This window comes from Mus caroli, unplaced genomic scaffold (genome assembly GCF_978045245.1).
Source record: "Mus caroli unplaced genomic scaffold, Mus_caroli_1 scaffold_16, whole genome shotgun sequence".
Lineage (NCBI taxonomy): Eukaryota > Metazoa > Chordata > Mammalia > Rodentia > Muridae > Mus > Mus caroli.
This window is the reverse complement of record NW_028227271.1, coordinates 24,903,745-24,972,811: the sequence shown is the minus strand read 5'-3', so window position 1 is coordinate 24,972,811 and position 69,067 is coordinate 24,903,745. Positions and strand designations below refer to the sequence as shown.

The 69,067-nt window shown below is 51.3% G+C and overlaps 3 protein-coding genes and 1 pseudogene across 5 annotated transcripts; 2 read left to right on the top strand and 2 right to left on the bottom strand.

The window, feature by feature from the left end:
• Positions 1-11,737: 11,737 nt before the first annotated feature.
• Pick1 (protein interacting with PRKCA 1) lies at positions 11,738-32,458 on the top strand. Of its 2 annotated transcripts, none has more exons than XM_021183101.3 (13): positions 11,738-12,488; positions 12,818-12,921; positions 13,753-13,864; positions 22,863-22,991; positions 24,501-24,567; positions 26,021-26,110; positions 27,808-27,861; positions 28,223-28,285; positions 28,892-29,025; positions 29,329-29,421; positions 30,184-30,234; positions 31,145-31,289; positions 31,713-32,458. In XM_021183101.3, exons 2-13 carry the CDS (start codon positions 12,881-12,883, stop codon positions 31,982-31,984), a joined length of 1,251 nt encoding a protein of 416 aa, XP_021038760.1. In that variant the 5' UTR covers positions 11,738-12,488; positions 12,818-12,880; the 3' UTR covers positions 31,985-32,458. The 2 variants fall into 2 exon arrangements, with proteins under 2 accessions (XP_021038760.1, XP_021038759.1); XM_021183100.2 differs by having other exon boundaries at positions 11,739-12,638.
• A 1,267-nt stretch (positions 32,459-33,725) lies between these two features.
• Slc16a8 (solute carrier family 16 member 8) lies at positions 33,726-37,048 on the bottom strand. Its single transcript, XM_085831962.1, has 4 exons — positions 36,485-37,048; positions 35,742-35,885; positions 34,766-35,533; positions 33,726-34,372 (listed from the first exon to the last, which is right to left on the bottom strand). Exons 1-4 carry the CDS (start codon positions 36,696-36,698, stop codon positions 34,020-34,022), a joined length of 1,479 nt encoding a protein of 492 aa, XP_085688088.1. The 5' UTR covers positions 36,699-37,048; the 3' UTR covers positions 33,726-34,019.
• A 1,302-nt stretch (positions 37,049-38,350) lies between these two features.
• LOC110310073 (galectin-related protein pseudogene) lies at positions 38,351-39,564 on the top strand (annotated as a pseudogene).
• A 1,687-nt stretch (positions 39,565-41,251) lies between these two features.
• On the bottom strand, positions 41,252-68,717 carry Baiap2l2 (BAR/IMD domain containing adaptor protein 2 like 2). Of its 2 annotated transcripts, none has more exons than XM_021183436.3 (14): positions 68,542-68,717; positions 67,780-67,855; positions 67,240-67,326; positions 66,635-66,696; positions 54,992-55,063; positions 54,669-54,785; positions 53,967-54,113; positions 44,766-44,918; positions 44,355-44,493; positions 44,023-44,236; positions 42,545-42,667; positions 42,081-42,288; positions 41,707-41,750; positions 41,252-41,554 (listed from the first exon to the last, which is right to left on the bottom strand). In XM_021183436.3, the coding sequence occupies exons 1-14, from the start codon at positions 68,590-68,592 to the stop codon at positions 41,479-41,481; spliced, it is 1,569 nt and encodes a 522-aa protein (XP_021039095.1). In that variant the 5' UTR covers positions 68,593-68,717; the 3' UTR covers positions 41,252-41,478. The 2 variants fall into 2 exon arrangements, with proteins under 2 accessions (XP_021039095.1, XP_021039096.1); XM_021183437.3 differs by having other exon boundaries at positions 42,081-42,267.
• Between the last annotated feature and the right edge of the window lie 350 nt (positions 68,718-69,067).

Here is a 69,067-nt window from a genome sequence, read left to right as displayed (position 1 = left end):
TTTTACCCGCCTTTGACCATTTAGTTTTTGGATAAAAGACACACACAGCCATTATATTTGTCATAAGCCTTACTTAGAGTAGGTATGTATTCTCTATGTTATGTCTATTTTTTAGCCAATAATTTTATTATATAATTTATCATGCTTTGTCTGGGCTCCTCTTACCTCCAATTAGCCCACCGATATGGACATTATCTTAGGATTTTTTTTTTCCGAGACAGGGTTTCTCTGTATAGCCCTGGCTGTCCTGGAACTCACTTTGCAGACCAGGCTGGCCTTGAACTCAGAAATACACCTTCCTCTGCCTCCCGAGTACTGGGATTAAAGGCGTGTGCCACCACGCCTGGCTTATTTTAGGATTTTTAATCCATGGTGGCTATATATATATTTTAAAAAGATTTATTTATTATATTTAAGTACACTGTACCCCAGAAGAGGGCATCAGATCTCATTACGGATGGTTGTGAGCCACCATGTGGTTTCTGGGATTTGAACTCAGGACCTCCAGAACACCAGTCAGTGCTCTTAATTGATAAGCCATCTCTCCAGCCTGGAATATATATATAATGTGTGTGTGTGTGTGTGTGTGTGTGTGTGTGTTTTGAGAGCAATGGTGGCACACACCTTTAATCCAAGCACTGGGCTATATTTTTTAATCTCCCTTTGTTGTTGTTGTTGTTGTTGATTTTGGAGGGTTCTATTGACAGCTGAACCCACCTCCGTAAGAATTTCGTGAAGGCTGTATGTGCTGATGCTCTGCTGCTCTTGCAGAGGATCAGAGTTTAGCCGCCAGCACTTACATTGGGCCTCTCACAGTTCCCGTTACTGCAGTGCTGGCAGTTCTGACGCCCCTCTTCTGGCCTCCTTAGACACCCACACGCATAAACACACATGCACAAACATATCTTTTTTTTTTAATTAATTAATTTATTTATTATATGTAAGTACACTGTAGCTGTCCTCAGACACTCCAGAAGAGGGCGCCAGATCTTGTTACGGATGGTTGTGAGCCACCATGTGGTTGCTGGGATTTGAACTCCGGACCTTCGGAAGAGCACTTGGGTGCTCTTACCCACTGAGCCATCTCACCAGCCCCCCAAACATATCTTTTTGAAAGATTTATTTATTTATTATGCATGTGAGCGCTCTGTGTGTATGTATGCCTGCATGACAGAAGAGGACATCAGAACCCAGTATAGATGGTTGTGAGCCACCATGTGGTTGCTGGGAATTGAACTCAGGACCTCTGGAAGAACAGCCAGTGTTTTTAACTGCTGTGCTATCTTTCTAGCCCAAACTACCTTCTTTTATTAAGTTAAAAAATATCTGGGGGGCTGGAGAGATGACTCAGTGGTTAAGAGCAGTGACTGCTCTTCCAAGGTTCCTGAGTTCAAATCCCGGCAACCACATGGTGGCTCACAACCATTTGTATAGCTACAGTGTACTCATATACATAATTAATTAATTAAAAAATATCTGGAAAGACAACAGAAAAAAAATGGACCTTAATCATTCTTGGAAGAGCAGGACTTGGTGAACATTTAATTTACTGCCTTTTTTTTTTTTTTTTTTTTTTTTTTTAAGGCAGGGTTTCACTGTGTAGCTCTATTTAGACCATCCTGGCCTTGACCTTATGGCAATCCTCCTGGCTCTGCTAGGGTTACAGTTACATGCCACTCTGCCTAGCTGAGTCTATTTTTTATTACGTTTTATACGTTTTATTTTATGTGTGTGGGTGTGTGGATGCGTCTGACTCCTAGCCTGTAAGCCCCTTGAGAGTGATGAGCATGGCCACTCCTACCTTGCCTCCCTGGCACTGGCCCCAGCCTGGCATATGCAGTAGGAAGTCACAGGACCTGGTCATGTTCCTGACCGTGGAAATCATACCTCATTCCTCATTCCCACCCCTCCACCACCCGGAACTGGGCATTATCAGAACAATTATGAGGGCTCAGTTGTCCAGAAGACAGACATGGCTGGCCTGGGACAGCCTGATTAGTGTGTGTGTGTGTGTGTGTATGTGTGTATGTGTGTGTATGTGTGTGTGTGTATGTGTGTATGTGTGTGTGTATGTGTGTGTGTATGTGTAAGTGTGTGTATGTGTGTGTATGTGTAAGTGTGTGTATGTGTAAGTGTGTGTATGTGTGTGTATGTGTCTCTGTGTGTGTATGTGTGTGTATGTGTATGTATATGTGTATGTGTTGGGATGGGTGGCTGAGGCCAGATGAGACCCTGGCTGGCTCCCTCTTCAGACTTTGGTTCCTGCCACATCCCCGTAGCTCATGGTGGTGGGGAACGGATATCTGGGAGGTGGAGGAGGTGGCGCACTGTATCTGGGGCCTCAGCAAAGCAGACCCTGCCAGGGAAGACAGCCTCATGTCCTCACAGTGTACAATGGACTGAAGGCAATTAAAGGCCAGCAAGGACTCTTCCCTCTGAGGAGGATGGATGGGAAAGGGGAGGGGGTCCCCTGGGGCTAGAGCTGCTTAGATGTTGCCACTGACAAGCTGAGCTATCCACAGCCCCCACCCAGCACAATGCTGTCATTAACCCCTGACCCTGTCTCCTACTTAGCCACTTCCTCTGCAGGAGGAGGGAGGGCAGGATTCCATCCCGATTCTCTCTTCAGTGAGGTTTGGAGGGGGTCACAGCTCTGTGGGCTTCTCTAGAGCTGGAGCTCACAGGCTCTCTAGCTTCATAGCTGCTGAGGGTTTGAGCAAGAGAGAGCATCTCACACTTTGGTACCTGCAGGAGCATCCATGGGGCCAAATGCTTCAAGCCAGAGCAGTATGAGAGGCAAGACTGGAAAAGCTGGAGACAGGCAGGCAGGGAGGTCTTAGGTAGAGGCTGTTCTTGTCCCCTCCACAGTATGTTCAAAGGCATGCAGGGAAGAAGCCTACTGGGAAATGAGATGTCTGGTCCTCCAATGTTAAGACTCCTGAATAAGATGTAGCTCAGATCCAGGCAGGCAGAAGGGCAGATACACATCCTAGAAATCCAAGCCTGGCTTAATATGTAATCCGTCAACACAGTTCATTATTGAATGAATGAATTCAGGAGATGATCCCACGGCCATCTCAGTCCTGGACACACATTTCAGCAACTCTCTGGGATGAACAGTCTCAGACCACAGGGTTGGGGTGGAAAAGGAGTCTCTGAGCTGAGAGAGAGATCCTTGCTGAAGCCCATCACAGGCATATTTTCCAAAGTGGCAGGAGACTTAATCTGTTAAAAATCAGACTCCCTGCATTGGACACTCATTTGTGCATCTGTTCATGTTGTAGTCAAGCTCCTGGCCAAGGCAGTTAGCTCATACGGTGAACTTCCAGAGTAAAACCAAAACATGGGGATTGGAGAGGAGGATGCAAGCTGATATTCCAGAACCACCATTTCCTATACAGAAAGCCAGAATAGTCCACAGGCAAATGGGGAGAGCTGGAACTTACCCAAGATCCACCTCCATTGACACAATAGGAACAACAAACACTTAGCTGCTGAGATGCATCAGATGGCAAGGCTCCTACTTCAGAGCCTGACGACCTGAGTTCAAACCCCGGAATCTGAATGGTAGAGGAAAAGGACAGACTCCTACAGCTTGCCCTTTGACTGCCATACTTGGGGGCATGCACGCACACACATACTCATACACATACACTCACACAGTCACACACACACACACACTCACTCACACAGACAGTCTCACACACTCATACACACGCTCACATGCACACACACTCACACACACACACAGAGTCTCATGCACATACACTCACATACACACAGCTTGCCCTTTGACTGCCATACTTGGGGGCATGTGCGCGCACACATACTCATACACATACACTCACACAGTCACACACACACACACACACACACTCACACACAGACAGTCTCACACACTCATACACACACACTGCAGGTTTTTAAAAAATTATGTATGAAAGTATTCTGTTAGAATGCATGAATGTGTATCAGGCATGTGCCTGGTGCCTTCCGAGGCCGGAGAAGGTGTTGCATTCCTTCAGACTGGAGTCACAGAGGGTTGTGAATCACAGTGTGGGTGCTGGAAAATGGACCCTAGTAACCACTGAGCCACCTCCCCAGCCTGCTATTTTTTTTAAATATTTATTTTATGTATGTGAGTACACTGTCATCTTCAGACAGAGAAGAAAGCAATGGATCCTATTACATTTGGTTGTGAGCCACCATGTGGTTGCTGGGAATTGAACTCAGTACCTGTGGAAAAGCAGGCAGTACTCTTAATGGCTGAACCATCTCTCCAGCTCCCTGCTATTTTTTTCTTTTTTAGTTGCAAAGCTAGGTTTAGTAGCACATACCTGCAACTCAGGGGACACTGAAGAGGTAGAGGCAGGGGGCTGAAGACAGTACTCAGGGATTAAGAGCACTGGCTGCCGTCCCAGAGGGCCCAGGTTTGATTCCCAGCATCTACTGGATGCTTACAACTGTCTGTAAATTCAGTCCCAGGGAATCCAATGCTCCCTGGGGCCCCTGTGGACACTGCACAGACATAAAACATATATGCAAACAAAACACTCATACATGTAAGATTTTAAAATGAAGAGGGGGGGTGGTAAGGCAGAAATGTGAGAATTGTTTTAAGTTCTAGGACAGCCTGGATACATTCTGACCAGTCTGAGCTACATAGTGAGAGAATGCCTTTTATTTTATTTTATTTTATTTTAAGTACCAATCAAAACAACAAATCCATGGAGTGCAGCTATAGCACAGGGGAAATTTGAAAACATGCTCAATGAGAGAAGGCAGCTACCCATGGTCACCCAGTATTCCAGTTCTGTGAAATTCCACAACAGGTAAACCATGGGACCACAAGACTGCAGCAACCATGGGAAGTGAAGGTAGGTGGGTAAACGGTTTGGGGGGTATGATAAAAATATTTTGGATTAAATAGTGGTGAAGGCCATATGACCTTACAAAGGTCCTAACAACACTGAATGGAGACACTAGACATTCAAAGTCACGAGTGAGTGTGTGTGTGGTGTGGATCATGCCTGAATTAAACATGATTGCATGTAATGCCAAAGGCAACAATAAAACTTCCTTCCACCCATCCCTCTTCCCTTCCTTGTTTTTATTTGAGACAGGGTCTTACTATGTAGCCCTGGTTGTCCTTGATCTCACAAAGCGCCTTCTGCCTCTGCCTCCTGAGTCACCATAGCTGGCTTTTTTTTTTTTTTTTAAATAAGGTTTAAAAAGGTCAGAAGCCCTGACTGACTTCAAATTCCTGATCCTCGTGCCTCAGCCTCCGCAGGATGGGGATTACAAGGGTGTGTCAGCCTAGCTGGCTCTAAAAAAAGATGATTAAAAAAAACCTTCCACTTATAATAACACAATTAAATATAATAAAAGATTTACAATGTTCTTTTTAAAATGTTTATTGGTTTCTTTTTAAAAATTAAAAACTTGGAACTGGTGAAATAACAGTGCTTAGTGAATAACAATGCTTGCCACACAAGCCTAGGAAGCAGAATGTGAGCTCTGGATCCTCCAATGGAAGGAGAGGCCTATTCCTTAAAGCTGTTCCTGACCTCCATGCACACACACACACACACACACACACACACACACACACACAGAGCTCTTGCGAAGGACTTGAGTTTAGGTCTCCAAACCTATGTTAAGTAAGGGTCTGTGACTCCAGTTCCAGGTGGTCTGATTCATCTGCACTCGTGTGCACATACCACCCCCCGACATATACATATTTATAACAAAAATAATAAAAACAAAACAATATTAGTGCCCACATAGGGGAGGGGCACAGAGCTGACAGGACTGACTGAAAACAGAAGGGAGGGCATTGGTGGAACCTAGCTTGTGTTTGGTTTTTAGTTTTGCATGTTTGAGACTTCCCTTAAGAAATGAAAGACCAGCCGGGTGTGGTGGCACACGCCTTTAATCCCAGCACTCAGGAGGCAGAGGCAGGCGGATTTCTGAGTTTGAGGCCAGCCTGGTCTACAAAGTGAGTTCCAGGACAGCCAGGACTACAGAGAGAAACCCTGTCTCAAAAAACCATAAAGAAGAAGAAGAAGAAGGAGGAGGAGGAGGAGGAGGAGGAGGAGGAGGAGGAGGAGGAGGGAGGAGGAGGAGGAGGAGGAAGAAGAAGAAGAAGAAGAAGAAGAAGAAGAAGAAGAAGAAGAAGAAGAAGAAGAAGAAGAAGAAGAAGAAGAAGAAGAAGAAGAAGAAGAAGAAGAAGAAGAAGAAGAAGAAGAAGAAGAAGAAGAAGAAGAAGAAGAAGAAGAAGAAGAAGAAGAAATGAAAGACCATCCATAGTGGCACATGCCTTGAATCCCAGAGCTTGGGAAGCAGAGGCAGGTGGATCTCTGTGAGTTCGAAGCCAGACACGTCTACAGAGAGTTTCAGGACAGGGCTACACAGAGAAACCCTGTCCTGAAAAGCCAAAAGAAAAAAAAAGTGAAAGAGAAAAATCAATGCCCAGAGGTGGCTGCCGACTCACAGGGAGAGTCACCTGCTCAGGTCAACACAATCCATCATGAAAGCCAGCAAGAGCCCCAGACGCCCGGAAGAGGAGTGGGGCCTCTCCTGCCTAGTGCACAGCCTTAGCCTAGGGTACCAGTTCAGGCCAGTGGGCTCCCTGGAGCTCAGCTGGACCCTGAGACCAAGGGGATGGCACAAGGTTGTGTCCAGAGGACACTGCAGGGGACTGTGTCACCTGTCATTGCTGGAGCACCCCTGAGAAGCTGTGCTCACTCACAGCACTCCGAGCCTGTATGTCACTCTTGAGGTCGCAGCTGGAAAGAGCACCCAAGGTCTTCTGGCTTTTGCCCTAGGCTCTTTCCGAAGTGGACCCGAAGCCAGATAGCTCATTCAGAAACTCTGGGTGGACAGTGGGGTGCCAAGCATCAGCCTGGGTAACAACTTCTCACTGGAGTTTGGAAGAGGAAGGGAAAGAGAAGGGAAGAAAGAGGGAGTGAAGAAGACAGGGAGGGGATGGGGGAGGAGGAAGGAAAGGAGAGGATGAGGGAGGAGGAGGGAGGGAGGGAGGGGCTGTCTGAGACCCAGTCCTCAGCAGCTTGGGAACAATCAGACACTGTCTCTCTCCTCCACCCCCTGGGCTGCTGCTGGCTTTCATCACTGACCTCACCCAGAGGGCAGAGCGCTGGGGGGAGGCGGGGGGGGGGGGCAGGGGGCAGAGGAAGGTCATAGGTCAGCCTTTGCGTGCTGAGCTGGATCAGGAATAGAGCTACTTAGGGAATGGTTGGGGGCGGGGTGGGGTGCTCCCGGGCCCCCCATGAGGCACATCCACCCCACTGTTGGTGTTGTCAGCTGATGGAAGGCAATGGTTGAGAACAGACAGTTGCTGTCCACGCTAAAATGGTGGGATCTGTAGCTCCTCCTTTAGCCAAACCGATCAATGTGGAACATTGGCCAGGTACTGGCCACTGTGATACCTGTTGGAGATGGAGGGTGATTTGAATAGGCGAGGCTCCAGGCTCGGGGAGCTTGCAGTATGGTAGAAGGTAGACAGAAGCTGGTCAGTAAGCAAGCACATGCACTCTGCACACACACACACACACACACACCCACACACACACACACTCACACACACACACACACTCACAAACTGCCACATGGCAACACACGGTAGCCCTCTGATCTCCTGGATTTATCTCATGTCAGCCCAAAGGTGTTGGTGTGTATTTGCCACAGGGACTGTCAGGTCTCTGCCAGCTACCTCCTCACCAGCATCTCCAGCGTCTCCTCAAAGACCACAAGGATGGAACCAGTCTCCTGTTCTACCATGTTAACCCCGGAGATAGGGTATTTCCTTCCATCATGCTGGTGCTCCCCCTTGCTCCAAAGAGTTCATCAGCAACAGGCTCCAACGGTTTCTTTCACTGTGTGTCCTCTCAGCTGGCCGGTAGGCCGGGGCTTGGTAAGTTCTCCATACATATTCATAAGATGAATTTAGGAATTAGTGAGTGGGTCAGACTCACCTGACTTCTTGACCGTCACAGTAGCCTTGAATGCCATGGGCACGGCAAAGAGTGAGGAGGGAGCAGCAGCCGAGGCAGGGAGGGTCAGGCACAGCCTGGCATTCAAGTGATCAGCCTCACTCATTGTCCAACACTGGGGACTCAGCAGGCAGTGACCCTGTCACGGCTATTTTGGCATCCTTGGGTGGTAGTACTGAAATCATCCACCAGGTGGCAGCAGGTCCTCAGGAAAAGGGTGTGTGAAGGCAGTGGTCTGGGGTTGAATCTGATGCTGGGAACCACAGAGGCCAGGCCTGGAATAGGAGGGTGAAATATGGATGTGTTTTGTGAATGATCGCTCTCACAGAGATGGCAGAGGGTTCGTTGTTACTGCACAGGAAAACCATGTGGTCCAGCCATTTCAAAGGGCAGTGCTTAACACTGGTCTATGACTCCAGTATTATGGAGGAAACTCTGGGCCACTGCTGCAGTCCCAGTCACTCCCGCGCCCTCCCCCCCCCCCCCCCCCCCCGGAATCCCTGTGGCCACTCCAGTCCTCTCCTCCAGGACCCATAGAGAACCATGTCAATGTCTACAAGCATTTTACTGCAGGACAGATGAATGCTGGGCTCCGGGGCCGATCCAAGGGCAGGGCAGGGCTTTCTGCCTGCTGCAAAGACAAGTGCTCACTTTGCCATTAGAATCTTCTACCAGGGACTTCTTTCCTCTCAGGTAAACAAAGGTCCCATCCTGCCCTCCCTGCACAGCTGGAACCGGGTTCTGGGCTGGGTGCGCTGACACACAAGTGTCCCCACGGTAAAGCACAGTGTGGGTCATAGTCCATACAGGCATCAGCTGCGAAGCATCATGGTTTTCACGGCTGTTTATCATGACACCGGAGGAGAGGTTCCTAGCATCTGTGGGATCTATGGGAATACCACAGATTAAAAAGTCAGTGAAGAGGCCGGGCGTGGTGGCTCACTTCTTTAATCCCAGCACTTGGGAGGCAGAGGCAGGCAGATTTCTGAGATCGAGGCCAGCCTGGTCTACAAAGTGAGTTCCAGGACAGCCAGGGCTACACAGAGAAACCCTGTCTCAAAAAAACAAAAAAACAAAACAAAAAAAAAAAATCAGTGAAGGAACCCAGGAAGGAGAGAGGCAGGGGAAGCATTTTATAGCATGTCAAGACATGATCTCTAAGCTGCTATTGTTCATCACCATCATCATCACCGCCATCATCTTACAGTACTGGCAATTACATCTAGGGCCTCACACAGGTTAAGTAAGAGCTCTACCACTAAGTCACATTGCCAGACTTTTTTTGTTTTTTTAGTTTTTAGAGACAGGGTTTCTCTTTATAGCCCTGGTTATGTGCCACCATGTGGTTGCTAGGAATTGAACTCAGGACCTCTGGAAGAATAGCCAGTACTCTTAATCTCTGAGCCATCATTCCAGCCCACATTGCCAGATTTTTAAGCCCCATTATAAAGGGGAAGAAAGTCGGGAGATGGTGGCACACACCTTTAATCCCAGTATTCAGGAGGCAGGGGCAAAGTGGATCTCTGAGTTTGAAGCCAGCATGGTCTACAGCATGAGTTCCAGGACAGCCAGGGCTACACAGAGAAACCCTGTCTCGAAAAAGCCAGGGTTGAGGGCTTTCCAGAAGAACAAGAACATAGGTTAATCCCATAGGATTGACTCAGGGACACCATGAAGGGATGTTATAGGACATGTAATATGTCAGCAAATGATCAAGTCAAAACCAACTGTTTCCAGAACTAAGAGAAAGAGATTGGTGAGCTGGAACTATCTAGGAAGGCTTCCAGATCCTGGTGGGGACCAACATGGGAAGAGCAGCATGTGTGTCTTGCACTTAACTAAAGAGAGGGGCCTAGGTCACCTTGGGGGTTAGTGGCTTTGGGGGTTTTTTTTGGGGGGGGTGTTGAGACAGAGTTTCTCTGTGTATCCTGGCTGTCCTGGAACTCACTCTGTAAACCAGGCTGGCCTCGAATTCAGAAATCCGCCTGCCTCTGCCTCCCAAGTGCAGGGTTAAATGCGTGCGCCACCACTGCCTGGCTGGGGAGATTAGTGGTTTAAGGAACACTCCAACCCCATTCTCTTACTCTTGACTTTAACAAACACTTGCTGAATGAGACCATGTTCCTCATTTTGTTCCACAGGAACTTGAGCCTTAGAGTTAGCTGGTGACCGGCTTCAAATTCCATGGCACAAAATGGCAGAGCCAGAGTATGACCTAGGGTTGGGGGGGGGCGCTGAGGAAGTCATGAGTTGGGTCCCCAGATCCACAAACAACACTGAGGAGGTGGAAGGCAGGAAGGCAGCTTCTGTACAGTGAACTTGGGCTACATGAGATGCTATCTTGAAATCCAAACACACCTGCTGCAAAAAGAGCTTGAGGAGAACAACTCCTGTCTCGGCAGCGAAGGGGTGGTGCTTCTCAGAGCCCCTTCCCTACCTGCACAGATTAATCTGTAGTGCTTATTCTGTCTCACAGGTGAAGATGAGCCAGGGTCTCTGTACTGGCTGGTTTTGTGTGTTGACTTGACACAGGCTGGAGTTATCACAGAGAAAGGAGCCTCCGTTGAGGAAATGCCATGAGATCCAGCTGTAAGGCATTTTCTCAATTAGTGATCAAGGGTGGGAGGGCCCGCTGTGGGTGGTGCCATCCCTGGGCTGGTAGTCCTGGGTTCTGTAAGCAAGCAAGCTGAGCAAGCCAGGGGAATAAGAAATATTCCTCCATGGCCTCTGCATCTACACCTTCCTGCCCTGTGTGTTCCTGTCCTGACTTCCTTTGGTGATGAACAGCAACATGGAACTGTAAGCTGAATAAACCCTTTCTTCTCCACCTTGCTCCTTGGTCATGTTTTGTGCAGGAATAGAAACCCTGACTGAGACTGTCTCTGACAGTGATGTGAGCTGCAGAATGGTGAGCAGAGGGGAGGTGGTTGTCACGCTGAGACTCAGCTCAGCTTCCTGCAGGCCTTACAAGGGCTTCTTTAGGATATGTGGCACCCCTGTGGAGGGCTCTGTGAACAGCAAGGCAGCGAGTGGGGTGTCAATCCGGAGAGGCAAGGCAGCAGTTTGCTCCAGTGTGACTGAGTAGCCAGTGTAGGTTCAAAGTTTTTGAGTGCCTGATCCTGTGTAGTTTATTTGGGGCATATTTAAGCACCACACAAATTGGTAAAAAGCTTTCCTGTTGATAATTAAATTGATAGTGTGCACATCCAAGCTCGAGATACGGCTACATTGAGACTCTTTGTAAAATACAAATGGCATCTTTCATAAAGATTTGTTCTATAAATTAACTGAAAAAAAAAAAAAAACAAACTCAAGACCCAGTATGGTTTTGACCATGCAGACACACCAAAGGTCACCAAGCTATAAACCACATCTGTTCCCAGCCTTCTGGGCAAAACCAGGTTATCCATCTCGCTCATTAAGTGACAACCTTGTGCGATTAACATTCCTGGTTCCCCTGGTGCTTATCTGTGAGCACAAGGACCTTTGTGCCTCCTCCACACCCTGCCCCCAGCTGAGGAAGGACACTGGTCCCACTCTTCCTGGATGAGGTGGTTGCTAGCACTGTGGTCCCCAGAGGGCCATTCTCTTTCAGCCAATCCATTGGACATAATCCTTGGCAGCAGATGTTGGAGGGGAGAGAACTTTGGAGCTCCCCAGCTGCAAGCACTGATGGTATTTGTTGAGTCTCAGAAACACGGAGGCTGTATCTTCAAGAGGACTCCAGGGGCCTCGGGACTAAGAAAGGAGGTTTGGTGTGAGAGACTGTTTGCCAAAATACCGAAGAAACACTTACTGAATGGTAATAGAACGTATGTGGGGGAAAAGACGAGTCAAATCTGAAAAAGACAAAGCCCACAGAATATACCTCTCTGAGTTTAGCACAGATATTCAAAGACCCCAGACCGGTTCTCGGGACCAAGATCTGGATCTTAAATCAACTGTTTATCATTTCTGAAAAAAGTTACTCCCTCTCTTAGGTACTTAATTCTTTCTTTGTGAGGCTGGGATTTAGCGGGAACCTTCCAGCACTAACGCTTTGTAGTGGAGGAGACACAGGCTTTCCTTAGGAAGTGGTACTGAAAATGTGAAGGCAAAGGTCTTGAGGTTTGCAGTTCACTGAACTTCGCTGGCCCCAGGATGCTCCCGTTGCCCCGGCAACCGCGGGCCTAAGTGGTCCCCAGAGTGCCGCTAAGGAAGCTGGGAAGAGCTCTGTCCTCCCCAAGATGGCGGAACGGCCAAGGGCGGGGTCCGAGGCCGCCGGCATGTCTAGACCTTTTCTTCCTTTCCCTTTTTTTCACACTAACGGCGAACTTCCACCAACACTTGTTCTTTTTCCTGGTTCAGAGAGTCCCGGAGCGGAGACAGAAGGGTTGCCTGCAGGGATTGGGGCAAAGACTCGAGGGGAGAGGCGGGACTTCCGCGTCCGACCGGAAGTGACGCGACAGTCGCGGTCGCCGCCAGGTGGAACGGCAGGTGGGTTCAGGTGCCAGCCTGGCCCGGGCCTGGCAGTGGGACCGACTCTCTCGGTGAGCGACTGAAGCGGCTCCCAAGGCTCTGGAGACCGTGGGGCGGGCTCCAGAATCCGAGCCCGTCGCCCTGGCCTGGGGTCCACCCCTGTACCAAGTAAGAATCACCTATCCCCAGCTCCCCAGCTCCGCGCGCGCCCTTCCAGCCTGAGGCTCCGGGTCCCGGGCCGGAGGGGAGGACAGAGGCCCGCTGTCCGCGTGGGCGAGGGGTGGCAGCCCGGGGCTGGCATCTGAGCACTTCAGTTCCCTGAAGCCCTGTGTTCTTTTCTCTGTCAGACCCAGTTTCCTATTCTCCTCCCGAGCTGGGCAGTTAGCCAGTCGGCCCCAACTCTCGGAACCATGTTTGCAGACTTAGACTATGACATCGAGGAGGATAAATTGTGAGTATACTCTTCCCCAAGACCCGAGAGCTGAGGACCCAGGTCCCCCGTGTCTTTGGGTGTCCTAGTTCCGCACTTTCTTCTCGGTGTACCGGAGTAGAAATGGGCCCAGACATCCCAGTAGTAGATCACTTTGGAGGGAGTTGTGACAGGTTAGCAGATAAACATGATTTGGGCCATGTGAACCCTGGAGGGCATTGTCCAGGTACTGCTGGGGGATGGGGGATCTGGGAAGGCGACAGAGCCAGGTTGCAAAGGTTACATGGGAATATCACAAACAGACCTTCCCCACACAGATGATTAGTAAAGTAGACTTTCAAAAACCATATTTGTCTGACCCTTAGAGTGAGCAGATCTCATGGCCTTGTGTGTCGTGAGCCTTTAATAAGATGTGAGCAGCCATTGCCTGTTAGGAAATTGGTTTTCAGTAACCAGCCTCACACACCTGAGCCTAACCACAGGACAGCTTAAGTTGTCTTGTGAATGCCTGTGTCTGAGCAGAAAGATGACTGAAAGATAGTTGAGTAACTTTCATCTAGTGGGAGGGGATTGCCATGCCCTGCAAGTACCTGAGAAGGGCTTCAAGGATGGAGCTTGCCCGAATCTTCAAGTTTCTGTGGAGTTAAGTCCCATTGCAGATTCTTGGCAGTCCTGGGCTTTGACCCTACAACTGCATCACTCTTGAACATGTTCTGGTACAGATTGCTCCTTCTGGAGGAGGAAGGGAGAGGTTACTTTGTGTAGATTGTTGGTAGCTTTTCTGGACATGGGAGCCTGCCCCTTCCAGTCCACCGTTCACCAGAATTCACTGTCACTTCTTTCTCTTTCTAGAGGAATCCCCACTGTGCCTGGGAAGGTCACCCTACAGAAGGATGCCCAGAACCTGATTGGGATCAGCATCGGAGGAGGGGCCCAATACTGTCCTTGTCTCTATATCGTCCAGGTATGAGGCACACGTGGGCGGTAGGGACAGGGTCCTGGGTGGAGTGTTTCACCTCCCTTCTTGGGTATGACAGAAAGAGGTTCCTTTCTCCACTCTGAAAAACAAACAAACAAACAAAAAAAACCTAGCTCCAGAGGCTGAGTCCAGGCACCCATGTAAAACACGGATGAGACGTGTGTTCTTGTAACCAGAGTTCAGGAGAGGTGGACACAAGTGGGCCTAGGCCACCGTAATAGGTGAGTCTCAGGTTACAGAGACTTTGTGCATACACCCCTGCCACCCGCAAAACAGGTGGTTAGTGCCTGAGGAGTGGAAGCAAAGAGTGACTGACCTGCACACACATATACATGCATGCATACATACATGCAAACATACAGTTGCATACATAAATGCACACACACCTGCATTCACCAACAGACAAAGGTCAATTTTGCTTCTTTAAAGTTTCACGATTGTATTTGCGTATGTGTGTTTGATGTCTGTATATGTGAGTGTGGGTTCACTCACGTCCATCATGCACTGGTCAGAGGACAACGCTCATGAGTCAGTTTTCTGCTGTGAGGTCCCATGTTTGAAATGAGGTCACCGGGCTTACCTGGGAGACACTTCACACACACACCCCAGCCACCTTACCTGCCCTGCTTTCTGAGGTCTGGTTGTAGTAACACTGCCCCGCACTCTGGCGCTCTTGAGTGGGGAGTGTTCCTGCTTCTCTTCCTTTCCTACCTGTTCCTCACTCGCAGCTTGTTCTGATCTGGCTTCCTGGCAGACTCTGCTTGGCCTCCCACGGAGTGTAATCAACTGAAGTTAGTGCTGGTTACCGCCTGGCATGGAACAGACATTCAGTGTAAATGTCTCGAATGAGTCTGTTTGCTGACTGAAGAGGGATGGCTATGAGATACTTGTCCCTGTTGGGTATGGCCGCATCACACCCAACATCCCTGAACTTGAGAGGTGGAGGCAGGGAGGTCCAGCAATTCAAAGGCGTGCTTAGCTACACAGTGAATGAGTTTGAGGCCAGGGTGGGCTGCTCGGGACCCTGTCTCAGCAAACAGACAAAAGGAAGTAATAGCCCAAGGTTTATATGTAAACGTTCCTGAATACTAGTGGGTTTCTTAATCACTCTGGGCCTCAGTTTTCTTCTCTGGCAAGTGAGGATTTAAAAATATGTAGCCCAGGTTTGGTTCCCAGCACCAACATCAGGCGGTTCACAAACTCAAGTCCCGTGGGATCTGGACACCTCTTTGGCCTCCTGCTCCTGCATGCATGTAGTGCACATGTTCACTCACATACACATGAAATTTTAAAATTAAATAAATATTGTAAACCCATGCAGGGCTACATGAGACCCCCTACAAAAGAAACAAAACCAAGTAAATTAATGAAGTATGTAAGCACAAACGTCTTTGCATTCTTGTGAAAGTGGAACAGAATGGTAGTGGGGCCAGCTGTTTCCCCAGGTGGCAGCTGCCGTGGCTCCCTGGCAGCTGTGCCTTTCCCAGCTGCCATGCTAGTGAGAGAGGGGAGCACCATCACGGTTTCTGTAGAGGAAGCTGCCCTGGTCATCTGTCCACTGCAGTGCATGATCTTGGGCAGATGTGTCACGAGGCCTACTTCACCAGGTGCCTGGCCAGTCTGTGACGTGTCTGTAGCCTTGGAAGGATCCAGACTATCCCCTGTTGGAACACCTGTGGGCACGCCTTAGGTGCAGACAGGGCACTGGGTCTCTGGGAAGGTCGTTTGCTCTCACCTCTGCCTTCAAGGGTGATTTGGTCTCCTCTGCCCCAGGAGACATAGACCTTGCCTGGGTTACCTGTGGTCACATACCTGCTTGGCCTCTGTGCCATTCGACTCTATCCTGTGTGTTCAATGCCGAGGATCATGGTCGATGAGTGAGCTGCATCCTAACATGATGACATGTCTTCTGTTTGCACAGAAGCAAGCCAAGTGCACAAAGGCCTGTGTCCGTCAGCAGTCCCTGCCCTCCGTCTCACCCTGTGCAGATTGGCTTCCACTTTCCCTAGTTGTGTTTGTTATTATCTTTAATTTTGTGTGTGTGTATGTGTGTGTGTGTGAGAGAGAGAGAGAGAGAGAGAGAGAGAGAGAGAGCACACGCATTTGAATGTAGATATCCATGCAGATCAGAGAGAGAGAGAGTGAGAGAACGCACACGCATTTGAATGTAGATATCCATGCAGATCAGAGGCGTCAGATCCCTCTGAAGTTTAGCTCACAGGAGTTGATGAGTGTCTGGGTTTGTGGGTGCTGGGAACTATCTTGGGTCTTCTGCAAGAACAGGATGCACTTAATTGCTGTACTGTCTCTCCCAGCTTCCTGTCTTGTTTTCTTTATCACTCATTCTTAGTTCAGGACATAGAGAGTTCATTCAAGCCTTTTCTAAAACCACAGATGTCCCTAATATCTCGTCTTCCACTCGTTGCTGTCCTGACTCAGTATTCACATCACAGGTGATGGTCAGGATAGCTTTTCTAGGTCCTTGGCCAGCTCTGTGGAGGCTCAGAAGATGTAGAAGGGACAGAAACAAGCCCCACCCTTCTCCAGCACTTGTGCTGAGTTTACTGATGAAGTGGTGTCTCTCTTTCTTTGTGTTTTAAATGTATTTATTTCTATGTGTCTGGGTATTTTAATGCTTGTATGTCTGAGCATGGTATGCATGCCTGGTACCTGGGGAGGCCAGAAGAGGGCATCAGATCCCAGGAACGATAGTTACAGATAGTTGAAAACCACTATGTGGGTGCTGAGATTCAAACCCATTCTTCTCTTGTCTCGTCTCTTTCTTTCTTTCTTTCTTTCTTTCTTTCTTTCTTTCTTTCTTTCTTTCTTTCTTTCTTTCTTTCTTCTTTTTTCCTTTTGTGAGGAGACAGGTTATCATGTAGCCTGAGCTGGCCTGATCCTCCAGCTTCTCCCTCCCAAGTAGCCTTACCGATATATGTGCTGCTATGCTCAACCCAGGATTTTCTTCTCAGCATCACTTCTTGTTACTTTCTTTGGTATTTCCTGCGATTTGCCCTTGTGTTATTTTGTTTTCTCAGACTTTTGTTATCTGTCCTCAGTCTAGTCCCTTGGGACCTCTGCTCTTCATTCCTCATCTCCAGGGAGACGACCTTTTTCTTTCTCATCAGTGTTGTTCCCTTATTCCTCAAAGTTAACATGCTCTAAAGTTCAGGAGTGAAGGTCACAGGGCCAGAAAGGCTCAGTGAGTAAGGCACGTCTACTGAGACCCTGTGGCCGTCCCATACACTTAAAAATAGTGCTAGGTTTGGAAATAAATTTCAATTAGAAATTTTGAAATTGTTTCTATTTTAGATTAATTTATTTTATGTGTTGAATGCTTTGCTGACATGGATGTCTGTACATCATTTACGTACCTGATGCACATGAAGGTTAGAAGAGGGTATCAGATGCCCTGGAACTGGAATGACAGATGGTTTGAGCCACAGCATGGGTGCCAGGAACTAAATGCAGATCTTCTGCAAGGTTAATAGGAAATGCTCTTAACCGCCGAGTCCGCTTTCCACTCCTAATTTTTATTCCTTAAAAAAATAAAGATTTTAAGGCTGGATTTGGTGTTGTACCCCTTTAACCCCAGCATTTGGGAGGCAGAGGCAGGCAGATTTCTGAGTTCAAGGCTAGCCTGGTCTACAGAGTGAGTTCAGGACAGTCAGGGCTATACAGAGAAACCTTCTCGAAAAAAAACAGAAAACAAAAAAAATTAAAAATTAAAAATTAAAAAAAAACCCACTTATTTAGTGGAGGGGCTGCTGTATCTCGTGTGTGTGTGTGTGTGTGTGTGTGTGTAGGTTAGAGAGTGGACAGCTTGTAGGAGGTGGTTATCTTCTTCCACCATGTGACTCTTGGGAGATTGAACTAGGTCACCAGGCTTCACCTGTGCCCCTTTACCTACTGAGCATCTATCTCACTGGCCTTGGTTAGAAATTTGATGGCGTCATTCCATTTTCCACTGTCACTAGCCTGTGTCTCTCTTGTTGGGACCATTGCTTATGTGTGACTTATTCTTATCCCTCAAGCTTTCGAGAAACTGGCTATCCCTGCTTCTCGGGTGCCACAAACCCTGTTTGTGACTGTGCTGGGTCTTCAGAAAGTGACACTAGTCATGAACTCACTGACACCCTCCTCGGCTCCAGCAGCTCCCATGGTCCTCTCTGTCTCTGTGGCTCTGACTGTTCTGGGGACTCTTGTAAGTGGAATTGGGGGTTGGCTTGGCTTGGCGTGAGGTTAGCGTGTATCATGCTGCAGTTTCCCTTTGCCCTGTTTTGAGGTGGGTTTCCGTGTTCCTGCCTGTGGGTGGGGCTTTTCCCAGGCTGACCTTTGTCCTTCGACTGTTCCTAGCACTCCTGCCAGTCACTTGTCACGTTTGTGTGGGTGTGTTTCTAGATCTCTAGTCCCCTCTGCCAGCACCACCCTGTTTTAATGACACTAGCTTTGTAGAAACATTTGAAATCAAGAAGTGTGAGTCTTCCAGCTTTATTATTTTTTTCTTAAGATTATTTTGGCCTTTCAAAATTCCTTGATAAGATTCTGTATGAATCTTAGGATTTAGATTTTTAGAATTTTTCTGCCTATAAAAATGCCCCTGGGATTTTGTGAGGGAGCTCACTGCGGCTGCAGGTTACGGTGAGCTGTACTGATACCTTATTGTCACATCTTCTCATCCGAGAGTACAGAGCCTCGTGCTCACGGCTGGGACCAGATGCCTGAGAGGAACGAGTCAGGGGGATTTGTCTTGGCTGCTTTCCCAGGTTTCTGCCCGCCAGTGCAGGGAGCAGTCACACCAGGGATACCTAGAGAAGAGGCGCGTGGGTGCACTGTGCTGGCTGCCTTTCGCCTTCCCCTGTCCAGCTCCAGCCTACAGGATGGTGCTGCCTGAATTCACATGCCTCCCTTAATGGGAACAACCTCACAGACACACACAGGACCTTGGGGTTCCCATGATACCAGTGACAGCAGGATGTGTTTCTCAGTCCCATCAAGTGGCCTGGCAAAATATTGTCAGCTTGATACTCACCTTAGACCACAGCACCCACTCTGGCTCTGAAAGGTTCATATTCACTTACAGTGCCATGTGTGTCCAAGTGTATCAGCTGTCTCTACAGATTCCCGTAGACTTGTTTTGTTTTTAACTTTTATTTGGTATGTGTGTGGACACATGAACACATGTCATGACACATGGGTGGAAGTCAGACAACAGCTTGTAGTTGGCTCTCTCCTACTGTTTGGGTTGCAGGAAATCAAATTTAGATTGTCAGGCATGGCAGCAAGTACCATCTTAATGGCCCTTGCTTTTTTTGAGCCAGGCTTTCAAGAGCCCAGACTTGAACTCGCCATTAACTGGGATGACATTGAAATCTGATGCCCACCTTTATCTCCTAATATTGGGATTCTAGGCATGTAAAAATACATATACATATACATACATACATACATATATGCACACACATATATAGGTATATATGTATTTGTACTTTTTCTTTTTAGCGACAGGGTTTCACTGTGTAGTCTTGGCTGTCCTGGAACTCACTCTGTAGACAGACTGGCCTCAAACTCCGGGAAATCACCTACCTCTGTTTCCCCAGTGCTTGAATTAAAGGGTGTGCACCACCACTGCCCAACTTCAATGTTCTTAAAAACAAAACAACCCAAGTTCAAAGTTTCTTCAGAGACGAATGGCAAACCCTTAGCTGTGAGCTTCTATAAAATTGAATAAAAGTCACCTTCCCATGCCCCTGAGATAATATCCCACAGTAACACCCTATCCCATGAGAGAGACACGCAGACAGGGAGATGCAATAAATCAGCAGCGGGAACGTTAGTGCCTGCAGCTCTACCGCTGGAACCTATGGCATATGGTGGCATGACCTACACTCCACAGGGCTTGGGCAGCCTTGCCCTATGGCCTTGCCATTTGTAGCCCACAGGGCTTCTCTTTGAGGCGCTCTGCTTCCTGCCAGTAACTGTCCTCAGCAGATGCTCCATAGTCTGGTGTCTTTAACATCTGGCATTTCCAGTGCATCTTCAGTGTGATTCTCACGCTGCCCTCTCAGGATTTGCCTACCAGAATCCCAATCCCATCACAGTGGTCAAGCTGCCTTTGAAAACTTCCATGCGGGCTGGTGAGATGGCTCAGTGGGTAAGAGCACCTGACTGCTCTTCCAAAGGTCCAGAGTTCAAATCCCAGCAACCACATGGTGGCTCACAACCATCCGTAACGAGATCTGGCGCCCTCTCCTGGAGTGTCTGAAGACAGCTACAGTGTACTTACATATAATCAATAAATAAATCTTTAAAAAAAAAAAAAGAAAGAAAACTTCCATGCATCCCTATTGCAGTATATATACCTGCAAAACCAGCATTGTGTGGATGGTACTAGACAACAGGTCCAGGGACCACACTTCCTAGGAAGTTGTTGCCAGAAGGGTACCTTGAGCTCTCTACTTAAGCAAAACCTTTCAAATGAGGTAAACTTTTATACTCTTGAGCCTGCCATGGATGTTCACTTAGGTTCCTCTTGCTGTGATAAAGCACCGTGGCCAAAGCAACCTGGGGAGGAAAGCTGGGCAGGAATCTGGAGGCAGGAGCTGAGACGGAGGCCATGGAGGCTGCTGCTTGCTGGCTTTGCTCCCCATGGTTTGCTCAACCTGCTTTCTTATAGGACCCAGGATCACCAGCCCAGTGGCACCACCCATGATGGCCTGGGCCCTCCCACATCTATCCTGAATTAAGAAAATCCTTACAACTGTGGTTCTAAACCTTCTTAAAGCTGTGACCCTTTAATACAGTTCCACATGTGGTGTAGTGACCCTCCACCATAAAATTATTTTGTTGCTACTTCATAACTATAACTTACCTACTGTTAGGAGTCAGAATGTAAATATCTGATAAGCAGCCCCGAAGGGTTGTGAACCCATAGGCTGAGAATTGTTGCCCTACAGGCTTACCTGAAGCTCACTGTGCCAGAGGCATTTTCTCAGGGAATTAAGGTTCTCTCTTTTCAGAAAGCTCTACTTTGTATCAAGCTGACATAAACCAGCTAACACAGCTGGGTCCAGCCAATACCTTAGATGTCACCAAAGCATCCTTCCTGCTTCCCAGCTGTATAATAGCATAATCTTTCATTTTAGTTTTATTTTAATTAGTTTATTTTTGAGACAGGTTCTGTCTGTGTAGTTCTGGCTGTCCTGGTCACACATACCCACCTGCCTCTGACTCAGTGTTTATATTAAAGGCAAATGCTACCACGCCCAGCTTAGTGATAGACTCATATACGCGCCGTTTATTTTCTGGGCAAATATATTTTCCAGACACTCCTGCTCTGCAGCTAAGTTTTTATCATAAACCTGTCTCCAGTGACAACCACAAGCTGGCTTGAAATATAGCCACCAGCAGTCAGTCCACCCACCGGACAGTCAGTCCATCCGTCACTTGAAGCTAAGCCTGCAGAGTCTCAGGACACGGAACAGGTCTGGATAAGTTCTTTCCCAGAATGCAGTGTGATCTGCCTTGATCACATCTGAAGCAGTCTTCCCTGTCCACATGGCAGTCTGTTGTCCCAAGCTCCCGCCAGGACTGTCCGCTGGGATAAGTTTACCACACCGGGGCCTCTCTAGCCTGCATCTCTGACTTTTCTAACTACCCCTGCAGACCACGCTTAGTCTTTCTTAGTCAGGGCAGTGGCCTCCCCTCCCTGGGACCTGTTTTCTGTGCTGGGCACAATCATTGTAGTGACAGCATCTTCAGGAAACTTGAAAGGAAGGGAAGAAGCTCTCATTTTGGTTCTGTCATATTCCACACGTCCAGGCAGGCTTTTTCACTCTGTCCATTCTCTCAGGAAATCTCTTCCCTGACATATGCGAGGTGCTTCAGCAGGCATTCTCTGCTCATGCTGACAGTCAAAACCAGCCACCAGCAGCTTCCCTCCATCTGCTGTGTCGGCTCTCTCTCAGGAGTGTGCCAGAGTCCCCATGGCCCCCCACATCACTGCTTGTAGTGTTTGTAATGTGCTCTGAAGGCTGATAGTGTTCACCTTCTTCATCGTCCCTTGTAACACTGTAAACACACACTATGAAGCGTCCTTTAGGCATGACTTTTTTTTAGAAGATTTAGAAACTAGAGGTGACACAGGAGCCAGACATGGTGGCTTATCATGTTACTGGAAGGCTGAGGCAGGAAGGTTGCTAGTTCAAGGTCAACCTGGGCTACAAAGACAGACCCTGTCTCAAAACCAGCTGAGAGGTACAGACCCACTGCTGGTCAATTTGAGGTTTCTGCAGTTCCTCTCTGATCTAGTTTGTGCTGCTCCATTTGTGTGTGCCTCCTGCCTCTGTGTGAGAACCCCATGTGTGTGTGCCCCCTGCATTCATGTATAGATCTTATATCTGTGTATGCCCCTTGCATCTGTTGGGACTCCATGTTTGTGTAATATGAACCCTATTTCTAGATGTGCCCCCTGCATCTGTGTGTGGACCCATGTCTGTGTGTATGCTCCCTGCATCATTGTCTTTGTCCCCAAGTCTGTATGTGTGCTCCATAGCCAGCTGTCTCTTTGCTGTTATCACCGAACAGCTCATCTTTAACAGAAACACCACCTCACAGCCAGTGCGTACAAGTCCCATTGAAGGAACTAGGAAAAGGGCTCACAGGCATAGGGCCCTTACTCAGAGTAACCAGGGCTGTTGTCTGGAGACCAAAACTAAGTGCTAGAATTATTAAATACTGTTGGAAAGCCCAAGAGGTGGAAAGCCCAAACATGGTGACAGTGGAAGGAGCTGTAGGAGCCATGCCGACTGCTGGGTTCCTATTGGGAGTCTCAGCTGTTGGCACTCACAGCCTGTCTTCTGTCCCCTTCCCAAGAGTGGCGAGGTTTTCTCTTGCCTTTGCTGGCACTCCCTGAGGTGGAAGGAGGGCCTGCTTAGGTCCCAAGTTCCACTCCATTGTTCCCCTACTTCCTACACATCTGCAGGTATTTGATAACACGCCTGCAGCCTTGGACGGCACTGTGGCAGCTGGTGACGAGATCACTGGGGTCAATGGCAGATCAATCAAAGGAAAAACCAAGGTAGAGGTGGCGAAGATGATTCAGGAAGTGAAGGTAAGAAGCTTGCTCTGTAGTATGAGACAAAGGCTGTCAGGTCCCTGCTGAGCCACCCAGGCTGTCGGGCCTAGCAGGCTTAGGGTTCACTGCCTATTACTTAGAGAGCACTATGAGGGACACACTCCAATCTCCTGGACCCCTGGGTTCCTGTGGGCTCCCAGAGATGCTGACCACTCAGATGAGCTGGGATGTCCCTGCTTGGGTCTGCAGAAGCGCTAGATGCTAACAGTGACTTCATTGAGTCAGTGGACTCTAGTGAGCACAGCTGGGCCATGTTTGCCCTAGAGTTTTGTGGGAGGGACTACTTCCCAAGTTCTCCAAGGACTTGAGGCTATGGAGATCCCTGAGCGCAGACATTTCTGGTCCAGATGCAGCCCACATCCTTTCCACCTGCTCATCCCCCTCCCTAGATGTTCCACTGAACCCTTGCTCTGTGCTGAGTCCTTGTCACTCGCAAAAGAAGTATGGCCTGCTCATTGTTCCCTGGCAGTTCAGCCACTGAAGACCCTTGGGAAAACTGCTGAGAGGGGTGTATGAGAGAGTGCAAAGCCACAGAAGATAGGCAGTCCCAGAGTCAAGGGTGGGATTCAACTTGTGTAGACTTGGGCCCAGAGCCTGAGGCCCCAAACCCTAGCCAGGCTAGTACCCTCCCCTTCCCATTGGCACCCTCCAAGGCTCCAGGACCAACCCTTACTATCCCCTGCCGTGTGTGTGTGTGTGTGTGTGTGTGTGTGTGTGTGTGCGCATATTGAAGTTTGGATTTATTTTATGTGCATTTTGTCTGGAAGTATGTATGTGCACCACCACGTTTGTCCTTGCTGTATTCAGAGGTCAGGAGAGATCATCAGATCCCCTGCTTGGAGTTCCAGGTGGTTGTGAAGCACAGTGTGGGTGCTGAGAACTGAGCTCAGGTCCTCTGCAGAAGCAGCAAGTGCTCCTAACCACTGAGCCATCTCTCCAGCCCCCATGGTCCCCTTCTTGCTCTACTCAGGCATTGCTCTGACTTTCTTTGTCACACTCTTAATCCTGTTCCTAAGTCATCCTGGTACTAAGTCCTCACTGAGAACTAAGGGGTTACCTCTGTAGCCCCACCTAGTGCCCCTTTAGGCACCAGGCAGACCGAGGAGGGACTCAGAGCTCAGGACCATGTCAGTCCCAAGGGACCTTTCATACCCTACCCGACTGACCATGTTGGCTCACTCTGTGGGTGTAAGTTTTCAGTCCACGTTTGATGAGAGTACATTCAGCCCCAATCTCAGAGGCCTTAGGATGGCAAGGACTAGAGTAACCATGTGGCCTCCCATGTGCAGATGTCCTTTTCTGAGCAGTCGCTAGAACATGGGACTAAGTGAATCCCCAAGTCACTCTACCTTCCCTCCTGGTCCCTGAGAAGCCCTGCTCCTTTTTCTTCTGGTTGGTGTACTAGAGCCAGATGTGTAGAAAGTAGTTTCTGGGGGGCTGAAGCCAGGGGCCACTGTCCTGATTGTGTCTGTACTGCTCTTGTAGGGGGAGGTGACCATCCATTACAACAAGCTGCAGGCGGACCCTAAGCAGGGCATGTCCCTGGACATTGGTAAGACAGGCCAGAGCAGCCAAGTGCCTGGGGCTCTGGCCTTTCCTGTCCAAGCTAATCCAAACGGCTGGGAGGAGCCAGGTGCTGTCCTTGTAGCTGTTCGAGGCCCCGGGCCCCGCATGCTCACTGCCCTGTGTTCTACACCCGTCACTACCACACCGTGACCTGTGGGTCACATCCAATTGTAATCCCCTCCTCCATGGCCTCTCCTGCTACATACTTTTGGGAAGAAGTGTGGTGCAAACTGGACCTTATAATGTGTATCTTAGATAGGGCTTTATTGCTGTGAAGAGACAATATGACCAAGGCAAGTCTTACAAAGGCAAACATTGAATTAGGCTGGCTTACAGTTTCAGAGGTTCAGTCCATTATCATCATGGCGGGAAGCATGGCAGCATCCAGGCAGACTTGTGCTGGAGGAGCAGAGAGTTCTACATCTTGATCTGAAAGCAGCGGGAGACTGTGTACCACACTGGGCATAGCTTGAGCATAAGAGACCTCCAGGACTGTCCCTACACTCCCTCCAACAAGGCCGCACCTCCTCTAACAGGGCCACACTTCCTAAGTGGGCCAAGCATTCAAACACATGAGTCTATGGGGGCCATACCTATTCAAACCATCACAACGTGCTGTTTGGCAATTTGCCTGTAGCTAGAAGGGCTAGATCTTGATTCTGCAGCTGCCAGCTTCTCTGGATCAATCACATGGCAAAGTGTGAGACATGAGGCTTGGCGGTCTCCTGGCAGAACACCCAGACAATCCATACTCACCTATAGCCCACAGCCCTTTAGGATAGAGACTAAGGACAAATGAGCTCACCAGTGGTTTTTCTGTGTAGCCCTGGCTGTCCTAGAACATGCTCTCTAGACCAGGCTGAGCGTGAACTCAGAAATCCCCTGCCTCTGCCTCCCGAGGTCTGAGATTAAAAGCATGTGCCACCTCCTTGGTCTGATATTCTTGTTATTGAGCACTTTGATTCCATCCCAGGAGCTGTACCGAGATCTTAGCTGGTTACATGAAGTGACCAGGCAGTGGCACTTAGTGATGCGCACCACCCTGAGGTGTCCAGCTGGAGAGCCCTTACCTTGGCACAGATTTTCTCATGCTGGGTGGGAGAGAGGAGTGATAAGGCTTTCTCTGTCTGGCCTGTGTGCTGGTGCTTGCACGCCCAAGCTCTGGGCTCTCACTGACACCAGTAGCAGAGAGCAGACCACAGTCTTTGTGCCGAGCACTCCATGTTTACCTGTCCAGCTCCTCCCAGTGGGGGAGGGGGGTGAGTAGGACAAGTAGCCCAGGATAGACTGCTGTGAGCCCTTGCTTCCTAACTGCTCCAAGCACCAAGCCTAGGCTTGTTGTCTTCCACCTACTCACACACTCAGTGAGGCAGCTGTGATGGGGCTTGGCCTAGACAGCCCGGCCAGCAGCAGACTCATTGGCCTTTCTCCTGCCCCAGTGTTGAAGAAAGTCAAGCACCGGCTGGTAGAAAACATGAGTTCAGGCACAGCTGATGCCCTGGGCCTAAGTCGCGCCATCCTGTGTAACGGTAAGTCCTCCTTCCACCCTCTGGCTCAGCTCCCATCAAGCAATGGGCCTGATAGTGTCCATGCGCCTCAGTGTGGACAGCCAGGTTACACCTCATCAGCTCCCACGAGCTACTACAGCTATCAGCTGTGGGCTTTAGGTCACCACCAAGGGGTGGGGGGCAACACAGACTTGGGAGGACAGGTGCTCCCTTCCAGCTGGGTTGCCTAGCCAGCCTGAGCCCCACTCCACTGCCCGCATGCTCCACTACAGCCCACTGTGTGGAGCTCCACTACTTGTCCTGCACTGTGCTGTCCTCCTCAGCCTTTGACCAGGAGGTGGCGCTGCTGTACTTGTCTCCACTTCCTCTGCCTGTGCTGGGAGAAGCCATGTGCAGGCAAGGCACTTTACGCACACACTGGATATCTCCCCAGGAGGCTGATGGAACCCGTGCTCCTGCTCCTGCCGTCGCCAGCCTATGCTTATAAATAGCAGTGCTATGCATGTACGCGGGGAAGATAAAAATACCCATATAAACTGTGGGCTCAGCTGGGCACACGATCTTTATTGGCTGGGAGAATGGGGGTGGGGCCTGAGCATGTTCCAAATAGGGTACAAAGTGGCGGCTGCTATTTTCAGCCTCGTGGTGCCTATAAATCCTTGTTACTGTAGTCACCGTGCATTGAGATGAAATTAGAACTGGTTGTTGTTTCCCCCAAACCTTGCAATTTCCCTAGCTGTAAATAGGATTTCTAAAATTGAAGCTGTCATGATGTCCCATGACCCAGCTAAAAACAACTGCCTGCTAGCCACGTGCTTATGCTCTGGGGAGCCAGGACATAGAGGCTGTGGGCCACAGCAGCCTCCTGAAGACCTCCGAGGTGGTACACCTTCCCCCTCTCCCAGTCCTAGCCCTTCCTTCACACAGCAAGCTTTCCTGCCCAGAGAAAAGCCTCTGCCTGTGTAGAGTCCCTCCCCTCCCCTCCCCTCCTGCTTGAGACCCTGCCTGAAGCTCCACACCAAAGTGCACCAAAGCCTGAGAGCAGGACTCTGCTTAGACAGACATAGCTGCGTAACTTTGGGCCAGCTGCCCTACCTCTCACCCTTCAGCTTTCTCTGTAGGATAGGCAAAGTGGTCCTTGCCCCAAGGTACAAGCTGGAGAAGGGCCAGTGCTTATCAGGGACCTTAAGTGTTCCTGGCACACACAGGGGTGACCCAGTGTGGCTGCAGGTGTTCTTGGGCCAGTACCTGGCCTGGGCGGGGCCTAGAGGCCCTCAGCAGTATGTGTCCTTCATCCCCACAGATGGGGATCTATCCAGAGTTGGGGAGGTCCTCTGCTGCACTTGGAGCCCCAAGGGCAGGACCTGGATCTTTGTTTTACCAGAGTCACTCCCCAAAGGAGTTTGTTTTGACTAGGCATGTTAATTAGGTGAGCCAAGGGGGCTTTTGATTGCTGAGCCTCAGCACTTAGCCTTGGTAGATAGCTAAGAAGTGACCAAGTGGGGGAAGAGACCTTGGCTGGCTTTTGGAGTGTAATCCAGTAGTTTTTAGTAAGGCTGAGGGAACAGGGGATAAGTAAGGCCTGTCAGGGCCATGCTCGCCAGGCTTGGGCCAGCCAGAGCTTCTTCATAGCCTCTCCTCGCAGCTGGTCTCTGCAGGGCTGTTGTCCTCCCTTGGCTTGCTGAGCCCACAGATGCCCCTGGTCTTGACCTCCACAGATGGCTTGGTAAAGCGGCTGGAGGAGCTGGAACGCACTGCTGAGCTGTACAAAGGTAGGGAGGAGTCTCAGCCAAGAAGTGCCTGGTGTTGGTCTGTCATGGGGGCCCTGTCTTAGAGAGTGGCAGTGGGGAAGGGGAACTACCTAGAAAGTTTGGGGAACAGTAAATGTATCAGGAGCCCCTGTAAATTTCTGCACTACCAGAGAGAGCCCCTAAGGGACTGTGTGTCATTCATAATCCCAGTTGCCTGTCACATGGGATCCATATAGGGGGCCAACTCAGCCTTCATCCCTAGGCAGTGGGGAAAGCCTGAGGATCTAATGCACAGTGGGGACCTCAGATTGCAAGGCTGGGGGGGCCAATGTGATCTCTGACCTGGGTCTTTGTCTTCTGTCACTTGGATCTCTTCCCACAGGGATGACGGAACACACCAAGAATCTCCTACGGGCCTTTTATGAGCTGTCGCAGACCCACCGGGGTAATGGCATCCCCAGACATGCCATGTTGTACTGCAAACCTCTGTCCCTCAAGACTTAGTAGCACCTAACAGTGAGGTGTGGTCAGCTTCCTCTCTGGGCCCTTCTTATCCCCACACCAAGACCAGCACTCTACTCTGACCCAGTCTGATGCTGGGTGTGGCAGTGACCATGAAGCAACTGGTCTGGTTGGCCTTACAATGCCCTGTCTCACTGCTACTTACAGTGCAGGCAGCTTCTCTTTAAGTTTGCTCTCTTCAGTCCCATAGTGGGCAGGAGAGACCAAACCCCATTTGCAGTCCAGGAAAGGAAGTCCAGACAGGGAGTGGTCCCGGAGCTCATGGTGGCAGAGGTGGCATTCAGACCCAGGTGTCTGGATTCTCAGCCTGGTGCTCTGCTCTCGACTAGCGTGAACACCGGATTTCCACTCAGGCTTTTGTCTGGTCACTGAGGGGACAAACTAGCTCCTCTAGGAGTGTAAGCCTAGAAAGAGGACGCAGCCCCTTGGTAGTATGGCCCTTCGGATGTAGACCCCTGTCCTGCTACCCAAAAAACCCCTGGCTTCTCTATTGGTCAAGTGAGGGCTTCAAGACAAACTTGTCATGCAGCCTTTGGGGACGTGTTCTCTGTGATTGGGGTGCGGGAGCCGCAGCCAGCAGCAAGTGAAGCATTTGTGAAGTTTGCTGACGCACACCGCAGCATTGAGAAGTTCGGCATTCGGCTACTGAAAACCATCAAACCGGTGGGTCTCTCAGAGTACAGCATGTCCCACTGGCCAAGGCAGGAGCGATAGCTTAGTGCAGGAGGGATTCTGGGCTGGAGTCAGGTGCCAGATGCAGACACTAGCTTTGTCACCTCTGTGGCCATCCATCCATCAGTCACTGCTGCCCTGGGTCCCTGTTCAACTCAAGACTGGTTTGAACACTGTTCTGTTGCAGGGTCACATTACTTGACATAGTCCTCTAACCCTGACACATGTCCTTTGACTATGCCCAAGTCCCCTGGAAGGGATAACACATTAGTGACATTTGTCCCACCCTCCCAGATGCTGACGGACCTGAACACGTACCTCAATAAAGCCATCCCTGATACACGCCTCACCATCAAGAAGTACCTGGATGTGAAGTTTGAGTACCTGGTAAGTGGACTGCAGTGTCTGGCCAGCTGAGGTGAGCTCACCCTGGGGGCCAGCCCTGAGACCAGCAGGCAGGCTGGGCCCAGACCTTAGCTGCGTCAGGCCTGTGGGATTAAAGGCCTGATTAGACAATTAGGAGGAGCCTAGACTCTGCATTCCCACACCAAGGAGCTCCCAGCTGCCCTTCCATTCTGTATCATTTCTAGCAGCAGCTCCGACTAGGTTTAGGAAAAAGGTGTTTTGAGTCCTAGATGATAATCTGATGCTAAAGATGCTAATAAAATGGCCTGTTGAGTATTCAGGCTTTTTGCTGCAGCTCTTAGAGTCCTGACTTGGTAAGCCTATACCCAGCTTGTCTTCAAGGAGCTGCCAGGATCTATTGTGTAGCCAGTGCCACCACACACAGTATCATTGGGTTTTGGTTTTGGTTTTAGTCATTTCCTATTCTTGAGATAGAGCCCTAGGCCTTATGCATGGACAGCAAGTGCTGTCCCCAGAGTCTCCTGAGACGTGAATATGACTGCTTTTGGATTTCTCAAGCCTTTAAGCCTTTGTACCCTCCCAGAGGGGAGCCTCATACCCCTGTTCCCCTTTCCCGGGTCTCTGTCCATGCTTGCTTCCAGCCTATCCCAGGTGGTCCTGAACCTGGTGGCCTATATGGTCGCTCTCTTGGTGTGGCCTGAGGGCATAGGGAGTCTGGCAGGGGGCTGGAAGTCCAGGAAGCTTGGCCACTGACTTCCTGGCCTCCTCCGTTCCATCCCACAGTCGTACTGTCTAAAGGTGAAGGAGATGGATGACGAGGAATACAGCTGCATTGTGAGTACCCAGGGGGCCTGCCCACAGTGGCATCGGGATGGCTGGGGTGTCTGGCAGAGATGGTGGGTATGTCAGGCATCCTGGGGTCTTAAGTGGACTGTAGTTCCTAGAGTTTGGAGCTATCAACTTATTCTACCGGTTCCTCTGGCTTGGAGTACCAGCCAGTTGGCCATGAGGTAATTTCTCGGATCTGATGTAGGTCAGGTTCCCGAAGTTTGTGAGGGACTGTAGGAAAAAGCCAACAGTTCTCTTCTGAGCTGTGTTTTGATTTTAAAAAGAAAAAAGTTGGTGTGTGTGTGTATGTGTGTTTTGCCTGCTGTGTGTGTCCATTTGTGTGGCTGGTGCCTGTAGAGGTCAGAAGAGGGTGTTGGAGTTGTGCACGACCATGGTGACTAAACCCAGGTCACTACAAGAGCAACGAATATTCTTTTTTTGTTTGTTTTGGTTTTTCGAGACAGGGTTTCTCTGTGTAGTTCTGGCTGTCCTGGAACTCGCTCTGTAGACCAGGCTGGCCTCGAACTCAGAAATCCTCCTGCCTCTGCCTCCCGAGTGCTGGGATTAAAGGCGTGCGCCACCACGCCCGGCACAACGACTATTCTTAACCACTGAACCACTCCAGCCCCTGGTTGGTTTTTGTTGTTGTTCATTTGTTTCTATTTTGTTATGTATTTGCAGTCAGGGTCCATCCTTTGACCAATATTCATTCATTTCATGTGAGCTGTGTTCGTGTTTCTGTGGTTGATTTTTCTCCCTCCAGAGTTTAGCTTCTGCTTTAGCTTCTGTCCATCACTGGCCTCAAAAGCCCATTGTGGTATAGCTGTGAGCTGGGCCAGCCTACCGCCTTCCAGCCCCACCTATCCCTGGGAGGCCCAGGTCCACCCAAGGGCGCTGACAAACTTGCCTGCTCCAGGCCCTAGGCGAGCCACTATACCGAGTGAGCACAGGCAACTATGAGTACCGCCTCATTCTACGCTGCCGCCAGGAGGCTCGAGCCCGCTTCTCCCAGATGCGCAAAGATGTGCTGGAGAAGATGGAGCTGCTGGACCAGAAGCACGGTGAGGGCTGCGTGGGGGACTCTGAGGCCCATGCTTCCCTAGGCTGTCCTTTCCCGGCACTTAGCCCCTGGGGGTGGGGGGTGCCAGTTCTTCCTTAAATCAGACATGAGGCCCAGAGAGGGTAGTCTCCCCAAGACACGCAAGACCCTGACAGGAGTCCACCTAGAGCCTGGCTGGGTTGGGGGCAGAGCTTGGGTCCATGATCTACTCACTCAGGCAACCTTTTGTTTCCTGAGCTAAGAGTTTGGAGGACTTAAGTGGCCAAGTAGGCCAGGCCAGGAAGCCTTTGGCTGGGCCCCTTTCTACCCTTCCGAAGCCTGGGGCCCAGGAAGTGTCCCAGCAGGAAGGCCAGACCAGCTCCAGGTCTTTCCTGAGAGGAAGCCTTCATAGTCACTGGGCCTGTGTGCTCACCTCCTACCCCAGTCCAGGACATCGTGTTCCAGCTGCAGCGCTTCGTATCCACCATGTCCAAGTACTATAATGACTGCTATGCAGTGCTGCGGGACGCCGACGTCTTCCCCATTGAGGTGGACCTGGCACACACCACGCTAGCCTATGGCCCTAACCAAGGCAGCTTCACTGATGGAGAGGATGAGGATGAAGAGGAAGAGGATGGGGCAGCTAGGGAAGTGTCCAAGGACGCATGTGGGGCCACTGGGCCTACGGACAAGGGCGGAAGCTGGTGTGACTCCTGAGTGCCCCCTCAAGTGGACCTGGGGGGCAGGGTAGCGGGAGGACCGCAGTGGGAGTGGGGCGGGACCACTGTAGGACAGCGAAGGCATATAGTGGCGCATAAAAGCCTACTGGCTCGGGGCGCCTGCCTCCCTGCTCCTCTGTCCTCAAACAGTGAACCCAGGCTGCAGCCTAAGACCTGGACACTAGCCCCCCTCCATCCTTCCCACCTCCCAGCTAGAGGGAGAGCTGGGCCTTGGACAGAAAAGAGAAGGGGCTGGAGCAGGCAGAGCACAGGACCTGTCCCTATGAGCACCTCGGTGGTGCCAAGCCTGCAGGGAGTGGGAGCCAGGTGGACATCTGAGGCTGGGGCCAGTGTACCAGGGCAGCCCCTGAGTCCACATGCACACCTCAGCAGCCTATATTTATTTGTTTCTGGTTTAGCCTCAAGGGCTGGAAGCTGGGCCTGTATTGAATAAACAGAAACCCAGACAGAATGCATGGGCTCCTTGCAATGGCTCAGACCCTTGGCAGCCAGATCTCAGCTGCCTCCTGGGTCATGAGGGAGGGTAGGAAGCAAAAACTAGGCATTTCCCTGTGTCCATCACTCATCTCTAGCAGTGCCTACAGGAGCAGCTCTGGGGTTGAGAGGCTCGGGGTAGCATCTTCCTCAGAACCACACATTTTAACCCCCTTTGGGCAAGGGGGCAGAACAGACACTGGTCAGGGTCACACGGGGCTAGCTGGGGAGACAGACTAGTCTAGGGACATCAGTTCAGAGCCTAGGGTCATGGGAGATGCGGACATCCTTAGGTTTTGTCTGCCTGACTGTGTGCAGCTCATACTGCAACCCTTACTCTGAAGTCCTGTTAGGACAGGGTAGGGCCTTCCTGAGGACACAAAGGGCAAGGGGTGTGTGAGCTCTGAGTCCAGAGTAGAAAAGTTCCTTTGCTTGTGGTTTTGGGCTACAGTCCTGTAGAAAACTTGGTGGGATTCCTAGGTAGACGCTGGAGGGGGAGAGAGACCAACTATCTACCCCGGGACCAACAGTGCTGTCTAGCCACACTGAAGGGCCATCCAGTGGGTGGACAAAGGGAAAAACCAAAACCCAAAGCTTGGGACCCGGTAACGAGCCCTGTGTAGCCCTGTTCTGCCCTCCCTGTGCATCAGGCAAACACCTGTCTGAAGCATGGATAAATTCTGCCTTGTCATGCGGTTAGGAGATTCAGTAACAGCATTTGTAAAGGGATTACAGTAGCTCTTGTAAGGGCTGCTAAGTGTGGCTTGTGGCACCATAGGTGAGTGTAAGTCAACTGAGCCATGGTCATTGGCTGGGTTCCCCCAACCTTCCTGCCACTTGGATGGAAAATGAGGCCCAATGGGACCAGTAGCTGGGAAGGGGCCATTGGTGTGAGGGACTCTGCTGAGGTTCCCTAGCTAGATAGGAATTGGGAGACAGGAATTTGGTCACACGGGTCAAAGTGCACTTGTTAGGTGTGGTAGCAGATGCTGTAATCCTGCACTTAGGTGGCTGAGGCAGAATCTGTAATTGAGAGAGGACCTGTACCATGAATTCCTGTGATGGAGCACAAGTGCCAGGGCCACTGATGAGCAGGCTACCCCTCCCCACCAGCAGAAGGTGTTCTGACCAAATGTGTCCTCTAGAGGGGTGACTGCTCAGGGCAGTGAGGGGACACACGCCTTGAGAGCCTCCGAGGCTTATCTGCTGACTACCTGCTCCGGAATTGACTCTGAAGTCCTGCTACGTACCATGTCCTTGGACCCTGTGCTTCCCGCGCAGATGGCCGCCAGATGTGCTTCAGCATACAGCATCCCCTCCTGCTATCTCTGGCTGGGACCCCTACCTCCAATTCCTGCTGAAGCTCAGGGCTCTTGGGGAGACTCTTACCCCTCCCCCATTAGGCAGAGGCACAGGAACAGAAGGCATCTTTTAGGGCCCTTTATCCACTGTGAACAGGGTCTAACAGATTGGGTTCCCAAGGGACCGCCCCAGGCTGACTCCCCATGGACCAGGCCCTCAGAGAGGAAGCCACAGTTTCATGCCTTCTGGCCTCGTGCCTCATGGCCACCCATGGACTCGTGATCCAGCTCAGGCACTCCCTCCTCCTCTGGTTCTTGTTCTGGGGACCCAGCCCGGGGGCTCAGCACCTCCAGAGCTTCAAGGCTGCCCGGCTCCTCAGTGCTGGCAGGCATTGGCTCAGAGTCCCTCTCAGCCTCCACATCCTCTGGGTCGCTGGTTCCTCCCTCAGCAGATAGGCCTGATGAGATGTCCTTAGAGCAGCGCAGACAGCAGTAGGTGGTAACTGCCATGAAGACTCCTGCCAAGGCCACTTCCGAGCCAGCAAGGTAGAAGATGATCTCATAGTTCTTCAGAGCATCCACCAGGCGGCCTAGGGAAATGGGCTGTCAAAGGCTGTCAGGGTCCTTCCTACACTATTTTGATGGGGGCTTACTGGTGACATATGTGCCCCATCACTCTAGCACTGGGGCCACAACTCAGCCTAAGCTTCCGGATCTAGCCCCCTCCCAGGCCCCCCTTCTCATGCATAAGGACTTCTTGCTAACTGCTTGAGAGGGACAGGGCCAAGACTGCTGTCTAGACTGCTATTTGGGCTTCTTCCTGAGACCTCTGGCTTTTCCTTCACCCCCTGTGGGTGGTACCTGGTTGGAGGAGGAGCTATGGAGGAAGCCCATCTACCAGGCTTTCGAGCAAGGGACTTTATCTAACCCCTCCTTCTTAGAAGTCATCTAAAGGGTTGCCACCTCTCCTACTCGGTGCGCACCGGCAGAGGGCGGTCCTATGAGCACAGCCACGGCCTCCACGAGCAGCACTAGGCCCAATGCACTAGGGAAGCGGGGCGCACCCACGGTTGCCATGAGCACCTCAAACTGCAGTGCGCCCACCATGCCATAGGACAGGCCGAAGGCAATGCAGAAAGCCACGAGGGTGCCGTAGGAGCGCGCACGCGCGCTAATCAGGTCCGTGAGCCCATTGGCCAACAGGGCCAGGCTAAAGAGGTAAGGGACGTGGGGTCTCAGGCGCCCCAGACCCGCCAAAGCACCACACGCCGGTCGTGCCACGATGTCCACGAAGCCCACGATGGACAGCAAGAAGGCGGCCTCGGCGTCAGGCACGCCCGCGTCCTTGGCGTAGTTCACCAGCAGGATGGCCGGCACAAAAAGCCCGAGTGCCATCAGGAACTTGGTGACCACGTACACCACGAAAGCACGGTCGGTGCACACTGTCACGTCCAGCAGCCGCCGGCGGCGAGCCGGGCCACCGTGGGGCGAGGGGTCTCGGCGCGGCGGGGGTCCAGGGGGCGGACGCATGACGGCCCCACAGGCGCAACAGTGCAGCAGGAGGCCGCCAAACAGCAGGAAGCCGCCACGCCAGCCGAAGCGCTCCCCCAGCAGCTGCCCGAGCGGCGACAGCATGGACAGAAACACGGGACTGCCCGCCGCTGCCAGCCCGTTGGCCAGGGGCCGTCGCCGCTCGAAGTAGAGTCCCAGCATGATGAGCGACGGCTGGAAGTTGAGAGCTAGGCCCAGGCCTGCGGGTGAGGCGACGTAGCTGGAGTGCCCTTCCTGGTCCCAGCTGTTGGTCCAGGCTGGGCCTCCGACAGAAAGGATGGGCCCGAGCCCGGGATGCTGAGCCATGCGACTCGGGGTCCGCCCCTTTACGGGGAACTGCGGACTTAACAGCAGGGACTCCCGACCTGCACCCACACCCCTGCAGGGGAGAGTCCTGGGTACCCTCACCTGTGAGCACCCCAGCTGTCAGGTACAGCTCCAGGAGACGCGAGGCAAAGGAAGCCAGAATCATGCCTGCTGAAGCCAGCAGTCCACCAGCCAGCATCACGGGGCGACAGCCAAAGCGAGTCACGAGGATGCTGGACAAGGGGCCTGTGGGCAGTGCAGAGTCACCGTCCAGGTTGGACCAATCTCCCCTCCAAAAAATGCGCCAGGCCTTGTACCTCTGAGGCCTGCAAGACCTTGAAGGAGTGGTTACCCCTCACTCCTCATCCCCTTTAGAAGCAGAGGACAGTGATTGGTTAAGGTCACACAGCTTGACTAGTCAGAAAGGGTGTGTGTGTGGGGGGGGGGGGGGGCTGTGTTGTAGCTACTCATCCTTTACCCCTCATGAAAACACACAAAGTAGTAAGGATGAAGTTCATTCTCTGGGTGTCTCCAGGCTGCCAACCTCCTGAAAGCTCCCACCTACTCAACCATCAAAACTCCAGCCAGTATTAAGGCTGTAGGGAGCTGGAATGCTTCTCCAGGGTAAGGTAGCCCAGTCTGTTGGCAGGGATGGACCCCCAACCCTCCCAGGGCAGCAACAGGAGTGTGGCTCCATCTGGGTCAATGTGCCCCACCCACTCGTTCCTAGGACTGGGGCTTCCACAAGCTAGCAATGGGGTGGGGTGGGGGGGGGGAGACAGTGCCTCTCTAGGTTCCAGATTCCCAACCCCAGGAGGAGCCCAGCGTCTGGGGGCAGTGCTGACCCGTGCCGTAGAGCATGGCCAACATGATGGAGGACACCCAGGCTGTGTCACTGTAACCTGCCCCAAAGTCGCGCTTGAGCTCTTGGAAGAAGACGCTCACAGCCTTAGGGAAGCCATAGGCGAAGCCGGTGACCACGAAGCAGGCGCCCAGCACCACCCAGCCCCAGCCACCATCCGGAGGGCCAGCACCCCGCCTCGGACCGCCAGCACCCATTGCTTCTGCTTCTGCTGGGAAGGAGGGGGACAAAAGGCAGTGTGGTTGGGTGCTGTAAGGGAGCAAAGAGAAACAGCCCAGGACACCCACTGAACCCTTTCAGGTTCATAGAGCCAGCAAAGTAGGAAGGTCACCCCAAGTCTTCCGACCTTCCTGCAAAGGCCTGTGAAGGGTGAATGGAGACTTGACTTCAGAGTTTCCTCAGCAGGGCTCCTCTCCTCTGGAAACCTAGGGACTGCAGAGGCAGAGGTGTCGTGAGTGCCAGAGGCCAACAGCTACTGTGACCCCCCCAAGTGTGCTACACTAGCTCCTAAGACCAGGGATAACAGCGATTAAAGCAGCAGGGAATAAGTTGCCTTGTCCCAGCCTGCTTTGGTCCATTTTGAAACCAGTTCTGGAAGGGAGTTTGCCCTGTTGCTCCTGGCTGAGCCTCAGTTTCCCCACTAGTAGGATGGCTGATCGAGCACCTTGTACTCCAGCCTGAAACCTTGGGGGAAGAGCATGGGGTCTCTCTCAACCCAATGGGGAGGTGGGAACCTTGCAAGAGGTAGAGGTAGAGAGAGAGAGAGAGAGAGAGAGAGAGAGAGAGAGAGAGAGAGAGAGAGAGAGAGACCTGAGCCCCAGCAGTTCCCAACCTAGGCCCTCCATCCCTAGGCAGGGGAGTTCCAAGTCTTACTGCACCCCTGACAGTAGCCCTAAACCTCTCCCCAGGGACACTTAGGACGCTGCCCTCTCCCAGTTCCAGGTTCTGTCTTTCCTTGCTGCCCCACCCCCACCCCCTGTCCCACGGCATAACTGTGAACACAGGGATAAGAAGCTGGTCCCTGTCAGCCCTCACCACACACTCACCTGGACCTGACTCTGGATTTAGGGTTCAGCCTCACATCTCTTGAGGCCTGCGGGAGGGGCAGCTTCTAGCTCCGACAGAGAGTGTCCAACAGCCTTGGCAATGGTGGCTGCACTCCTGCAGAGGACTCCTTCCCCTGGCCTGGCTGGGGCTTAAAGTCCCCTCATCCCACCCCTGCTAAGCAGCTTTTACCAGGAAGGGAACTGGCACAAGTGCCCATGAGCCAGCAGGGCTGACACAGTGGGACAAGGGACAAGGAGACACCCCCCACCCCGAGTTCCACGGGGGCACAAAACCTTGCCTTATGGGAGGGGGTCACAATCTGGGGATGGGAGCACAGTGATTCCCTGGAGAGACGAGGCTGTCAAGTCACTTCAGTGCACTCTTGCTCCCCCCTACCCCCCACCTCACCTCACCTCCCTTCACATTCCAGGAGGGGCTCCTGGCTTCCCTTGGATAAGGCTAATCCAGGCCTGAGCCTGGCTGTTGAGGGGTTGGCCAGAACAAAGGGTGCTGTGTCCTAGGCCAGCTAAGAGGAACAGGCACCATCTCTTGGGGTACCATTTAGAGATGGGGAGATGAGGGTGAAGGCCTTAATGTAACCTTAAAGACTGCTCAAAAAAGGGGGTCCTAAGGGCCTGGCCTGAGATTCCCTTCTCCAAGGGTGCCTTAGTCAGGGTTTCTATTCACAAAACCACACAGTATAAAACCAGTCAGTACAACTGATCACTTGTCCACTTGACACACAAACACTATTAAACCTTAACCCTGGGCCCTCGACACCATCATCTCCTTGCCACTGTGACCTCCAAGCTGCTTCCCTCCCCTTTCCCTCCTAGACCTGCGGCAGTGCCAGCCTGGGCATGACAGCTTGTCCGTGTGCACGCACCTGCTCAGACCCACCCCAGCGCTCGCTGCAGGAAAATGGCCGGGGTCGGTGGCTGACAGCAACACTGTGGTGAAACTTGATGATGGGCACTTAAACAACTCCCTGGGTTCTCCAGTTCAAGCTGACGTGTACTTCCCACGACTGATAGTTCCATTTTTGTGGGCACATTAAAGGTGACAGGAGACCAGACAAGAAGGCATTCGTGATGGGCATCGTAGAGCTCAACCCCGAGAGCTTTGCTGTCGGCTTGACCTCTGGTGACCCTGAAGATCCTCCTGCCAATGTGGTGATTGAACTCAAAGCTGTGTTCACAGACCTGCAGCTCCTCAGAAACTCTTGTATCTCAGGAGAAAGAGGCGAAGGGCAGTCAGCAGTCGGCAGTCCCTTACTTTTCATTCACCCCAGACCAGCCGTTCAGGGTGGAGATTCTTTGCCAGCACCCACAGTTCAGAGTGTTTGTGGATGGACACAAACTTTTTGATTTTTATCATTGTATTCAAACATTATCTGCAATTGACACCATAAAGATCAACGGGGACCTCCAGATCACCAAACTTGGCTGATATTTAAAGCACTTCTATTTCAAATGTGATTGATCAGGTGCCACAACTACATGTCTGAAAGAAGTGTCCTAGCCAGATCTGGAGACTTAAAAAGAAAACAAAAACAAAAACAGACTTCACTGTCTCTTTCTGTGCAGTTTAAGTCTGGAACGACAACTTCAACTGTGGTTTGCCCAGAAGAAGAAAGCTCGCAAGAAAGACACTGAGTCATTATGCCCAGAACAAAGTAATACATTTGTGCTGGATTTTATTCAGACTAAACTGAAATGGATTTGTGATGATTTGTGATTTGGTAGCAATTACTCATCCTTTCAAAGCAAGGTGATATTTAGAAACAAATGTGCTAAAGACCTTAAAAACAACAACAGTACATCAACTCGATTCATTTCTGCATTGACGTGGATTTGCATAGCACAACCGACATTTTAGTCAGGGCATTTACATAGAATGTAGACTGTGCAAGGTTTGTTTCTTATGTTTTCTTAGGGGTTGTTTTGTTTTGTTTTGTTGGTTTGGTTTTTGGCACAGCATCATGTTAACTTGGATTTTAAAAATAAATAAATAAACCTCAACCCTTACTTTCTTATTCATTCCAGTCTTAACAAATTCTTGCATATTAAAATCTCAATCCCTTTAAAATATCCAATCTCTTAGAATTCAAAGTCTTCTTACAGCTAGTTCAAAGTCTCTTAACTGTGGGCTCCACTAAAATACTTTCTTTCTTCAAGAGGGAAAAATATCAGGGCACAGACACAATTAAAAGCAAAATCAAACTCAAACTGTCCATGGTCTGGAATCCACTTATGATCTTCTGGGCTCCTCCAAGGGCTTGGGTCACTTCTCCAGCTCTGCCCTTTGTAGCACACACCTTGTCTTCTAGGCTCCAGCTGCCTGTACTCCACTGCTGCTACTGTTCTTGGTGGTCATCTCATGGTACTGGCATCTCTAAAACACTGCTGTCTTCCACTGCAACTAGGCTTCACCAATAGCCTCTCATAGGCTCTCTTCATGGTGCCAAGCCTCAACTCCTTTGCATGACCCCTTCAGTCCTGGGCCATTAATTGAAATTGAGGCTGCACCTTCACCAATGGCCGTCCATGGCCTCTCAGTGCGGAACCTCAGCTGCTCTTCATGACCCCTTCACACCTTCAAAACCAGTACCATCTGGGTGACTCTTATACATCACCAACTCCAGCTGAAGCACGAGGTATAACCTTGGCTATCTCTGGAACACAGCCTCCCTTCTTTGTTTTCTCAGAAAGCACTTCCCAGAAGATTTCACCTCAGTGATGCTGGTCTCTTCTTAATCACTGCTAATTTCTTAGCTCCAGCTAACCAGCATCAATAGTCCCAGTAACACAAAGGCTAGCTTTAGTGGTTCTGGTATCTTATTAATCACAGCTGGTTCTTCAGCCCCAGCTAACCAAAACCACAGAATCTTCACAATCAAAACAACAATGGCCCTGATAAGTCTTTAATCTTCCCTCTGAAATTTCACAAGCCAGGCCTCTATCGTTTGCACTGTTCTCAACATTATCTTCCAAGCTCCTACAGAACATCCCACAGAGCTCTTAACACCCAAAGTTCCAAAGTCCTTCCACAGTCCTCCCCAAAACATGTCAGGTTGTCACAGGAATACCCCACTTCTGGTACCAATTTGTCTTAGTCAGGGTTTCTATTCCTGCACAAACACCATGACCAAGAAGCAAGTTGGGGAGGAAAGGGTTTATTCAGCTTACACTTCCACATTGCTGTTCATCACCAAAGGAAGTCAGGACTGGAACTCAAGCAGGTCAGGAAGCAGGAGCTGATGCAGAGGCCATTGAGGGATGTTCCTTACTGGCTTGCTTTCCCTGGCTTGCTCACTTGCTTTCTTATAGAACCCAGGACTTCTGGCCCAGGGATGGCCCCACCCACAAGGGGCCCTCCCACCCTTGATCTCTAATTGAGAAAATGCCTTACAGCTGGATCTCATGGAGGCATTTCCTCCAGGGAGGCTCCTTTCTCTGTGATAACTCCAGCTTGAGTCAAGTTGACACACAAAACCAGCCTTTATACCAGGGAATCTGCACCTACAAGACTTTGTCCCCAAACCAGAAACCTTCACTCCCACTGTGTTCACTTCCTTTATTTTTTTTAATCATTTACAAAAAGTTAAACAGGGGTGCAGTTGGGACAGAGGTGGGAGAGGGGGTGCTTCCCACTGGGGCACAGGCAGAAAGAGGATGGAAGGCAAGATGCTAGGTACCCGGAAGAGTCTTTGGGTCCCGAAAGCAACAAGCTGCTCTGTGCTTCCACCCCCTTCTGCCTGCTTCCTGTTGCAAGCCCAGCCCTCAAGGAGATCCTGGGCTAGGGGCAGAGGGGTAAGAATGGTCCCCTGGGTTGGCGCCTGGCATCTCAGATCCACTGCTGCTGCTGCCGGATGGAATAGCTCTGGGCAGGTGTACTGGGCCACCTCAGGCCCCGGCGGAGGGCTTCGCCTCAGCGAATGAGGGGTGCTGAGCGGTCGTTGGTGACTGTGGGACGAAGCTTCACGGTGGCAAAGGGATTTGTACCCCTGTGGGGGGATAGGCTGGAGTGAGGGATGCAGATCCCCATTGGCTCAGGGCCTAGGGGGAGTGGCCAGGCTGCTGGCCAGGCGGCTGCTTCTTGCAGCCCTCCTGCTTTGAGTCACCTGCTCCCATCTGGCCTCCTGCCCGCAGCACTCACCGTGGAAAGAGCTCTGGGGGGTTCTGTTCCCAGGACATAAGTTTCTGCACGAAGGGAGGGCAGGTTCAGGGGCGAAGGGAAGACGGGGGTCCCACCACTCACCCCAGGAGAGCATAGAACTGGGAGGTAGAGGCCCTGCAGGGCCAGATTTGAGAACACTGTGCAGCCAAAAGTCTGGTTTCACAGTTGAGAAAGTTCTATGCTTTGCACAGTGCTTGGGGCTCACTGCCCTGCAAGGTAAGGCTGGTGACCCTGTGGTCCCAGCCCACTCCTTCACCACCACTTCCCTCCCATCCCCTGGAGAGCAGTGGTCAAGGTCTCCCTTGCTGGGCTATTCCATAGGTCTGGCCAGGCCGAGGACAGGTGGGGCTGACCTTGACATCGGTGGCTGCCCCCATGCTGCCCACACTGCTGCGCCTGCTGCTGGGTAAGGGCGGGGGTGCGGGGCTGGGGGCACGGCTGGGGACACGGCTCGGGGTCCGAGAGCGGGACTGACTATCCCAGTATTCCGAAGACGCTGTGGGATTGCTTGGCCGGTCCAAGAGGTCATCAAGGCTGTGGCTGCCCCGGAGTGGGTAGGACCTGAGTCAGAGAAAGCAGGCAGGCCTGGTGGCCCCCTCCCATCTGCCCGGCCTGAGGCTGGGGAGCAGGGGCTGTGAAGGGGCCCTGACAGGAGGCACAGTGAGCTATACAGGCAGACATCATCATACGGAGGTGGGAGACCTGAGCCACAGTTCTCCAAAGACCCAAGAGGCCAAACCCATTAGATTATCTCATGGATGTCTCCTGAAGGGGAGGCAGGAATGCCCTGAGGGCACCACCCCACCAACTAAGGTACCTGGAAGGCAGTTCATTCATTGGGCTCATGGGGGCCATGGAGTTCATAGGGGCCACAGGGTTCATGGGATTCACTGGCATCTCCTCCAAAGGTTTCACATAGGCCTCAGGGAACCAGCCACTCCTGTAGGGCAGACACCAAGGGCCCCCTGAACCAGCGTGGCTTTCGCAGTAGTCTGGGCCAAACCGAACCCATGGTACTTAGCCTCATGCCCCACCAGGGGCTGAGGCTCCTGGGAGAGCAGCAGTTGGAAGGTAAGACAGGAGGCTGTTCAAGGTCATCCGGTGATGTCCCTCAGTCATGGGCCCCCTGGTTATTTCTCTGGCTCACTGTTCCCCACCGATTTGGAGTCGGCCCGGGCTAGTGGGTTGCCCAGGGATGAGGGACCCCAGCCACCAGTTCTGGTACTCCTTAATCTTTCAGAAAGTCCATGGGCAGCAGATGTTGGGAGGATCTTCTCCAAAGAGTACCCCTCATCCAAAAGTGGTTGACCTAACAAGCCGGGCCCAGTGAGGAGACGCTTGCTCTAACCTTTGCCCTGCTGGTGGGTAGGGCAGTAGTATCTAGTAGGCTTTGTGCCGGGCTCTGCAAATCATCTGTGGCGCATTGTGGGTCGCCATGGCACCCACTGCAAGCCTGCAGTTCAGACCCCCAGTCACCTCTGCTCCTGGTCCACAGGACACTGAGGAGTCTTGACTTCCACCCTTAACTGGAAGCCACCTTACCTCCCCACCTCTGCTCACCCACCCCTAACTCACCTGGGAAGTTACCCACTGGCCTCCTACAGTATACCCACTGGGGTCACCCACTAGTCCACCCCCTATCTAGTCAGTTCACACCCACATCTTACTCTGTCCCTACCCACCCGGTTTCTCTGTCTTCTACTCCATTTCCACCTGGACCAACACGACCCCCACCTCAGCCCTCCGCCACCAGTCCGTTTCTCATTCACCACCCCCAGACTCCTGTAGGAGGGCGCCCAGCGGTCACCTCTTGGCCCTTTAGGGTTCATGCATTGGCCTCTATTGAAGATAGAGGAGAAGTGGTGCAGGCTGAGCCACACCCTGTCCTCTGTTTCCTGCAGAAACCAGAGCCCCGCATAGCATACTCTCTAGTGGGCCACCAGTCCCTCCCTGTGCTCCAGGTTGTGCGGAGACTCCGAGGTGTCTGCTTCTCCCGCCTCCACATTAGGGTGTAGAAAAGCACAAGTAAATTCTTCAGGGCTGTGAGCTATTCCACGTCTCCATCTCTATCTCAGCTCCAGCACAGGAGGGCGCAAAGGGGCGCACAGAAGGCACGAAGGCAGGGGTTTTGTTGAGCCCCTCGCTTCTGAGAGCCCGCTGCCCATCCATCCCATCAGCCCTCCTATTTGACTCATCTCAGCCCTGGGAGTGGCCGAGTAAACTGAGGCAGACAGAGGTTGGAGAAGGGGAGCCCGGGGAACCTCGGTGGAGCGCAGACCCCGGGGCTCCACTCACGCGGACGAGCCCTCCAATTTGCCGTAGAGCCAGCCGTTCTGAGCTTCGGGCACCAACACCTCAACTACGTCTCCAGCCGAGAAGCGCAGCAGCGTGTGGTTGGCACCCTCCGAGTGGGAGACCAGGGCGCGGACTCTCCTGGCGCCGCCGCTGCCCAGGCGCTCGCCGAAGGAATTGGACCGCGAGCGCTGGGTGCTGCTAGCGTAGAGCGAGGCTGCGGGGAAGAGAGTGGAAGTTCTGTGAGCAGTTTATCCTCCATCCTTCCTGCTGAAGCCCAACAGCACAGCTCCTTCCCAGCCCGCCCCCTGCACCCTTGGGTGCTAGGTACCCACAGGCCGACGGCGTCCGGGGCAGCGATCGGCGGTCTGGCTCCAACTGGGACGCGGACCTCGCCTCGGCGGGCTCGGGGCCGTAGGAGCCGGAGCCGTGCCGGCTGCGGGGGGTGCCGTACTCTCCCAGGGGCCTCGGGGGCTGCGAGGGGAGAGGGCAGGGGGTGGGGCGGGAGGGGCGGAGCCTAGCTAGCCCCGCCCCCAACCCCAATCCCAGGCGTCGGCGTAAGGGTTGGGGACACGGTGGGGCCACCATAGGGGCGTTGAGGCGACACCCCGGCGCCAGGGCGCTAGGGGCGCGGCGTAGAGCGGGGGCGCAGGGGGCGGCGGGCTCCAGGCGCAGGGCGGCGGCGCCCAGGGCCCAGAGAAGGGCGGCAGGGGCGCGAAGGGCGGCGGGGGCGGCCAGGGCCTCACCATGTCCAGCCGGGTGGGCGTCAGGCGGCCCGAGGGGTAGGGCGGCCCCAGCGCGTGGCCCAGCAGCCCCGGGGAGTGGGCACGCGACGGGCTGCGGCTGGCCTCCGACTGCTCCTTCCATAGCAGGACGCGGTTCTGCAGCATCCCCCGGGCCTGGCGGGAGACACTGGGTCAAGCGTGGCTCGCAGACCCCGGAGCCCTACAGGTGCGACATCTTGTGGATTCCTTAAGCAACCCACTCCTTATTCCAGAGCCTGCCTTCCTCGTGAAAAAGGCCAGCACCCCAGCCCTTGTAGAAGATGCTGGGGCATCCCAGATCTGCTGGGCTTAACCACACCCTCTGAAGTTTGCCCACCCTTCCCTGACCCATTGCTAAGAAAATCAAGGGCCTGTCAGGCTCTGGGCTTTATAGGGGGCTATAGTCCTTCACCATGCACGCATCTCTCTTTGGGTCCTAATCTGAGCAAGCTGGATGGATGCTTTATCTATTTAAAAAAAAAAAAAAAAAAAAGTCGAACTCGGAAATTAGAGCAAAGTGTCTAAGCCGTTTGTGGGTCTCCCGAACAAAGTGTCTAAGTCGTACGTGGGTCTCCTGGACAAAGTGTCTAAGCCGGGTGTGGGTCTTCCGGACACCTGGCTAACTAGATGAGCCCAACGACTATCGAGTTTCGCGTTCATCAAGAAGACTGCCTCGGTTAATAAAGCAGAGAGATCAATCAATGAAGACACCTGGCTTTATCTCCTTAGCTCACTCGTCTGGTCTCCCTGAGCAGCAGGGGCGCCCCCTATGGTCACCTTTCAAGGATTTCTCCTTGGCAGCTGGAGCCGCTGCTGACCGGTTCAGAGCAGTGACCACAGACCCTGTGTTGTAGGAGCAGCTGGTCCAGCAGGCCTGGGTGGATACCATGTTTCCCTGCAGCCGGTAATTAGCAGAGGAGCTCAGGGAGGCGCTTCAGGTGTGGCTGGCACATCAGGCCTTGGCTGATGTTTTAGAGGGACTTTAACCCAATTTGAGAGGCATCAAGGCAGAACTGACTTCTCAACTCTGCCCAGCCCTGTTAAACAGCACCCACGGAGAAGCAGAATGGATCTGGACTTCCAAAACCAGAGAAGACACCATGCAAGAATCTAAGAATAGACAGTGGAGTGGAAAGGAGATTCTCGGATAAGAGCCCCTAAGTGTGAAAAGAGGAGATGACTCAGAGGGTAGCCTGGTGGCCCAAATGTGTGAGCTGAACATTCCTACAGGGAGATGGGAGGTGGAGACAGGAGACTGACAGGCCAGCTGGCTTGGGGGACAAAGTGCAGTAGCAACAGTGACAAGAGACCCTGTCTCAACAAGGTAGAAGGTAAGAACCCACTGACCACACTTGCACATGTATGCATACCCACAAATACATCAATATTTAAAAAAAAAAATCAAATGAGGGCGGGGTGTCCTGTGGTTGGTAGAGTAGCATGCACGAAGCCTTGAGCTCCATCCCAGGCATGGCATAAGCCACGCATGATGATAAATGCCTTAATCCCAGTGCTCAGGAGGTAGAGGCTGAGAGATCAGGAGTTTAATGTGGCACTCTCTGTAATCCCAGTGCTCAGGAGTCAGAGGCAGGAGAATAGCTTCAAGTTTGAGTCTATCCTGGCCTGCATAGCAAGTTCTAAGCTAGCCTGGGTTATTATATAGTCATGGGTCACCACCGAGGTTTTTTCCAGAACAGGAGAAAGCTCTAGTCGGCAAGCTGGGACACAGCTCCGGGGTAGGCACTCACCTAGCATGTGTCAGCCCCTGTGGTTCACTTCTAGCATTGCCAAAAAAAAAAAAAAAAAACCCAAAAACAAAAAACAAATGAAGACTGAGGAGCCGGCTCTGTGGGTAGAGCGCTAAGGATGGGAGTTTGAATTCCCCAGAACCCTAAAACCTGGCAAGTCCTAGGTTCCCTCTCGAGCAGGCTAGCTTGCCTGGCTGATCCAGCTCCAGTGAGTTCTGCGTTCAGCAAGAGAGCCTGGCCCAGTGTGGTGGTTTGAATAGGTATGGCCCTATACGCTCATGTGTTTGAATGTTTGGCCCATAGGGAGGGGCACTATTAGGAGGTGTGGTCTTTTTTGGAGTGGGCATGGTCTTGCTAGAGGAAGTGTGTCACTGCAGGGGTGGGGTTTAGGGTCATCTATGCTCAAGCTAGGCCCAGTGTGGCACACAGTCTCCTTCTGCTCTCTGCGAACAAGATGTAGAACTCTCAGCTCCTCCAACACCACGTCTGCCTGCATGCTACCATGCTTCCCACTCTGGCTATAATGGACTAAAACCTCTGAACCTGCAAGCCAGCCCCAATGAATTGTTTTCCTTTATAAGGGTTGCTTTGGTCATGGTGTCTCTTCACAGCAATTAAACCCTAACTAAGACATCCCGTAAGCAAGTTGGAGAAGACATGAGACATCAACCTCAGACCCTACCACACACATATGGGGTGGTGTGCTGTGCACAGACAGTCTGGTCTCCAGTCAAGCAAAGGACTGGAACCCCAGAGTCCCGGTGGCCTCCTGGGCACCTGGTTCCTGTCATGTAGCTACAGCCTCCCACAGCCCCCCCGCAGAGAGGTATGCATCAATCACATAGTAGCTGAACCAAGCCCTCCCACATGCAAATAAGGTTTCCCCAAACTCTCAGTCCAAGCCAATGAGAAGTACCTGCTGTCAAACCCTGAATCATCCCCAAAACTGTATAAAAATCTTATCCAGGGAATAAAGGTGTGCTAAAACTACTCCATCGTCCGAGCCTTTGTCCTAAGAGCTATAACACTTGGGAAGAGATCTGCTCTCCCGAAGCGGCGCTTCGGGAGATGTGTCCCAGTGAAGAAAGACAGATCTGAAAAGGGAGACAAAGCCAATCTCATGTACAAAACTCATATTTAAGAGGGGACGTTCCACAGAAGGTCATTTACCTACTGATTAGCCAAGATTAAAAGAACAGCCCCCAGACTATTGTGGAGGGCCCTGAAGGTGAGCATCTCACAGAAGAGTAAAAACCAGTGCAGTGTCCTCGGGCTCAGCCACTCTCCATCTGCATCTGGAGATGCCTTGATGGTTGTATCATTCACCAGGGATCTGGGTGAGGCAGGAGGAAATGGGAAAGATACCTTCCTATGCTGAGGACACCCTTGCATTTCTCCACATGTCGCTCTATGCTTTCTCCTTCTTTACTGGAACACAATATGCCAGGTAAGGACCTTGGCTCATGAGAACTTGAGTCAGGCTACACTGGGCAATAGCTCTAAGCCATAAAGAATTGCTCTGCCCCAGCCTGAGCACGCTTCACCTGCAGAAACAATATGCCCAGGTATGGAAGGAAATGGAACCGGCTCCCAGACTAACCACAAAAGCTAGCTGTAACTTCCTGGTGTGTGTGTGTGTGTGTGTGTGTGTGTGTGTGTGTGTGTATGTGGTGTGTGGGTGGTGTGTGTGGGTGTAGGAGTGTGTATGTGGTATGTGGGTGTAGTGTATGTGTGTGTGTGTGTGGTGTATGTGGTGTGTGGTGTGTGTGTGTGTGTATGTGGTGTGTGTGTGTGTGGTATGTGTATGTGGTGTGTGTGTGGTGTGTGTGGGTGTAGGAGTGTGTATGTGGTATGTGGGTGTAGTGTATGTGTGTGTGTGTGTGTGTGTGGTGTATGTGGTGTGTGGTGTGTGTGTGTGTATGTGTGGTATGTGTATGTGGTGTGTGTGTGGTGTTTGTGGGTGTAAGAGTGTGTATGTGGTGTGTGGGTGTAGTGTATGTGTGTGTGTGTGTGGTGTTTGTGGGTGTAGGAGTGTGTATGTGGTGTGTGGGTGTAGTGTATGTGTGTGTGTGGTGTATGTGGTGTGGTGTGTGTGTGTGTGTATGTGTGTGGTATGTGTGTGTGTATGTGTGTATGTGGTGTGTGTGTATAGTGTGTGTGTATGTGGTGTGTTGTGTGTGTGTGTGTGTATGTGTGTGGTATGTGTGTATAGTGTGTATAGTGTGTGTGTATGTGTGTGTGTATGTGTGTGGTATGTGTGTGTGTATGTGTGTATGTGGTGTGTGTGTATAGTGTGTGTGTATGTGGTGTGTTGTGTGTGTGTGTGTGTATGTGTGTGGTATGTGTGTATAGTGTGTATAGTGTGTGTGTATGTGGTGTGTGTGTGGTGTGTGTGTGTGTGTATGTGTGTGGTATGTGTGTGTGTGTATAGTGTGTGTGTATGTGGTGTGTGTGTATAGTGTGTGTGTATGTGGTGTGTGTGTGTCCCCAGCACAGCAGCCTCGCCCTGGTGAGACGAAGTCCATCTGCATCTCTGCCTCATGCTTCTTACATCTAGTGCTGAGACCCAGAGCCCTCTCAAGGTCCTCCAGCCAGAAAGCCCTCCTTCCCCCCACCCTGGGTTAGTCCTTTGGGAGCTTGAACACTCTATACACTGTAAACAGCCAGCAGTCTGACCTGAGACCTCTAGTCTTAGAGACCTCTGGCTTCATGAATAGTGAGCGCAGGTCTTGTCCACAGAACCTCAGTCTCTGCTTTCCTCTGACCCCTCCCCCTCCATCTTCCTCTACCTCTTCTCTCAGACTCTCTGATCTCCAGGCTGATCGCTGCCATCCACGCACCCAAATTCTGCAGGACAAGGGAACTCAGAGGCGCACTGACCAGACTCCAGAAGTTCTAGGGGCTTTTTACTCCCCCTCTGAATCACAAAGGCTTGGAAGTTCCGGGAAACGTCCACAATTAACTTTGTGGTTCCCCCTAAGTCTTAGTGGGAATGATCCCTCCTAATAAGTTCATTTCATCTTCTCCCTAAACCTGGGGACACTCTAGGCAGTGCAATAAGACTTCCCACCAGGGCTGGTGAGATGGCTTAGTGGGTAAGAGCACCCAACTGCTCTTCCGAAGGACAAGAGTTCAAATCCCAGCAACCACATGGTGGCTCACAACCATCCGTAACGAGATCTGGCGCCCTCTTCTGGAGTGTCTGAAGACAGCTGCAGTGTACTTATATATAATAAATAAATAAATCTTTAAAAAAAAAAAAAAAGACTTCCCACCAGTCCTGCTTCTCATTCCGTATGTAAACCAAAGTATAAAACGGGCTCTAAATTATCTCCCCCAAAAGGCTCTCCCTCAGCTTGTCTACAAGGCAATTTTAAAGCGCTCCATTTTCTCGTTCTGTCTACCAGGTTCATTCAATTATCCATTCAAAGCTGCCGCCATACCCCTTCAATAGTGGCCATTACCAGCTCCAATCTGGCCCCCACATGACCCTCTCCAGCAATTGGCCCCCACATGACCCTCTCCAGTTCCCTGGCTTTTGATCCAACCTATGAACCTTCTCCCCACAACGCTCCCACCACCCCTGCCAATAGTAGTTCCCCTGCTGCCCAGCCCTCATCCTTACCCTCCATACATCTTCACATCTGCCATTTACTGCACTGATATTGCTAGTCCAGGAGCATAGTCAGGGCCACCCACACAGGGACAAAGAGTCAATTTATTTATTGATCAAGGAGCATAAGGCTGACATAATTTGGGAGCTAACCGTTGTACACTCATGGGGCAAACTTCACAGTTGTCTCTAAGGGCCAACGCCATTCCTGTTTCTGTGAGCACAAACTACTTAGTCTCTGAGCACCTCAGCCTGCCAACTCACTCCTGGGATGGGGACCTCACAATTACACTCACTCCTTCTTTAATCCCAGCATCCATGTCATAAAAAATTATCCAGGTGGCAAATTCCAGCCATGCCTCACTGCCCATAGCTGTCCCAGAGCTGCGGAAGGATTTCTGGACTTACCGGAGAGCCAGCCAAATGGCACGTGCCGGACAGGCATCCCCACCCTAATGCAAACTAACCTGCCAATCGACGGCTCCTGCTTAGCTTCTATCAGTGAGGTTGTCTACAACCAGAAACAAATAGTACCCGGTTGGTTTCCATGGCAACGGCATCAAACGGGACTTGCTTTGTGTGTCAGGAGGGCACTTAACAGTTGCCACCCTGCAGGGCAATGTGCCACAGTCTTCCTCAAGCCAGGCTTGGATGTTCCCCCAGGATATAATGTTCACCAATATCTTGTCCCTAAGATCAGGAGAAAAGACAAGCCTCCGGCCACACCTGTACTCCTAGAGGGGCATCAGGGATAGAGCTCCAACAGGTACAACACGGCCAAGCCTATCAGATGAAGGAAGACCTGACCCTGGTACAACAGAGCACCATCACCCTACGAAATGGCATAGATTTCCTGGCTGCAGTGCTCCTCTAGAGGAGGACGCCACTTAAGGACTGCCAAAGGGAGGCCTCAGTACCTTCCTAACAGAAGGATGCTGTTTTCATGTGAACTAATCTGTCTGAGTACAGAAAGCGCTAAACAACTATCTCAGACAATATTTTTTTTTTTTAAGATTTATTTATTTATTATATGTAAGTACACTGTAGCTGTCTTCAGACACTCCAGAAGAGGGCGCCAGATCTCGTTGCGGATGGTTGTGAGCCACCATGTGGTTGCTGGGATTTGAACTCTGGACCTTTGGAAGAGCAGTCGGGTGCTCTTACCCACTGAGCCATCTCACCAGCCCCAGACAAGATTTCCTGGAAGGACACCTAACTGCTTAGAGACTGTGGGTCGCCCTGTTGGCTGTGACTGTGCTAACTTTCTTCTTTGGAAACACAGGCAGGAAGCAACTTCCTCCCAAAAGCAAGATGCAGTGGCCACCAAGCCGAGGAGAAGTGACACCTAGTCTTTAGCATTTAGGAAAATGCAAACCAACACACAGATTCCACCTCATGCCACAGAGGTGGTTTGAATATGCTTCGTCCATGGGAAATGGCACTATCTGGAGGTGTGGCCTTGTTGGAGCAAGTGTGTCACTGTGTAGGTGGGCTTTGAGGGCTTCTAGTGCTCAAGCTCCACCCAGAGCAGAAGAGACCCTCCTCCTGGCTGCCTTTGGATGAAGATGTAGAACTCTAGGCTCCTCCAGCACCATGTCTGCCCGCATGATGCCATGCTTCCCACCATGATAATGGACTGAACCTCTGAAAGTGTAAGCCAGCCCCAATCAAATGTTGTCCTTTATAAGAGTGGCTGTGGTCATGGTATCTATTTTGAACAATAAAACCCTAAGTTAAGACAATGGCTAAAAGCAAAATGACTGTAATAAGGGGCAGGTGAGGATGTGGCGAGATCACAAACTGACAGGCAAAATGGTGTAGGACTTAGGACGCGTATCAGGAAGTTTCTCAAATGGTTGAATGGGACACTATCATAGGACCACACACTCCCATAGCTGAATACCCAAGGGAAATGAGAACCTTCCACACAGTGACTCTATTAAGGATGTTTCGAAGAACAGCCTCCTCCCTCCAGCAACCAGCGGGGATTGGACATCCAGACAATGGGACTCACTTCTGCAGGGAGAGGAAAGCCAGTAACAAGGGCCCCACCTCCAATGGCTCCTTTGCTATGAATGCCCACAATGGGCCACTCTCCTGAGACAGGAAGTAATCAGGGGTCGTGTAGAGCAGAGGACTAGATGGGGAGTGGCAGCAGGGAACTGGGCTGGGCTCTACACTTGATTGTGGTTATGTTGTGTACTGTACATCTAACGGGAAATGGCTAGTCATCTGGGGGGATGGTCATAGCATCCCTTGAGAGAATATAAGAAATGATGTATCCGTGACTGTGGGAATGACAGAGAGGGCAGTATGAGGACCACACAGTGACTCAACCAGGCTGACAAGAATGAGGGGTGAGGGAGGGAAGGTCAAGTGGGGTACACAGTCAGCTCAGGTCAGTTAGGAAGATACACCCTAGACCAGTGGTTCTCAACCTTCCTAATGCCGCAACCCTTTAATACAGTTCCTCATGTTGTGGTGACCCTCAGCCATAGTTATTTTTGTTGCTGCTTCATAACTGTCATTTTGCTACGATTACGAATCATAGTGTAAATAAATATCTGCGTTTTCCAATGGTCTCAGGCAACCCCTGTGAAAAGATCAGTCAACCCCAAAGGGGTCGTGACCCCCAGGTTGAGAACTCCACCCTAGGTGTAGCCGGCATCAGTTTGAATGGGGGCAGTGGAATTCCAATTTAGAAGTTAGGCTGTGGGCTGCGAATGCAGCTCTGCTGGTAAAGTTCCCGTCTGCATGAATGAAGATAGCCCTGCCTGGGCTCAGTCTCTAGCACCACACGACCTTGTGTATGGTGCAGCGTGCTGCCACCCCAGTACTTGGAGATAGAGGAAGGAGGGTTAAACGTTAAAGTTCATCTTTAGCTACACAGTGGGTTAGAAGCCAACGTGGGCTAGATGGGATGTTGCCTCAAGGAAAAAAGAGGAGGAGGGAGGCCAGAAATAGGGAAAAAGAAGGGAAAAAAGAGGAAATCACCATCACCATCATCACCATCACCACCATCACCATCATCATCACAGGTTGTCAGACTGGTCAAACGCCAAAACCTAGTCCACATGTTGTTAACAGAAATCCATACATGAAGAGAAACAAGACCAACGTTAGAATTAGAGTGCAATTAAAAGCATAAAACCAGACTAAGAGAGCATCAAACACACACACACACACACACACACAGAGAGAGAGAGAGAGAGAGAGAGAGAGAGAGAGAGAGAGAGAGATATGATATTTATAGGAAAGGTCTAATAGTCTTAAGCCTCAAAGCACAAAACAACATGATAACTAAATACAGAAAGCAAACGTATTAGCAATCCAATAGAATTGAGAAGATCTAACTGTTCTGCAGACCACACAAAGCTTCAAGGGGTTCACTTAGACCGCACAATTAATGTCTTATTGTTGAACAAACCTACCACCGAATGTAAGGAGGGTGGGCATATACATTCAGGATTTTTTTTTAATGGGGAACAGCAAAACAATCCTTTGTAAAGGAGATTGTGGCAAAAGCCTGAGGATCTGAGTTTGTTTCCTGGAAGTCAATAAAAGTTGAAAGACAACCAACTTTACAGAGCGATCCTCTGACCTAATTAAATAAGTGACTTGAATTTGAATGCATAAACATGTGTATGCAAAACAAACCATGAATTAACAATACATGCAAATGAACACAGAAACAGTGTGGCGAGATTAATTGCTACTCAGATGAAGAAAGCAAAGGGAAGGAAGGAGCGGTCGTTCCTGCGTCCTGCGCAGTCGCACAGCCGACCCGGGAGGGCGTGGCTTGCTCTCCATAGCCCAACTCACCCGGCCCAAGAACTGCAGGAAAGTGTTGGAGAGCAGCAGGTGCTTCTCAGCCAGGAAGCGGTAGCGTCGCTTCTCTTCCAGCTCGGCGGCGCGCTTGCTCTCAGACACGAAGGCCTGCATCTGTGCGTGCAGCCGGTTCACACTCTCCTGGGGGCAGGAGAAGATTCTGGCTAGGGGTCTGAGCCCTTCTGACTTAGATGTCCCTTCTCCAATCCTCCCCTGAATACGCAGTTTGCATCTTCACCCTGTGACCCACTGGCCTGGGTACCATGGCGCTGTTTCTGGTACCTTGCACAGGGGCGTGCAGAGGTTGCCCTAGAGACGGCAGTTTACGGAAACAGGGATGGGAGGATGAGTGATGCTCTCCTTGGAAGGGGAGAGGGAGACCGGAGCTCATTAAAAGGCGCTAAAGGAAGCAGAGGTTGAATCTTGGGTTTGGGTCCCAGAGACAGAGGCGGGCATGGGCGTGACCTTGCAGGGACTGCATGCTTCTTTCCAGGCACGCTGTGAGTGGACCGGTTTGCTCAGCGGGGCCAATGATCTCATTTTCTCAGTGAGACTGAGGAAGGGAGGGAAGCTGAGGGTGGCCGTCGGTGACTGTCCAGCTGTGCTCCCCACAGCTGTGTTCTTTTGGGTGGAGCAGCTCACAAGGGTGCTAGGTTTCCCCCAGAGACTTGCCCTCAGCCCCTCACGCCTTCATACCTTCATCTCCCGCGCGTTCTTGTCTCTCTTGCGTTCCATGCGCCAAAGCTCAGACATGCACTTCTCCAGGTTGGCCGCTCGGTGGCGATACTCAATCTCGTAGTGCTGGCAGCTATCCTGGGGTAGGGCAGAGACAGTCAGGGGATCCGCACATTAAAGAGGTCAGGACTCAAAGTAATGGACCAAGGGGCCCAGATGGGACTATGTACAATCTGGGGCAGATGAATGCTTGGCGCTGCCCTGTGTGGCCCCTCTATTGAAAGGGCTATCTGTGTGTCATGCCTGGGAGGGGCTGGGGTAGAGGGACAGAGGGACAGACTTACCTTGATGAACTGCATGTCCAGCTTGGTGTTCTTCTCCATGTGCTGAAGCAAGTCTCCGTGGAATGTCTGCACCTGAGCGGAGCGCAGAATGGGTGTGACCAGGGTGCCCTTTGACCCAGACCCCAACACCCCAACAGATTTACTTGTTATCACAATGCTGCCCACCTCAAAAAAATCCAAATTGCCGGGCGTGGTGGCTCACGCCTTTAATTCCAGCACTCGGGAGGCAGAGGCAGGCGGATTTCTGAGTTCAAGGCCAGCCTGGTCTACAGAGTGAGTTCCAGGACAGCCAGGGCTACACAGAGAAACCCTGTCTCAGAAAACAAAAAACAAAAACAAAGCAAAAAAAAAAATCCAAATTATATATATGTATATGTATGTGTGTGTATATATATATGTGTGTGTGTGTGTGTGTGTGTGAGCTGCTCTCCTGCTTCCAATTTGCTTTGTGACTTTGAACTAGTTGCTATGCTACTACACTGGGTTTCAGTTTCCCCGGGGCTTGGTCTGATGAATTCTGATGCTGTGGGCTGGGTAGGGTCCTGGCATGTCCCCATACCCTCTATCAGCCTCTCTGAAGCCTCCTGATGCTGGGAAGAAGTCAGGCCTGAGCCATTGGGTATTGGCTTCCTTCCCCTGTATAAGGCTTCCAGCTGCCCTGGGCCCCTTCCCCTGGGGCTAAGACACCACACAGAAAAGGAATTCTGGTGCAGAGAGTTAGTTAGTATACTAGTACTAGCTGAAAGTTCTCCTGTGGCTGCTCCTGAGAACTTGTCATGACTAGTCTGCCAGTGCCAGTCTAGCCCTTGAACCACACCTGCCACTGCCAGCCTGTGCCTGGGGAATCTTTATAAAAACAAGAAATAGAAATATGGATCATTTGAACTCAGGACCTCTGGAAGCGCAATTGGTGCTCTTAACCACTGAGCCACCTTTAATCCCAGCACTCGGGAGGCAGAGGCAGGCGGATTTCTGAGTTCGAGGCCAGCCTGGTCTGCAAAGAGAGTTCCAGGACAGCCAGGGCTACACAGAGAAACCCTGTCTCGAAAAACCGAAAAAAAAAAAAAAAAAAAAAAAAAGAAAGAAAGAAAGAAAGAAAGAAAGAAAAAAAGAAAGAAATGCGGATCACTCTAGAATATGGAGTGTTTCTGCTGGGCGGGACTGGTCAGGTGCAGAGCTCCTTACACCTAACATGCTTGTCCATCCTGCGATTTCCAGGCAGACACATCTGGGTGTTCTGCACACCCCTATCCTCAGCCCGACCAGCCAATATAAACCACGGAGCTTAGGGAAGGTGTGGGGTTGGGCAGATCCTGAAACCAAAGCCACTCGTGACCAGAGCATCAGTAAAGACAGTGAATGGTAGAAGTGTAGAAATAGCCTTGAACCTCTTGGGAAGCCACAGAATATTTTAAATGGACCAAGCTGGCACACTGGACACGCTCAGAACACTTTAACAGGGAGAGCCTGCCTGTGGAGACCGTGACATAGAAAGCCACAGAACTTCATGAGTGGGCATGAGTGGGAAGCAGAGCAGCTTGGCCTGATCCTCCAGCTGCAGAAGTCCCGTATCACGCCCCTCAGGAGCCTGGGGGGCTAATCAGCTCGTCGACAAAGCTGAGTCTCTTTTCTTCGCTGCTCATGTGTGCTCTGCCTGTGTTCTCGTGCCTATGGAGGGCAACATGGCTCCCTCTGTTTTCTGTCCTGTGTGAACCGAGGCACAAAGTCCATAGACAAAGACAATAGATCCGGACAGCCATATCTCAACCCCTTCCACTGTGGTGCCAAAGTAAGACACGGCTCACTCATCTGAGGCGGGTCATGTGCCACAGGGTGAGTGATAATCTCCCTCAGGCTGAAGTGGTCCTTCAGAGAGATTGAGCTCAAGCAAGGGTGCTTGCTGCAGGACTGCCTGTCATCTACAGGTGGCTCAGGGCACACACACACACACACACCACCACCACCACCACCACCACCACCACACTACACCACACCACACCACTCAGCCTTCTAGGGAAGACTGAGGGATTCCTTCTACCTGTCCTTACAAGGCACACTCATAGCATAAGAGGGTCCTGTGAGGTTGTCACAGAAAGGCACAGGAAACTGAAGCCAGCTTCACAGCACAGTGCCAGCCATGAAGCCCTGTGAGGGCCAGCAAGCTCACCGAGAACTCTCGCCATTGAGGCCAGGAGCTGCCCTGCCTTTCTTCACAGCGCTGGGTATCAAACCCAGAGCCCGGCACGTGCCTGGCTAGCTCTACCATTGAGGTACATCCTCAGCTGGATAAGGAGCCTTTGGGAAGCTGCTTCAACGGAACAAGCCTGGCCCTTGTTCTCCTGTGTCCCGGCTCAGCCACCAGGCCAATGGCAGTGCTTTCTGAGTCCTCCAATGACAGTCACCCCCCAACACTACATTCCCTGTCAGTCCACACAGCGGACACTCGCTCTCCCTCAGAGGCTTTCCCACAGCTCTGCTTAGCCCAACGCTTCTTCCTCTCGCTGCTAAGGTGGCCTCCTGGCGCTGGAAGTGCAGGCTGTGGGGTTCTGCTTCTCTTGCAGTGTGGCAAGCAATTTTTGATAATTCCCAGATGCACAGCTCAGACCCCATCCCAACACACCAGGTCTGACTTTCCAGACCTCGTATTCCATGCTAAAAAGAACCTCTGCGGCCAGCAATCCTGTGGGTCTAGGTCAGCAGTTCTTTAACCTGTGGGTTGTGACCCCATCAGGGGCACATATTAAATATTTTGTATATCAAAGTCTTACATTATGATTCATAACAGTGAAAATGATAGTTATGAAGTAGCAACACAAATAATTTTATGGTTGCAGGGATCACTACAACACGAGGAGCTGTATTAAAAGGGTCACAGCATTAGGAAGGTTGGGAACCCCTGGTCTAATTGGCCAGCCTGGATATCAATCTCAACTTCTCCCTCTCACATCTGCCCTCCATCTCTGAGAGACTCCTGAAGGCTCTGTCTTTAGCCTGATCTCTCCCAGGCACCAGCCATCATACAGCCACCCGTCCCCTGACCTCATCACCCCTCCCCAAGGGATTGCAACTGACCCTGCTGTCTTTTCCGCTTCTGTCCTTCCCTGTGCTAAAGATCTTAGTAAGTATGGGAATCACACTCATCCTATTAGAATAGAAGTCAAGCAATAAACAACTGAGGTTTATTTTTTGAGACAGGGTCTTGCTATGTAGCCCAGGCTATCCTTGAGCTTAAAATTCTCCTGCCTTAGCCTCTGGGGTGTTATGATTCCAGGTATGCGCAACTTTACCCAGCTAAGCAATGAACTATTGGAAAATGGAGTTGATAATGCCGTTTACAATGACTTCAAATGCATCAAATAGGGCTGGGGGCGGGGGAACCTCAGTGGCTGAAGCTCTTGTTGAGCAGGTGTGAGGATCTGAGTTCGAATCCCTAGGACCCATGTAAAGCAGTCCGCAGTAGCACAGGGAATCCCAGCGAACCTCTGGCAAGAGGGAGGGGAGAGACAGGAGACTCCCTGGAAGCTCACAGACCGGTTAGCCTGGTGTAGGTCTCAACAAAGAAGACGTATCTCACACAAGGTCTTACATTATGTCCTTAAGTCTTACAAGGACTGGGATCTGGGGTTGTCCTCTGATCTCCACAACTGCACCGTGGCATGGCATACAACACACCCAGTACTCACACACAAATGAACGCATTCATATACAGCACACACAATTCACACAAAGATTTTAAAAACGTCAGATAAACAGGAACTAGCTTATCCTAGGATATGTAACACCGCTAGGCTGAAAAATGATACAACATCACTTAGAAAAATAAAGGGGGGGGAGTGGGCTCCAGCCTAGGGGTTATCTGAAGGCAAATGGTTAAGGTGACTCACAAAGAAATCCCTGTTAAATTCCAGCAGGCTTTCCTGAAGAGGCTGACAAGCTGACTCTATGATTTATAAATAAACAGAAAGAGTCTCAGCAGGCAAATGATCTCAACAAAGAGAGCCAAGTTCTTAGCCCACCTGCTCTCCATGCTCATGCTCAACTGCGTGGTTGGGATGGTGTGAAGCAGGTCTACGGCAGAACACCAGCAAGGGACAGACACGGCTCCCACGCGCCACCATGGACCAGAGCAAGAGCCCAGACGTGGCCAAGATGGCTAAAGGAGACTTTTCCAGTGGAGTTGGGATATCTGATTATCCGTGGGGTGTGTGTGTACAATGACTCTACATACAAGGGTGAGTTTGAGAAGGATCAGCAATGGATGTAAAGCCCAGAAGAAAACAGGGGAACACCATCGCCATGGGACAGCAAATGTTTCTCAGCTAAGATAGAAGCACAAGTCATTTACAAAAATCAGTAATTCTTGCCCATCAAAGACTGACCAGGCTGGAGAGACGGCAGGGTGGGGCGGAGGTGTTCAGAGCATGGGCTGATCTTGCTGAAGGCCTGCATTTGGTTCCTAGCACGGACATAGCCGTTCACAGTCATCTGGAACTCTAGCTCTAGGGGATGAAACACCCTCTTTTGGTCCCCCACAGACAGGGTCATGCTACTTATCCTGCCTGGTTCGAAACTCACTATATAGAGCAGGCTGGCCTTGAACTCACAGAGATCTGCCTGCCTCTGCCTTCTGAGTGCCGGGATTAAAGGTGTCCCGCCATCTGACCCAATGAACAGAGAGGCCAGAGGTATGGCTGAGTGGTTATGAGAACCGGTTGCTCTCCTATAGTACCTGGGATCATTTCCAAGCACCCACATGGTGGTTCACAGTCATCTCTAACTCTGGTCCCAGGATATCTGACACCTTCCTCTGGCCTCCATGAAGGCAAAACACCCATACACATTAAATAAAAAGTAAATAAAATGAATAGATACTCAGCTATGGCACCAAAAAAGCACAATCTTAGCCAGCCTGGCAGGTAGATAATCCTACGGGCTCAGTAGTACAGTAGTGACATGCATATACTGGTGGTGGCCAGCAGCTATTTAATTGGACTTAAGACCTCTCGACAAGAGGAAAACCATGCCTGGTACCGAAATCTAGCTAACTTCTCAGAGCCAGTGAAGTCATGTGTCTGGGAAGAGAATCTACAGCCACCACTTAACCAGAACAAGCCCTAAGGACACTCATTTGTCCTAAGACCCACATGTAAGTGTGGTCCTCAGCCCTCGCCACGGACACTCCTCTTTGACAGACACCATCACAGAAAACCACAACTGATACGGAGTCGTGCAGCCCAGTCCCAGTGGCTACATCCACAAAACAACTCCTGCACCTAAGGCTCAGGGTGCACTTTGGAAGAGGGGACAGAAAGAGTGTAAGACCAGAGTAGCATGGACAGAGTTTGCTGTGAGACTGCGTGTTTTTAGTTAGGGTTTTACTGCTGTGAACAGATACCATGACCAAGGCAAGTCTTTTTTTTTTTTTTTTTTTTTTTTGGTTTTTTGAGAAAGGGTTTCTCTGTATAGCCCTGGCTGTCCTAGAACTCACTCTGTAGACCAGGCTGGCCTCAAACTCAGAAATCCACCTGCCTCTGCCTCCCAGGTGCTGGGATTAAAGGCATGTGCCACCACTGCCCGGCAAGACCCTTGTTTTAAAAAGAAAAAAAAAGGTCAGTACTAATGCTAAGCAGATGTTCACAAAAGAGGACAGACAGATGACCAGCAAATGCGTCACAGCAATCTGGGTCACAAAACAAAGCCACAGCGAGGAACATTCCATACCCAAGAAGACAAAACAAAATACAACTGACTGTCCTGAGGTGAGCCAAGCAGCACGGGGGCTTGCTCATCGTGGTGGGAGATCAGAGCTCAAAAGCTCCAGACACTCATCCAGACTTCCCCAGGAAACTAAGCGTATGTCAGAACCCCGCCAGACTGGAAGATTTCACTCCCAGCAGAAGTGAGTGCGATTTCACTCCCAGCTGCCCAGCAGAAACGAGAGCCCCATGAAAAACCGTCAGCTTCGTGACAACCCAGAACTGACTAACAGCTGTCAGCTGGAGGGAACCCGCCTGGCCCCTCAGGGCTGGACAGACAGTCTGTGGGTGCTCACACAGCTGAGTCTCAAAGCACTGTGACAGAATAAAGCATCCCTACACACGACACATGAAACTATAAAGTACATATAAAGCAGGAAATAATGATATAACAGTAGTGACATGGCCTGGGGCTTTGTTGGTAACCCTAGCTCTGGTTATTAAACAAACAGTGTTTAAAACAAAACAAAACAAAAGCCCAGAAAACATCAAATACTCAAGAGGAAGAGACTAAATTAAAGACAGGCTTTCAAAGTCTAACATAGAGATAATAGGAGCCTCTGAAGAAACAATACAAAAAAAGGAAAATAATTCCAAAAACATAACTCAAGGCAACTACTTTAAATTAAAAAAATAAACTTGAAGGGCAAGAGAAGTGGCTTAGTGGTTAAGAACATTGGCTGCTCTTCCAAAGGACCTGGGTTCAATTCCCGGCACCTCCATGGCAGCTCACAGCTGTCTGAAACCCCAGTTCCGTGTGATCTGATGCCCTCATACAGACATACATGCAGGCAAGACACCAATGCACACAACAAATAAAAATAAATAAATCATTTTTAAAAATAAACTTGAAATTATGTGGAGCTGGAGAGATGGCTCAGCCCTCGATCTTTAAATGCTAAGAATCGAGATCAAACTCCTGTGTGCGTCTACAACCCAGGTGGGGGTAGGGGGTAGGGGGTAGGGTGGGGGATGAGGTGGAGAGAGGCAGGTTCCATGAGCTGTCCAGCCAGCCTGGCCAAAGCGGCAAGCTTTTGTCTCAGTGAGAGACCTGGCCTCAAGATAATAAGACAGTAATAGATGGAGACACTGGTATCCCTCTCTGGTATAAAACAAGCGACATCAGAGAAGATGAGGAGGAAGAGGAAGAAGAAAGGGTCTGGAGAGATGGCTCGGTAGATAAGAATTCTTGCTACTCCTACAGAGAAACTGAGTTTAGATAAAATTCCAGGTCCAAGCCGGGCAGTGGTGGCGCATGCCTTTAATCCCAGCATTTGAGAAGCAGAGGCAGGCGGATTTCTGAGTTCGAGGCCAGCCTGGTCTATAGAGTGAGTTCCAGGACAGCCAGGGCTATACAGAGAAACCCTGTCTCGAAAAGACCAAATAAATAGATAAATAAATAAATAAATAAATAAATTTCCAGGTCCAGAGGACGCCCTCTTCTGGCCTCCACGAGCACTGTACACACATGGTATACAAACATATATGCAGGCAAAGTGCTCATATGCATAAAATAAAATAAAAATAAATAAGGTACACCCGGGGCTGGAGGGATGGCCCAGTGGTTGGGAGCACTCACTGCTCTTCCAGAGGACCCAGGTTCAGTTCCCAGCCACCACAAGGCAGCTCGCTCAGACAAACATACAGGCAAAACACCAATGCATATAAAATAAAATTAACTAAAGTTATTTTGAAAAAAGAAATAAAGAGCACACCTCAGGTGTGTCTGCCTTTTAACCATGAGGGTCTGAGCTTGGATTCCCTCACATAGAAAGCTGGGCATGGTGGCATGCCCCTGTAACCTTAGGGCTGAGGGATGGAGACAGGTGGATGCCCGGGGCTCACGAGCCCCCCCAGTCTAGCTGCATTGGTGAGTTCCAGGTTTAATAGGAAACTGTGCTTCAAAAACTAAGGCGAAGAAAGGAAGAAGACACTGAAGTTGAACCTTGCTCCACTGCACATACACATTTGTGTATATACGGGTATGCCCTGAAACCTAAAAAAAAAAAAAACAAAAAAAAAAAACAAACCCAGCATGGGGCGGCGGGGAGAGAGAACTAACTCCACCTCGGTACAGCAGCAGAAGTGGTGAGGCCAGAGCTCCTAGCCTCACTGCGTAGCACAGGATCCCGGCTAAAGGGCTTAGGAGCTGAGATCCAGCCTTCCCTGGCTAAAGATCTTCCACAGAGATAACCATTGCTCAGGACTGATGTACGCACAGGAGGGTGACGGCGCTGGCACTGACAGTAGCAATAACGGTGTGGGTAAAAACATTAAATTAGAATTGGGAAGGAATGCTTGCTGCTGTCAGCGAGTTTGGCAAGAGTTTGGCCCCTAGCATCCACACGGGGTGGCTCACAACCACCTCTAACTCCAGCTCCAAGGGATCCGACACTGTTTTCTGACCTCCACAGACACCTGCACACAGGCGACATACAGACATATAGAAACATAAAGATTTTCTAAACATCAAGCCCTAGCTTGAGAGGTAGAGGCAGGCAGTCTATGAATTAGAGGCTAGCCTAGTCTACACATCAAGTTTCAGACCATCCAGGAATATACAGGAAACCATGTCTCTAATTAAATAAGGTGGCTCAGGCTTTGTGAGCACATACCACTCTTGCAAAGGACCTGAGCTGTGTTCCCAGCATCCACAGCAGCCCGCGCTCAAGAGCCTGTGACTCCAACATCACGGGCGCCCTCTTGTGGCCTCCATGGGCAACAGCAGAGGAGCTTCCTGATACTGGGGCTGGGGGGGGGGGGGGGGGGAGGCGGAGTTCTAGACCTGGGAGGTGATGCTGCTGCTAGGCTGGGCCACCTGTCACCCCCCCCCCCCACACACACACACGAGACACCCCCACACACACACACATGAGACACTGAGTGCTAGCATGCTTACTTAGTGAGAGTTGCTCTCTTTATCTTTTTTTTTTTTTTTTTTTTTTTTTTTTGGTTTTTCGAGACAGGGTTTCTCTGTGTAGCCTTGGCTGTCCTGGAACTCACTTTGTAGACCAGGCTGGCCTCGAACTCAGAAATCCGCCTGCCTCTGCCTCCGGAGTGCTGGGATTAAAGGCGTGCGCCACCACGCCCGGCTTCTCTTTATCTTTAATTCTTCTATTTGGAAAAGGTTTTCTTTTTATTTTCTTTAATTTAAGCAAGACTTATTTTCTTCACTCAAAAAGCTACTGATAGTGCCACGTTCAGAAAGCAATGACCACTCATGGCTCTGAGAGGTTGCTGCCTGGTGCAGCCGGTGTCCCTATCCTGGGTGGACTTCCCCACCTCCCCCCAGGCCTGCCCCAACATCCCTTTCCAGGGCACGGCTTCCTTTTGCAGTCCCCAAACATCCCCATCCTGTCTTCTTTTGCTCCATGGCAAAGTTTGAATTTACTGTGGGACACATGGTCGCTGCCCGTTTGTTTGGCCTGGCCCCTCTGTAAGAGGGTGAGGTTTCTGTCTGTACCCCAGCCGTTTCCAACGGTGCCCAGCAGGCGTTTGTACAGGACAGAGAATCTAAGGAAGAGGCCATGGTCCCTGTTCTACTTGGCGTGGCTCTGGCTGGGGGCCCTGTCTAGTGTCACAGCCAAGATGTTGGTGCCTGGAGACGCATCTCTCCTTACAGAGTGGGCCTGGGTGACATTTGTCCCTGCCCAGCCCGGGTGAACACAGGAGCACAGAGAACCAAGTTCAATAACCAACAACCAAGTCCAAGCAGGTGCTGGGGGCTTGGTACTGGGCCAAGTGTCTGTGAAGTCCTGGTGCCAGCAGTGCTAGTGCGACTGTCGTGTATAGGACCAAATATATTTCTATCGGAAAAACCAGTCTCTGTGTCAAAGAGAGCACCCTAACTTCCAGCCCCTTATAAGTTGGAAAGCAGGAACAGTCAGTCAATATTTCCAAGGGCCCTTCACCATCAGGCCACGCCCATCTCATCACCCTGTGAGGCCTCCAGGCTCCCGGCTACTTCTTCCTGCTGCAATGCACTCTGGGAAGCTCTTCATGCATCTAGCAAGCCCCACTCCCTCCCACATTCGGGGAAGCCCTGCCTAGAGCCCCTGTAGGACCTGGAGCTCCAGAGCAAAGAGGACACACCCTAGCCTTTGCTGGTCCTGGATCATAGAGGAGCAGGCGCAGGCAAGTTAAGACTTTATTAGCTCAGCTCAGAAGCCCACAGCTCAACCTGGCAGAAAACAGTTCCTTAAGATAGAGACTCATGTAGCCCAGGGTAGCCCCAAACTTGCTATGCAGCTGAGGATGGCCTCAAATTTCTGGTTCTTCTGCCTCTGCTTTCTCAGTGCCAGGATTCCAGGTCTATGCCACCGTGCCTATCTTGTATGCAGCGCTGGGATCGAACCCAGGGTCTCTTGGGTGCTAGACAAGGCCTTTCTACCAACTGAGCTACATCCCCAGTCCTAGTAAACAGCTTCAACTTACTGATTTGCTCCATCCCCCTAGAGAGCTCTACCAGGGAATGTAGTTATCTCCATTTTTCTTTTAGATAGGTAAACTGAGGGGCTGGCGAAGATGGCTCAGTGGGTAAGAACACTGATTGCTCTTCCAAAGGTCCTGAGTTCAGTTAACACATGGTGGCTCACAACTATCTGTAATGAGATCTGATGCCCTCTTCTGGAGCGTCTGAAGCCAGCTACAGTGTACTTAGATATAATAATAAGTAAATCTTTGAGTCAGAGCAAGCAGGGCCGACCAGAGTGAGCTGGAACGACCGGAGCAAGCAGAGGTCCTAAAAATTCAATTCCCAACAACCACTTGAAGGCTCACAACCATCTGTACAGCTACAGTGTACTCACATACATAAAATAAATAAATAAATCTTTTTTTTTTAAGATAGGTAAACTGAGGTCCAGAGTCCAAGGGTTCCAAAGCCAGTGAGTAGTGGAGCCAAGCTCTGAGCCTGAATAGCTTCCTGCCTTCAATCTCATTGCTGGGAGCAAACAGAGGCACCTGCTGGTGTCCAGGAGGAGGGCATGCTGGGAGAAGGGGCACCTGTGCCAGACTGCGGGAGGAAGGGCTGGAGAGTCCTGGGCCGTGAGACCAGCAGGATAGCAGTCCATGGCCACACCTGCAAAGGTCCAGATGTTCAGAGGAGCAGGGCTGGGACTTGGGGTGTGGACAGGACCGCTGGGTGTGCCAGCCAAGGTCTTTGCTGAGACACCTGTATTTGCTCCTAACAGCAGTGAAGGTGCGGTCGCTCTTAGAGTGGCATTCAGATGCCAGGGGCTGCAAGTGGGGAGATGGAGAAGGAGCAGGGATGGGGAGGGGCAATGCCCTGGGCCTGCTGTGATAGACCTTTGTCTCCTTAGCTCCTCCGCTCATTCTAGAATTGCAGGCAATGATGCCTGGACCCTGAGACTCGGCTCCTTGATAAAATGGGACAAAAAAGGCTGTGCCAGCTGAGCCTGCGTCAGGGCCAACTTGTCTCCATGTTACCAAGGGCCAGCAGAGCCCAAGAGATTCCCCACAGATGTGGGGCTGAGAGAGTGAGCTGGTGTGTCTCCCCCATCCCTCGAATGCATGATGCACGTGCAGGCTTGTATGTGTGTGTACATGCGTGTGAAAGCTGCAGGGAGACAGCTGGTCTTTTTTCAAGACAGGGTCTGTTGCTGACTTGTAGCTCACTGATTTCAAGACTATCTGGCTATAGCGAGCCTAGGACCTTCCCGCCTCCACCTCCCCAGAGCTGAGATTATAGGCAGGTGCCACCATGCTTGGACTTCTATGTCATCAGTGTTGGGGATCTGACCTTGGGCCCTGGTGCTTGCAGGGCAAGCACTTCACCACCTGATCTGCTCTCCCAGCCTCTGGGCCTCCTTTCTTGAACAGCAGCCCATCTGCTTGAGTGATGCTGGCCCTGGGGCCTGATACTCACCACCACCTCCAGGTCTGAGTTCAAGTGCCGCTGGGTGTCTGACATCTGAACCAAGATCTCCCCTGGAGGCAAGAGAGGTGGCCTTTAGTGTGGGGGAGCCTGCTCCACCTGCCTTCCTCCTGGCAGAAGCCAGCCCAAGCTCGGGATGTTCCTGAATAGCTTGGGGACCAAAGTCCAAGGATTTCCCATCTGGCTCTCTGACTCAGGACTTGGCAACTACAGAGAGGGGTAGGGAAGAGCTGGGGTACAAGCATAAGAGATGGGGCTCCCAGCACTAGGCCTGTGTTGAGGTGGAGACTTTAAGAAGGTAACATATAATAGGAAGTCTTAGTAAGCCCTGGAGGCCTGAGGAGACAATAAGAACACAGGGAAGCTGGGTGGGGGTGGCCCATGCCTCTAATTCCAGCACTTGGGAGGCAGAGGCTGGCAGATCTCTCAAAGTGTGAGGTCAGCCTGGTCTACACAGAGAATTCCAGGACAGCCAGGGCTACACAGAGGGACCCTGTCTGGAAAAACAGAATAACAAAAATAAAACAGCAAAACCCAAGAGAAGGGCCCAGAGCTAAGACAGTTGGCAGAGGCTTGGGGGGACAGAGTCACCTCACCCAGAATCTGCGATGTGGAGCTCTGTAGGGCCTGCTCCCCAATCTTCTGTATGGCGCTGAAATACACCTCAGCCGCCTCGGACAGAGCTGCAGGAGAGGTCAAAGGTTAGGCCCAGTGCTTAATCTGCGCTACCCTGATTGTGTGGAGGGGATCCTGAGATGTGATGGAGTAGGGAGAGGCGTCTCTGGGTGATGTCCAGTAGTGCCAGAGAACAAAGAGGCACCGGCCTGGCTACTGCCCAGGAAAGCCTTCCATGTGTCTCCCGAGGGAGGGCTGCATACCTGTGTGCCCATGAAGGCATGTGTGCATGTTTGCCCATGAAGGCATGTGTACACGTACTCTTGTAAAGCTAAGGGCACAATACACAGTGAGGGCAGACTGTGTGGAAAGGCATCTCGGGCTCTTGGCATGTGTGGAGAGGGGTACAAGGGTGGATTGCAGGACCCGGGGCTGAGGGTGAGCCCAGTACCTAGTAAGGAGCACTGAGCTATGGCTGCAGCCCCAGTGAGGGCAGGGGCTGAATACCAGCATAGACTCACCATGGAAGGCCCGGAGGTAGTTGTTGCCCAGGTACACCAGATTCTCCAGGGCGGGATTAAACTGCTCCATGATGCTCTGAACCCGAGGGCAAGGGATGCCGGCCATGGTGGTGGAGAGAAGGACAGATGGACAGAAGCACCTAGCCCTGTGAGGCCACCCTGACCCTTGGGGTTACCAGAATCCTGGCTGCTTCCTACAGAGGCCTGAGAGGCATTCTTCTGGGAGCCAATTCGAAGCCACGTGTCCCCCACAGCCAGCCTCAGAAAGGCTTGGTCCCTCCTGACGTGAGTGGCCAGAGTTCTCTTGGTCTCACTGGTTGAATGATGCCCACCTATCTAATGCCTCCCCACTGGGCACAGCTCAGCTGTCCTGTGTCCAGACCTCACCTGTTGACATTATCCCCATCTCAAAAAGACCCCTGGGGGTCTACCATGTGGCTGGGTTACCACCCTGGGCTGGAGGGGCACTCTGGGTAGTAGAAATAACCCCCACACTTTGAACTGGGTCTTGACTCCAATCCCTGCTGCACCTTCCCTTCCCTTGGTGACCTTGAACAAGCTGTTTAACCTCTGCCGGCTCAGCTTCTCATCTATCCAACAGGCTGCCTACTTTCTTCCTCACAGTGGTAAAGGTATGTGAAGCACGCATGGGGAAGGATCTTCCACATAACTCCCGAGGAACCCCAAACCCACACCTACACTTGAGCCCAGCCTGGGTTCTCCCCCTCTGTCCTGAAGCCAGCCCAGCTTCTCCATGCTCACCTTGTAGATGGCCATGGTGGACCTGTAGAACTGGTCCATTTCGGGAGCCATGGAAGGTGGTGCTGGCACCAAGGAGGCAGGTGGCTAGTGGCTGGCTGGGTATGCCCCGTGCCCAGTGCTCTGGACAGGCAGCAGGCAGAGGTGGCTGTAGAGTAGGCCCTGCAGATGGACTGTAGGCTGGGAGGAGGTGGCTGCTTAATTATTCACCAGCGGAGGAGGGGGGGGATGTTGATGTGATCTGGGGCGTAACCAGACCCTGCGGGAAAGGCATCCTGTGACGCAGGCAGTCTCCTGTGACCTGCCCCTCAATTATTTACCCTCTGGGCGTGGACTGGTGGGCAAGTGTGGGTGAGCCGCTTTCCCAGGTTGCCTCCTACCCAAGGCCCCACGCCTGGGAGACCCCTGTCTTGTCCTCTGTCCTATATGGCCCTGCCCACCCTACAGGTCTGGAACACACCGCCTCCTGCCAGAGCAAGCCAAGGCACCCTGGAGGTAAACCCACATGGAACACATGTCTGCTCTGACA

Bases quoted from the DNA above. Each gene is read 5' to 3' on its own strand.
- Slc16a8 (XM_085831962.1), bottom strand. From the start codon at position 36,698: ATGGGTGCTGGCGGTCCGAGGCGGGGTGCTGGCCCTCCGGATGGTGGC. The intron at 35,886-36,484 runs GTCAGCACTGCC...CACTGCCCACAG, and splicing joins GGCCATGCTCTACGGCACGG to GCCCCTTGTCCAGCATCCTC. The intron at 35,534-35,741 runs GTGAGGGTACCC...CCTCACCCGCAG, and splicing joins GACAGCTGGGGTGCTCACAG to GCCTGGGCCTAGCTCTCAAC.
- Pick1 (XM_021183101.3), top strand. From the start codon at position 12,881: ATGTTTGCAGACTTAGACTATGACATCGAGGAGGATAAATT. The intron at 22,992-24,500 runs GTAAGAAGCTTG...CTGCTCTTGTAG, and splicing joins AGATGATTCAGGAAGTGAAG to GGGGAGGTGACCATCCATTA. The intron at 26,111-27,807 runs GTAAGTCCTCCT...TGACCTCCACAG, and splicing joins TCGCGCCATCCTGTGTAACG to ATGGCTTGGTAAAGCGGCTG.
- Baiap2l2 (XM_021183436.3), bottom strand. From the start codon at position 68,592: ATGGCTCCCGAAATGGACCAGTTCTACAGGTCCACCATGGCCATCTAC. The intron at 44,919-53,966 runs GTGAGTTGGGCT...GTCTCCCGCCAG, and splicing joins TCCTGCAGTTCTTGGGCCGG to GCCCGGGGGATGCTGCAGAA. The intron at 44,237-44,354 runs GTGGGTACCTAG...TCTTCCCCGCAG, and splicing joins GCCCCGGACGCCGTCGGCCT to CCTCGCTCTACGCTAGCAGC.